At 44.8% G+C, this 61,957-nt stretch overlaps 4 protein-coding genes and 2 pseudogenes across 5 annotated transcripts in view; 2 read left to right on the forward strand and 4 right to left on the reverse strand.

Moving 5' to 3' along the window:
- The window catches only part of LOC120689287, a 7,308-nt pseudogene extending 5,269 nt beyond the window's left edge, over positions 1-2,039 (forward strand). The window contains exons 9-15 of the transcript XR_005681213.1: positions 1-4; positions 125-348; positions 877-981; positions 1,057-1,209; positions 1,326-1,414; positions 1,523-1,603; positions 1,705-2,039. The exon at positions 1-4 is cut by the window's left edge and continues 125 nt beyond it. The product of XR_005681213.1 is annotated as a DNA repair protein RAD16-like (transcript). The remainder of the gene's footprint in view (positions 5-124; positions 349-876; positions 982-1,056; positions 1,210-1,325; positions 1,415-1,522; positions 1,604-1,704) is intronic.
- Positions 2,040-11,318: 9,279 nt separating this feature from the next.
- Positions 11,319-18,801, forward strand: LOC120689297. The gene is made up of 9 exons (XM_039971599.1): positions 11,319-12,073; positions 12,161-12,224; positions 12,338-12,404; positions 12,514-12,559; positions 12,651-12,749; positions 14,290-14,358; positions 14,443-15,445; positions 16,124-16,248; positions 16,354-18,801. The coding sequence occupies exons 1-9, from the start codon at positions 11,531-11,533 to the stop codon at positions 18,103-18,105; spliced, it is 3,768 nt and encodes a 1,255-aa protein (XP_039827533.1). The 5' UTR covers positions 11,319-11,530; the 3' UTR covers positions 18,106-18,801.
- A 6,915-nt stretch (positions 18,802-25,716) lies between these two features.
- LOC120689315 lies at positions 25,717-38,860 on the reverse strand. Its single transcript, XM_039971613.1, has 3 exons — positions 38,702-38,860; positions 37,706-38,597; positions 25,717-25,932 (listed from the first exon to the last, which is right to left on the reverse strand). Exon 2 carries the CDS (start codon positions 38,547-38,549, stop codon positions 37,815-37,817), a length of 735 nt encoding a protein of 244 aa, XP_039827547.1. The 5' UTR covers positions 38,550-38,597; positions 38,702-38,860; the 3' UTR covers positions 25,717-25,932; positions 37,706-37,814.
- A 1,426-nt stretch (positions 38,861-40,286) lies between these two features.
- On the reverse strand, positions 40,287-45,755 carry LOC120689307 (annotated as a pseudogene).
- A 1,674-nt stretch (positions 45,756-47,429) lies between these two features.
- On the reverse strand, positions 47,430-51,953 carry LOC120689325. Its single transcript, XM_039971621.1, has 10 exons — positions 51,703-51,953; positions 51,380-51,586; positions 50,720-51,001; positions 50,579-50,613; positions 50,411-50,500; positions 49,750-49,873; positions 49,048-49,661; positions 48,687-48,989; positions 48,342-48,590; positions 47,430-48,245 (listed from the first exon to the last, which is right to left on the reverse strand). Exons 1-10 carry the CDS (start codon positions 51,812-51,814, stop codon positions 47,835-47,837), a joined length of 2,427 nt encoding a protein of 808 aa, XP_039827555.1. The 5' UTR covers positions 51,815-51,953; the 3' UTR covers positions 47,430-47,834.
- An 855-nt stretch (positions 51,954-52,808) lies between these two features.
- On the reverse strand, positions 52,809-60,136 carry LOC120695503 (arogenate dehydratase/prephenate dehydratase 2, chloroplastic-like; the record flags this gene model as incomplete). The annotated part of the gene is made up of 9 exons (XM_039978733.1): positions 52,809-53,235; positions 53,452-53,533; positions 56,582-56,634; positions 56,743-56,832; positions 56,914-56,991; positions 57,596-57,691; positions 57,769-57,849; positions 58,520-58,584; positions 60,016-60,136. Coding segments are annotated over 9 exons (720 nt in total), but the record flags the coding sequence as incomplete, so codon positions are not given.
- Between the last annotated feature and the right edge of the window lie 1,821 nt (positions 60,137-61,957).

The raw sequence follows: 61,957 nt of genomic DNA on the forward strand, positions 1-61,957 counted from the left end.
TGTGGTTAGTAGATTGCCCCTAAAAAATGAGAATAGTTAGCAAAGCGTATACGCTATTCATTCTTGTTTTGCGCTGATGAGAAGCTGACTTTCAGTCTTTCACGCGTTGACTATTTTGGTAAAGGTTACCTCTTGCGATCATGCATTCTGCAAGACTTGTTTGATGGACTACTCTGCAACTTTGGGGAACGTTTCATGTCCATCCTGTTCAGTACCTCTTACTGTTGACTTAACAACAAAAGGTTCAGTTGAAAAGGTAACTCGTAGTGTCAAGGCAAACGCTCTGGAATACTGAGCAGACTACCGAGCCTTGAGGATTTTAAGACGAGTACAAAAATTGATGCCTTGGTAAGTCAGACAATTGCTATTGTATTTTATGTTCTTTCTACTTTGTTGTATTATGATGCCATGTTTTTATATGCAACTCGCTGAAGAAACCAAAATATGGTTAGGCATTATTCTTTATATGTTCTGTAAGAACCTTGCAGACCTAAAATTTCACTAAATTTGGATCGAGTAGCCACATGGGGACTCGCAAGTACACATGATTCCACAGTTGTGACAGTAAATTAATGGAGTGATTAGTCCGAATACTGTGGCGATTGTATATTTATGTCTCTTTGGAGTTTAGAGGTCATGGGAGCATACAAAGTCACTAGGGACCTGGAAGTCTACACAGCACATTTTGGCCTAATGTGATGGAATTTAGAGGCTTAATCTCCCTTAGATCTACTACCAGTAAACCACTGCTGTGGCTGTTTCTTTCCTCATGGCTGACCAGCAGAGCGCTGTAGTGTATCAATCTATGAGTATTACACCAATCACGATCATTCCCATAAACTATCTTATCTCTGACCTTTTCGCCCAATTATGCAGAGAGAGGAGGTACGAAACATGATTGAGCGTGATGGCTCTGCCAAAGGGATTGTGTTCAGCCAGTTCACATCATTCTCGGATCTGATTCAATTCTCCTTGGAGAAGGTAAGTATTGATAATTTGCATACCCTTGCGGTCTTTTCCATCAACAGTTGAAAATAATTTAAGATGATTTGGCAGTCCGGCATCAAGTGTGTCCAGCTGAATGGGGCCATGAACATCACCGAGAAGGGAAGAGCCATAGACACCTTCACCAATGACCCAGACTGCAGGATCTTCCTGATGAGCCTGAAAGCTGGAGGAGTAGCTCTGAATCTCACTGTTGCATCTCATGTGAGCTTTGTCAATTCTTTTCCCCCCATTACTTTAAGTAAGCATAGTTCCAAATAGAATTCGGTGCGCCTGTTTTTTTTTTCTTCCTGATAGTGGATTTATAACATGCTGGATAGGTTTTCCTGATGGACCCTTGGTGGAATCCAGCAGTGGAAAGCCAAGCCCAGGATCGCATCCACCGAATTGGACAGTTCAAGCCAATCAAGTTCAGTAGCATTATCTTTCAATGCTGATTAATTGAATCATTGGTCATGTTTTCTCTGGGCCATATCCATCTGTGTTTTCAAACTATCTTGTGGTTGTGGTACGGCAGGAGCACGAGGTTTGTGATCAAGGACACCGTAGAAGAGCGCATACTGCAACTGCAACAGAAGAAGCAGCTGGTGTTCGAAGGGTAACAACTAAATCTCTCTTTCCCGTCCAGCATCGCGTACTAATGTTTTCGCCGCCTGCCTGCTGATGTCAGTGCTGTCCTTTCTCCTCTCTCTGCCGCAGCACCGTGGGCGACTCGCCGGATGCCATGTCGAAGCTTACGGAGGCAGACCTCAAGTTTCTGTTCCAGATCTAACTGCTGCTGGACATGAGTAGCGTAGCGTACCCTAGGAGCGCCGACGTGCTGGAACCCTGAGACCATCAAATGTTAGCATAGCTTGTCGACTCTCAAACTTCAGTGTAACTGACAATGATTAGGAAGCCATCCCTAGGCAGGCCAGAGTACCCTTGAGTTTTGGAACCTGGGCGATGGTAGTAGTATCCCTGCTCATTGCGCGTGCAAGTGGAACGCGCTTGGAGCAGCCGTTTGGGAAAGAAGAGGGTGTTATTTGGCGTGATTCTGGGTGCAGGGTCGGGATGCCGCTTGCCAGCCCAGTCAAGAGCTGGTGGCATATGTGTGCGGTGCCTCATGGGTCGTGCGTAATCGTGTGCGCTGAGGAGCACCTGAGACCCGCAGGAGAACCGGGTCGGCGGGTCCTGTCCGCCGATTGCGATGCCGTACCTGCCTCGCGCAGGCGGGCGCCAGCGTCGCATCAGCCGGCACCCGGCAGGTGATTTGTTGCAGGCCGGGCAGGACCGTGGGAGCGGCAGTGGGGCTGGCTGGAGCGGCCTTGGACCACCATTGCCTCAAGCGCGAGCCGCGAGACCTGGATGACTCTGCGATATACCCGAATCGTTTGCTTGCTCGTCTCCTGTTCTGTGACGGTGGAGGCCGCGAGAGCAGTGGATGCACAGGTGAGGTTAGCACTAGCAGTCTGACAGTCGCGCCTGCTCGGGCGATCTGATTGGCCAAGAGAGAAGCACGGCGGATAGATAGGCAGCAGGCAGGGCTTTTGTCTGCAGCAGACTGCCAGGGCAGCCTCTCTGCCGTGGATGGACCTCACAGCCACAGCCACAGATGTATTCTCATGCGCCGCGTAGGTACGGGTGAGGGCGACAGGCGCGACTGCCACCGAAGGCCAGCGGTTGCTCTGCTGCGGCGGCGTCCAGTCCAGTAGTACTAGTGTACCAGCGCCGTGAAACGGATTCCCGTCAAAGTCCAAAAATGCGGCGTCGCATGTTCGCTGTTTCCATCGTACTACACGAACCCCTGATCAGGCGGCGAGGCGACAGCGACAAGCCTGGCCGGCGTCCCTCGTACTACGTCGGGTATACGCGAGACGACAGCAAGACACAAACCCCTGATCAGATCTCTCTTTGCTTTGACTCGTGTGGGCACTGAGCAGGGCAGTGCGTCGTCCCGTTGTGACCAGTGGCGCCCTCGTTGTCTTTGACTCTGCATCGGCACCAGCACTGGCACATGACGTGGACGTGGACGAGCGACTTGTCGAGCCATTTCCTAGGACGCAGCGGCTAGGCTGCTAGAGCCGATGCCCCCGTACGGAGACGCGCGCAGGTGAGGGGAGTAGCGTACCCCTTTCATCTCGCGGCATAAACGCCGGCACCTAGCCAAACAAGAAGCAACATCATTATACTGTATGATATATATTGTGTTGTACCAAAGGTGAGTTGAGTTACATTGATAATTAATTTAATTCCACGGGCGGGCCCATCAAGGCGCTCAATTATCGGCGAGGGCGAGTTGCCTTCGCGTGGCGCCAAGCACACCCCCTGCAGTGAAGCGATCGCTCCAAAGTCCAAACACACCAAGTACGTAGTACACTCTATAGAAATAATAATGGCCGGCCTAATTAACCGCCGCTCGCGTGAGTCGGAAGGGACCGCGGCCTGGTGTTGGTTGCTGGGGACTCGGAGGAGGCGCGCGCGCGCAGGCGCAGCCCATGGCCTGTCGCCGTCCCGTGGCGATTTGTTTGCGAGACGCCGCGGTGGGCACGGCGCATCATCGTTGGCGGCTTGGTGCGCTACTGGAACTCCCAACTTTTGGGTTCGAGTCCTTCCCAGCCCAAACAAATCCTCGAAACATTTGGTGATCAGATTCCCAGTGATCGGCCTCGCCGGAATCGATCCGCTATGAAATCCGCCGTGCCACGTCGCCCTCCGATTCCTCACGCAAGAATCGCGCCCCCCCGGGACCCCACCACGCTAGATCTGGAGCAACCACATCATTTTCCTTCTCCGTGTGGGGCCCGGACTACGGCACCGGCACCCTATCCATCCATCCATCCATGCAGTGCAGGTGGTCGGGACAGGCGGAGCACCAAGAGTCTGGTATGGTAGGTACGCTGCCATCAGCCGACGAGCATGGTTGCATGCACGCTAGGTATGCCGTGGTTTTCGACCCAGAACACCCAAATCTTCTCCGCGTCACAGAAAAAAAAAACTCTCTGTGCCCAGCGACTCTCTCTCTCTCTCTTTCTCTCCCTGCCTGCTCCGCCGGCGATTAAAGTGGCGGTGGGCGCCAGCCAGCTCCGGGCTCCGGCGTCGTGGTTGTCCCGTCCGGGAGCGGCGGCGGCCCGTCCGGCCGTCGCCAACCGCGCCCACTCTTTCCCGAAAAGGGCCCTGATGGATCCCTTCGGCTTTTCTCCTTACTCCTACCTGCCTTCCGGATTCGGAAAGAAAGACGGAAAAGGCGGCGAAAACAGCCTAGCAGCCTAGTCAAACCCCAGATCGACCTCGAGTGCATTATTGTAGTGCTAGTTCCCGGCCGATGCAAAAGGATATGCTTGCTCATGGGAGAGGTGGAGCGTTTCAGGCTTGCAATTTTGTAAAGGAGTGCTCGGTAGTGCTGGCCGCAGCAACCAGCAAGTAAATTTTACTGTACATCGGACTTGATGCAGCCGCAATCTCAGCTGCAGCCTAAAAGAGCTGAAGCGAGCAGACTCGACATCAATCTCCAGCAATTTGATTCTATCGGTGAGTTCATTTATCCTCACGATTCTTCCCTGAAGAGGTGATGTATCCAATTAAACTTAGCATGCTCTCCAAATTACTAGTATATCTAAAAGAAACATTATTTTGTAATTGCATACGATCTTACTTTTTCACTAAAAAAAAGGTTCCTACTCCGTCCCAGCTAGTAAGTCCTGATAGCAAGTTCAACCTACAAAGAAAGCAGTGCGAGGTTTCTTCCCCTCTACTTTTCACTCATATTTTTGACCCAATTGCGATTTAGGCTTATAAACAACTATCACAAACTTAAAATGTGACCTAGCAAATTTAAGCAAATAAATACGAGTGCCCCGGGCATCTCTTTAATTGAAACATTGGAAAGTAGTTTTAATTTCCTTCCAAAGAAAACTTTCCTTCCATAAATATATGGATATGCCATCTTTGACTTTTCATCATCTAGAAGGTCCTCGAGTAACGCTACGACCACACACTAAAGTTCAAAACCACGCCTGCCAGAAAGTCTGTTACACAATTTTTCACTACCAGTCTCCTGTATTTCATACTGTGCAAGAGGCACGAGCCCAAAATTTTTCCAGGCAGCTACCTAAAATTTTCACATGCTATTCAAACAATGTTGTTTTCTTTATAAATTAGGTTTTTAAACAATTCTTTGATGAAAGGTTTGTGACACCAAAATAATTCTTTAAGATCCTAAATACTAGCACCAAATCGACGCTCTCCGCGCACAAACAAGCCCCAAGATCCGCACTCATGAGGGGTTATTTGGTTCCAGAAGCTAAACTTTAGACCATGTAGAATTTTAGTATTTAGAAGTATTAAATAAATGTTAATTATAAAACTAACTGCAGAACCATATGGCTAAACTACGAGACGAATCTAATGAGGTATATAAACCCATGACTAGCGGATAGTTATTGTAGCATCACTGTAGCAAAATTATGGATTAATTAGGCTCGTTAGATTCATCTCGCGAATTAGCACACAGCTGTCAAAAAATATTTATAAATATATTTTATTTAATACTATAAAATAATAAAATTTCTTTTGATGTGACATGGATTTTAAAAAATCTCTATAACCAAACAAACCCTGAGTCGGATCTGAAACCCCCCTCCGGCCAACAACCAGCCGCCGGGGACAGTGTGCGCCCGAGGCCGTGGCCCGTGGCCTCCTGCGACAGTACCAGCAAAACACCGGCACGCCACCACCCAATGGCCATCCCGACCGGTGGCTCCTGGGCCCCACCGCTGACACGGCCCTGACAGGGACCTCCCCGCCAATGTTTCCTGGCTCCTCCTTCTCTCCCTCTGCTGCTTCCCCTTACCCTGCACGGAAATGGATGCCGCGTGAAGATCTTATTTAGACGCGTAAATTTTTTGGTATAAAATATTGTAGTATTTTTATTTGTATTTGATAATTATTATTTCATCATTGGTTAATTAGACTTAAAAAATTTATTTCGCAAATTATAAACAAATTATATAATTAATTATTTTATTTAGTTATATTTAATATTTTATATATGCGTTGAAATATTTGATGTAATGGAAAATCTTGTAAAATTTTGAAATTTCGAAGGCAATGCCGAAACCAACCAGTGCTCCATGTCCCAAGATCTACGCAAGCAGAAGCAGTGGCCGGGAGCCAATGATTAGCCTCCGCGGGCCGCAGGAGAGCTTCATCTTTTGACATCATCAGGCGTGGTAAAAAAAAAAACTCTGCGACGCTGATGACCATGACTGATCGACCATTCACCGCGCGCGCAAAACTGCAAAAGGCATGCCCTGCCTTGCCTTGCTCTGCGGTTTCAGTGATGATAAGTGGCCGAGGAGGAGGAAGGGAAGAGGAATAGAGTAGACCAGGCGTTGCACGGTTGCAACCAAGCTGCAGCCAGCCACTGCATTTCCACGGTGATAATTGCTGGGGTCAAATACTCGTGTAGTAGTCGTGTGTCTGTTTCATTTGGCAAGATGTTGAGATGCGCGAGTTGCGGGAATATCTGGGGTTTTTTTTTAATCTGCGGTGATTCCTTTTAAAGGAACTGCGGCAACCCTTGGGTTGCCAGAGTTTTATTATTGCATAAACTACATGAATATTTACAGAATCTATGGTGATGATTCATAGAGAATACTGTGTTACAAAATCTATCGTATTTGGATAATACGCGGAGTTATCAGTGCGTTGCACCCTTCTTAATTTGGCCCACTGAAACTACTTGGAAATAGGTCACAAAACTACGCTATCAAGTCAATTCCGAGCTACCATTACCTGAATTCCCTCATAATTGGGTGAGAGGTGCCGCCCACTTGCCAGTTTTTGCACACCAACCAGGGCCTTTCATGTCACGAGATGGAGGAAGGAGTTATGTAGCTCACCTGCTAGAGCCAAAAATGACAAGGCCCTGTTTAGTTGCCTTCAAAATTCCAAAACTTTACAAGATTTCTCATCACATCAAATGTTTTAATGCATACATGAAGTATTAAATATAGCTAAACAAAATAACTAATTACACAGTTTGTCTATAATTTGCGAGACGAATTTTTTGAGCCTAATTAACCCATGGCGGGATAATAATTACTAAATACAAACGAAAGTGCTATAGTACTTTACACCCAAAAGTTTACGCATCTAAACAAGGCCCAAGAGTAGCTAAAGAGGAGTGTGCTAAAAAAAAGCTAAAGAGGAATGCATGACTCTTAAGTGTTAGAATTTTTTGGTGGTCAAAACGTCAAAAATCCAGAAAATAAAAAAATGGAAAAAAAAAGATAAGGACGCCGTGCTCCCATTCCGCGCCTTGATCGGAGGCGCAACCGTACACGTGGTTGCGGCCCCAGGTCGCCCAGTGCCATAATAAATAGTGGGGCTCAGCCTTTGGAAAGTTAGGCTAACTTAGTCCAAACCCTAGCCGCCCCACTACAGTCGAGCCGCCCGATCCGTGGCGGCGCTGGAGCCTCCTGACGTCGCCAACCCGTCGCCGCTGTCCCTGGACAGGCCAGTGGCGACCCGAAGGGAGACAGTACCCTCGACCATCTCCTTCGACTACGTCGGGTATATCTACAGGAACGACTACGGCTCCTACATCGCTCTCGTCCCCAACCAACCCAACCAAGATGGGCAGTGCATCTGCTACGTCCGCGATGCCGCTTCTCGCTGGTCTAGATCTAAACTCATTCTTGTACTTTAATGGGTTGTGCTCATATTTTTTAGGTGCTAGATCCTGGAAATGTTTAAGTATTAAGTCATGTTTTTCCTACATTAAGTGCTCCTTATCTTATCACAACTACCAATCCTACTCTTCTGCCAATAGTTAATTGTATTATTGCATCAATTTTTCTCTCTGAATTAGATACATGACACTTAGTTTGGAAACAAACGTTTTTACAGCTTGCGGAGGTGATTCTCATATCTAGTTATAACTTCTCCCACCAGCTTAAAGTTAACACGCATGCATATAATGCAAATGGAGGACTTTATATTGAAGTGCACACGTCCCCTAACAAAACAAAGCATGATGGGCCCACCCGAATGTCATGCTCGAGTGCTCGACATCTCTCATCTCCCTCGCTTTTCATCTTTTTCTCAAATCCTAACCATCATCTCATCTATCTTTCTTAACCATAGCTTCAGATTGTCATCACTGCTGCAAATGCTCGTGTATGACTCTTGCACTGTCTAACATGATTTCAAACACCGGCCTTGTTTCTGAATCGCACAACCTACTATTGTAAGGGCCATGACCACCCTAGAAGCATTGTACCCTTTGTTGGTATGGCATGCTCCTTGGAGCTAAACCTGATGTGTTCATGCATGAACAAACAAACTAGAAATGTGGTAATATCTTTACTTTTATAAAAAAACATATTTATTGTTTTTGGTTGGTTCTAGATAAGAATTCTTTTTGCAAATAATTTGTGTATGCCAGACAGCCAGACACTCTACTTTTACCTATATAGTTCCTTTCAATTTTGTACGCAACTCCTAATAACAATTAATATTTAGAAAAAAATGACTACCTTTGTTACTACCTATAATTTTTTGTTGGATTTTTTTTGCGATGAATGGGGCAACCAGTGTCTAGTCTTAATTTGATGACCAGAGCACCCATGAAAATGTTGTTTTCTCCAAATGTAGGGTTGGTGAAATCTTGACTTAATCTCAAACAATCTTGATTGATGAAATGTAGGTTACATTGATCTAACTTAGTACTAGACTACTTGTAATAGCTTTGATTATACAGATCTATGCCAAAAAAAAAATCAAGATCGTTAAAAAATTTTGGCATGAGGATATAAATTTCCGTGCCTTTGTGCTACACATTGAATACCGACATCATGTGCTCGCTAGTCAACAAAAGATTAAAGAAAACGCAATATAAAATCCATGAGGCCCATGCGAAATTTCCTGGTGTAAAGTGAAGCGTGTGCCCCTAGCAGGGTATGTGGGAAAGGAAAAACTGGACCCCGGCAAAGACGGGAATGTATTTTTTATATCGTCGAATAAAAAACAGCAAGAAATTGTCGTGCTGTCAGAAAAGATCGAGAGCAGGGAGAAAAATAAAAGGAGAGAGAAAATGTGAAAGCGACTCGGTCCAGCACCCATGTAGACCTTGTCCATGGACCAAAACCCAAGAAACAGATCCCGAGTCTACTGGCCTCTTCGGCGCCAAACGGGCTGCTCAAAAGTTTGGTTGTGTATGTATTTTTCAATATAATCATCCAGAGTCTCAAAGTCTTGGCTCGCTATAACTAATTATATGTTTTTATTTAGCTACAATACATGTTTGAAAATTCAAGTTGGGAAAACAAAAGGATGGTTTATGGAATTATCAAAGAAATCATTGTATTTGTGCTACCAAATACTAACATATTCTTAGTTCAAAAAGAAGTATTACATAGATATGAATCATTGTATGTAGAATTTACATAATAAATTTTACTTAACATTTTCCAATAATTTGAAACACCAAGCTAGTAAAAGCTCCTTCAAATCTGTTTGACTGAAAAATATCATCCTCTTTGCCAAGAGAATGTCTGAAAAGTGTAAAAGCAGTAAAAAGACCTCCATATTTGATTAAGAGAAAATATCCACTTTGCCATAACATAATGCTTGAGACATAATAGAAGATTTGCCCAAAACCCAAAACCAATACCTTCTAGATCTCAATCTAAAACCACATGAGATTTAAGTTTAGCTAATAATTTTCATGTCCAAAAGATGATGGTTAACATGGAAGTTCAAAATCCATTAATTTAGTCGGTTAACATGGAAGTTCAAAATCCATTAATTTAGTCTTACTCCTTCCATCCAACAATAATCCATGCATAACATAGGGGCACCGATGCTAAGGACTACTAGATCACTACGTAATGCATCTAAGTTGCCGCAAATATTATTTTGTCACCTTTCACATTGCATTTCACTGGTCCTGTGCGTCCAACCATCCCTGTATAATTGTGCCTTCCTTGCACAATCGAGCCATCAGTTATTTTATCATTAACATGCTCGTTGATAAATAATGGCAATGCATCAACGCAGCATGCACACTACGACCCTGAAAAATGTTATTATTAGACGAAGGGAATATCGATATTGGAACATTAGGCAAATCTACTGAACATTTATTTTCTGAGTTAACCATGGTATAAATAGCGTATTTATACTTTTCAAAAATCTTTTGATCTTCAAGATGATCGATACTCCATCACCAAACACTGGCAGAAGTTATATGCAATTCAGGCCCCGTTTGGTTTGCCCTGTGCTAGTGAATAATGACACTTTGACCGCTAATTACAGTGTCAAACAAAGTCAGTTTACAAAACTAACTTCGGAACTCCCGCGCTAGGAACTCTGAAGAATCTAATGAGGCCTTTGATCGCGCGATTAGGGAATAGTTACTGTAGCATCATTGTAGCCAATTATCTATTAATTACCGTCAGTAGATTCGTCGCGAAAAGTTATATTATCTCTAATTTTTTTTTACAAACTGACTTTATTTACTGTTTCATGCATAAAAGATTCTCTCGTAGAATGGAATAGATAGGGTGAATCAAACGGGCCTCAAGTCGAGTAGTCCGCAATAATTTCACCCTTCCATGGACCAAGCTCATCGTTCTCCCGCCGGAGGAGAGAGAAAGAGAGTGAGAGCAGCAAAAGTAGACTAGCCGCAGTGGTTGGTGCAAGCAAGGTTAACCAAACCGGTGGGAACCGGTCCGGTTTGACCGGTAACCGGTCAAACCGGTCCGGTCCGGTTCCGGTTCCGGCCGGTACCCCAACCGGCCAAAATTCAAATTTTAAATTTGAATTCAAAAAATGAAAAATTCCCAAAAAATTCCTAAAAATACTTCAAGGTGTGATGAATCTAATGGTGTCAAATTTTCTCAAAAATTCATTCATTTAGTATAGTTTGTGGGAATTTAAAGTTAAATCAAAAAAGAAAAAGAAAAAAATGGGCCGGCCCATGAAGGCCCACCGATCAAACCGGTCAAACCGGCCGGTAAACCGGTCAAACCGGCCGGTAAACCGGTAAAACCGGCCGGTAAACCGGTTGCACGGGAGCTTTTGAATTTCAAACCGGTCAAACCGGCCGGTAAACCGGTAAAACCGGCCGGTAAAACCGGTCAAACCGGCCGGTAAACCGGTCGGAACCGGTTGCACGGGAAAATTTGAATTTATTTGAATTTGAATTTGAATTCAACCGGTTTCCACCGGTTACCGGCCTAACCGGTCCGGTAAACCGGTACCGGAGGGCAGCGGTAACCGGTTTCGGTTGGGATTAAAAACCCTGGGTGCAAGTCGCTAGGAGAGAGAAGAGATAGGGATAGGGAGAGAGAGTGTGTGGAAGCTAGGGAAGAGAGAGAAAGAGAGGTGAGAGACGCAAGCGATAGAGAATTAAACAAGCAAAAGCAGCCGTAGGAAAGAGAGAGGGAGAGAGAAAAAAAGGAAAGGCGAGCAAGAAAGAGAAGCCAAGCAAACCAAACCCCAAGGAGGCCAAGACGCGGACGGCAGCAGGCAGGCAGCCATGCCGCGGTCGCCGTCGCCATCTCCGTCTCCGTCGCCGTCGCCGGAGAGGAACCTCCACCAACCCGCGCGCCGGAGGGTCGCCGCCGCCTCGTCCCAGATGCTCCACCACCACCACCGCGGCGGCCGCTCGCCGTCGCCGCCGCCCCGCCGCTCGCTCCGCCCGCGCCGAGCCGCCGCCGCCTCCTCCCGCCCGCTCGTCGACGACTTCTTCCCTTTCCCCTCCTCGCCGTCGTCTTCGCCCTCCCGCCCGCGGCAGCGGAGGCCGTCTCCGGAGCCGTCCAGCTCCGATTCCGGCGCCGACGGCGGCGGCGGCGGATCCTCGGCCTCCGACCGCCGCCGGCGTAAGCTCAAGCTCGTTGTCAAGCTCTCCCAGCTGCCCCCGGACCAGCACCACGGCCGGGCCCCACCGCCCCCCTCGTACTCGGACGACTCCGACGGGGCTGGGGAGGTGGGCGGGGACGGCAGCGGCGACGAAGAGCAGGTCAAGCCGCCCAAGAAGCGCCGGATCGAGCCGCGCGCCGACAGATCTCGCCATCACGAGGTGGGCCATGCCGACGGATAAGCTGTCCATCTTGACTTTGCTTCGCCGCGCAGATGCTTACTAACGCCAGATCTGCTCGTCTTGCAGATTGGCGGTGGTGTTAGAGGCGACCCAGCGAGCGCGCCGCGGACGAAGCGGCTTCCAGTGCCAGGTCCGATTTGCTTGCTCGTCGCTCTACCTCAGCTTGTTCGATGATGCGACTTTGATTTTTGAGTACCTTTTTGTGTGAAAGTTTTGATTTATTTCTCTGTTTGCTGGATTTAGGGACTGCGAGGACGACTCCGCTGCCGGACCGGAAGGCACTGGAGATGATTCTAGAGAAGCTGCAAAAGTTCGTGCTTCACATCTTTCCATTCGATCCAAAATGGGATTTGTTGCATTGAGTTTTAATGAGCTCAATTTTTTCCTCCTCTTTGCCACTGTTTGATTTGATTCCGCAGAAAGGATACATACGGAGTGTTTGCTGAGCCAGTGGACCCGGAGGAGGTGAGAGCCCTTGTTCATTAGCCATGCTTGCTGGAATTGCCAATTTATTGGAGTTACTGAGCGTTGATGATGCTGTTGTTGATTGACGCAGTTGCCTGATTATCATGATGTGATTGAGCACCCAATGGACTTCGGTACAGTCAGGAGGAAGCTTGCCAGGAACGCATACCGCTCATTCGAGCAATTTGAGGTCAGATGACTACTTTTTTTTGTCGTATATTGAGCTAGCGAGTTAGAAAGGGAATCATCAATCTCTTATGGCTATTTTGTTAGTTCGGTTGTTTGCTTTGACGTATCATGTAATCGCAGGAGAGTCTCACTTTTCAGTTAATTCTATTTTTGTCTCGATTCCAATGGTCTCCCAACGCAGCAACCAATCCGTGATACATTAGACTTGCCTTTTAGAGAATCATGTTTGTCGCGCAGCTTGACAAAATACAACGAGGTAGCTATACACCCCAATTTCATCACAGATCACACATTTGGAACCATGTCTCTAGGTCTGGCCTTTCAAAACAATTTTTAGGCAGGTGGATACCGTCCCCTTTGTCTGTTCGTGCAATAAATTTGAGTGTTGATAGACCAAATACTGCCTCATGCAAATGGCTACTGACCAGAACTATTCTACCATGCAAAAGGCTTTGTTTTTCAAAATAGGCTTTTCAAATTGCTTTCGTTTTTTATATGTTGGAGAAAATAAATGTGTTGCACCAGTATTATTCCAATACCAGTGATTTTGTAGGAGTACGGGTATTGTCATTATTGTTTGCTAATGTGATGAGTCCAGGCTATGCGATATACTGGCTCCATTGGACTCGAGGCGAGGCCCTAAGCATCTCTTTTTTGGTATTATTGCATAGAGCCCGGGTGCTACACTAGTGTCAGTCCTAGTAAAGGATGTATGAATGAAGCTGAAACACCTTGAGGATAGCTTATAACAGTGTGTTGACATTGAGCAATATTCAGATAGCACAGCCTTGTGCTGAATGTAGACTGAGTTGAACTGACCCATTAGCTTGAAATTTCTAACAAAAGGTTTGATTTAGTTGCGCGCAGTCAACATGTTCGAACTTTGACCATCAAGACCTTTTTTTAAATAATTTTATCGAACTTTGAAAAGTGTAATAGCTAGATTTGTCTTGAAATTAGTTTCAAATATTACAGCTCTGCTGTTTTCTGCACACATTGTATGCTAGTAATTAGTTATCTACCTATTGGTTGTCCAAACGACTTCATTTTGTGATTAGATGGAACAGTTAGCTAGCTTCATTGTGTTTTGAGAGCACTTGATTTCCTTACGTGAGAAGGTTTGTACCTGCATAACATAGTGCTTACCCTGTATATGCTGGGTAAAACCAGGTGCAACTGTAACCAAGAATTCAGTTCCATTCAACGGACCTGCCCTTGTCCACCCAGGCCTAGTCTGGATGTGGTATATAACCAGCATCTTGTGCAGGTTTGCTGATTACCAAACTATGACCATAGTTCAAATTTTCAAGCAAAATCTTTGAAGAGGATGTGGAATGAAGCACAGAAAACATAATTGAGTGAATGGGACCTGGCCTTCTGTTTACAAATTTATCAAAACACTTTTGGGTTCATTTCTTATTTTTTTTCTTTTGGGAATGGCAAGTGCTTTAACATGTCTCATCAAACGATGACTCGATGAGCACCAAGAAGTGCACAAATAATTGATCAGTTTGTGTGAAATGCCCTTTTTTTTATTGCAGGATGATGTCTTCTTAATTTGCAGCAACGCAATGCAGTACAATGCACCTGATACAATTTACTTCAGACAGGTATATGGTCACAAAAAGTTTATGGTCCTACACTGTAGTTTGACTATCGGCGTTGATCATTTCATGCTATGCTTGCTCATGTAGGCCCATTCCATACAAGAGCTGGCAAGAAAGAAGTTTCAGGAACTGAGGGATGAGGGCATATCCATAGAAAACAACCACATAAAGATTGAACAGAAAGCTAGACCAAACTCCTGCAATAGAGAACCAGTTAAAAAGCCCATATTGCGGTATCAGGATGATGATCTAGACTTCTTGTCCCGCAAAGAGCAAGTTAAGAGACCCAATCCAAAAAATTTGGAAGGAGATGTAATCTTTAAAGATCAAGTTAAGAAACCTGTGGCCGGGGCACAGGATGAGAGTTCTTTATCCCACAAAGAGCGAGTTAGGAAACCCATCTCTAGGAATTCAGATGATGGTTTAAGTTCCTCATTCCACAAAGACCGACCTAAGAAACTGTTCTCCAAAAATTCGGAGGATGACCTCAGCTCCTCATTTGGCAAAGAGCAAGTTAGGAAAGCCATTTCCAAGAATTCGGAAAATGACGAAAGCTCCGCTTTCCACAAACAGCAAGTCAAGAAGACCACCCCCCAGAGCTCAAAGAATGACTTACCATCCAAGAAAAAACATATTAAGAAGCCAGTTTGCTCAAATAGAGAAGATCCAGATTTCTCATCCCGCAAAGAGCGTGTTGAGGATCCCATTTGCACAAATGTTGAAGGTGCGGGCTTCTTATCCACAAAACGGCTGGCAGAGAAGCCCATTAGTCAGAGTAGCGAGGACCTGGGCCATTGCCACCAGGAGTTGTCTAAGAAACCTAGTCGCAGAGATGGGCAAGATAATCTAGGTAACTATTGCAACAAAGAGACTGCTAAGAAGCCATCTCGTATGAATAGCCAAGACACAATGGGTTCAGATATCTCTGCTGCAACTATTGCTTCTGTGGGAGACGGCTCTAATGGCTTGAGCATGTCGCAGGCTAATACTACTGAACCTGCTGATTGCACCATTGCCAATGGGTTTTTGGACAAAGACACTAGCTCTCCATTAGATGAAATAAGATCTGAGAAGACCGACGATATTTTTGGTACTGTTTTATTTTCTGGTTGTCTTCCTGAACCGTCTACCGAAGTGATCAATTAATTTTAGGACCTGCTTGCTGTACTTTGCATATGTGCCCATGTCTTGCTGTTTTAAGTTGGAATTTGGTATACCTATATTGATAAATGGATCAATTCAAGATGATGATATGGGTAAATGTTATGTGACCATCAAATTATAGGAAGCTAGTTACCTAGAAAGGTTATGTTTTTTAGGGTAGCATATAGACACGCACAATTGACACAACTATCTAGGCGTAGGTTGATTGTAATCAAGATAACTGGATTTTTAAAGCTTTAACTGAGTTGCATATGGTAGAGCACCATCTGATATACTCCCTCCATCCACTTCTATAAGCAGTATTTTGATTTGAATGTTAATTACATGCATGTTTAGTGTACAAAAGTTCTATCAGTAGGTTAACACTTCAAAGTGCTTTTAATATTGTATTGATTTTGTAGCAATCGACGGTATATTGTAACAATGTCAAAATCTATTTTTGAAGTTTTTTTCATTCTAAATGCACACTACAATAATGGATGGATGGAGTTGTTAAAAGGAATACAGTATTTCAATTTGTTATTGCTGTACAACTAAATGATTTAAAAGGAAATTCAGCTTCACTTTGTTGAATTCTAATGGCATTCTTGTTTTTTCTTCCCAGCTATGCCTAGCTACAAGTCAATTGTGGTAGATGAGACTAGACGGAAAACTTATGAAGAACAACCTTCAGTGGAGTTTGATCCAGTTTTTGACATATTCTCGACTGAACCAAAAGAGCTTGTTAATGTATGTTGAATGCAGCTGTGGTTAAACCAAAGCTTAAGTTATCTGCAGCTATTGGTCCTTTTTTTTTACTTAAGGTTAACTCATCTAGTTAAATGTGCCTTGCAGGTTGGGCTTGATGCTGAGCACTCGTATGCATATGCGAGAAGTCTGGCTCGTTTTGCTGGTTCGCTTGGTGCTCAAGGCTGGAGAATCGCTTCTGAGCGCATTCGGCAAGCATTACCTGCTGAAGTAAAGTATGGTCGTGGTTGGGTTGGAGAATATGAGCCTCCATTACCGTCTATTCTGGTTGTGAATGATCAATCTAGATATGTGAAGAGCTCTGAGGCAAATGTGCGAAGGAATACTTCGCTGCCTAGGGATAATGAAAGGCTCAGACCAGCAGAAAGTAATAATCCAAAGGATATGAGTTTGAGTCTACCTAACCGGATAACTACTAGTAGCACTAATGTAGTTGGAGTGCCTGGGCCACTTGAGAGTCCAGAATTTAAGCCAAGAATATTTGGTGTTACTGCTGAGCCCCAACACAGGAGCACTGATGCATTATCACCACATGCCAATCATAGAGGACCTGGTAACGTTGCAAAGACCAAAAGAAGAGCAAATGACCAAAAGAGAAAAGGCAGCTCATCTTCCAGTGCTCGCCCTAGTGAGATGAAACCACAGAAAGAAGCTTCTGGTGTGCCTGATATGCCAGCCCTGAACAGAACTGCTGGCCAGCCTAGACCCTTTTTCAAACCAGCAGAATCAAATAGAACTCAGCAAATGAGAAAAGTTGACTCATTAAAAAGCAATGTCCCTAGTGAAATGGCACCACAGCGGCTTGAGTGTGCAAAAGGTGCTTCTTCTGGTGTGCATGATACGCCTTCCTCAAATGGGCAGCCTAAGCACTTCTTCCAGTCACAAGCAGCAGCAGCTTCTGGTGTGCATGATATACCTTCTTCAAATGGGCAACCAAAACACTTATTCCAGTCACAAGTGGCAGCTTCTTCTGATGCGCATGTGCCATCAAATGGGCAGCCCAAGCACTTCTTCCAGTCACAGGGACCAGCTTCATCTGGTGGGCATGATATGCCTTCTTCAAACGGGCAGCCGAAACCCTTCTTCCAGCCACAAGAAGCGACTGTACCACAGCCCAGAAATGAAGCGACGTGGGTGTACCATGGACGACCTGGTGATGGGAAAGTTGGAACATCCAACAAAAGCAGACCGTCAACCAGTGTTGGGTTTGTCAATAAAAATCAAGCAGTAAATGCTGCAACTTTTGCCATGAATTTGAATGGACAAAAGAATGTCAGTGACCTTGCAAAACCAGTAGGCTCAACTGCAATGCCTGGCCTCGCAAATATACCAAATAGAAGTCTTGATGCTTCTCGGAACATGTTCTCAGCATTTCCTGCAGCTGCTAGGGAGAATCAGAGCATTCCGCCAGCTCCATCTGCTCAATCATGGATCTCATTTGGTACTTCTACAGAGAACAAACCAGCCATTGTTAGCCCGACTTTCCTTGACAATAATTCTGCTTGGAAGATGCCATTTGCAAATGTTCGCCCTTCTGATGATATGAAAATAAGTGCTGTTCCCCAGTTCTTTAGGCAACCTGTTCAGGTAGTTAGAGAAAGCCCAATTCAAAACAACGGTTTGGTAATATTTCCCCAGTTGGTCCAGCCGGATTTCATGAGATCGCAGGGCCAACCCCAATGGCAAGGGCTTGTTCCCCACATGCAACAGAAGCCGAGCAAGGACGTACTCAGACCAGACCTGAACATTGGGTTCCCGTCTCCAGGTTCGCCACCAGCTCGACAGTCATCTGGCATCAATTTGGAAGCACAACAGCCAGACCTTGCATTGCAGTTATGAGATGGGAACGTACTGAGTACATGCGACTGCCAGTTTGTGTGTCAGAAACACTAAACGTCTAAAGGCATGTGGAGCTCAGGCGAAAACAGCAATGGGACATCCATTACATTACTGGCAACAATTAACCGGGATGGGAAGTTCACATGTAAGCATCCTTGCAACTTCATCAGCGCATCCTGCCGCTGTACAATTACAAATATATCAAAAAAATGGATGGATGAACACTGCTTGGAATCAATCATGTCTACTGGGGACATTTTGACAGGAATTTAGACCCAGCATTTGTACAAATGCTTTGGTGGAACATATGTAGGTAGCATACTAGCATGCCCATGATTTCAGATACTTTGCGCTCCTCTCTGACCACAATACAGGTTTCTTCGGTGGAAATTTTGGCACCAGAATTTAGGAGGTAAATTGTTCTTTTGGTAGCGTAGATCTCGTGGTCGCCCCTATGTATTACCCATGTCAAAATGTATGTTGGTTGTAAATGGTTCAGCATTGAATAGTGTTAGGGTAGAGCAGTGGCTAGTGGCCTCACCTCTTCTGAATGAAATTGCTTCTTCTGTTCATGATGTGTAGCAGGAAGCCAGGAACTGGGTTGATCGGTTCAGTTCAAATTGGCATGCTGAATGCAAAAATGTTACAAATTCTGTCTATGGGTGATGGTCCACTAATTCAATGATGGTTCACTAATTCAATGTGCTCCTACAATTACGGTGGATTCTAGCATTATTAAGCAATGATGTCATACTAATGCGCAATGTTATTAGGAGATTGCCCAGCCCATTGGATTAGCTTTGATTATCTCTCTATGAAACCCTTAAGCATGTACACTATAAATAAACTACATGGCTGATAAAATTTATTCACTCTTATCTTATCCAATTTTGAGTTTAAAATATATAGGTGCTGATATCCAATTTTAAGTTCAAAATATATGAGTCAAATTGGAATATTGGATTGTGAAGAGCGCAGTAGGATCATGATCTGTTACCACCTCTAGCTGCAACCCCGGCCATAATGGTGGCGTCGTCAGGTTAACACTTGCGGGTTGCGAAGCCAATCCATCAATCCTTCAGGGCAGCGGAAAATAAACTAGATAAACATTATTACGTATAAACAATTGACACGTTTACGACAAGAATTAAAAATATAGATAAAATGACTTTGTTCTTCATTAATACTGCAGTATGAAACAAAATTCATCCATTTATGAGAACGATACTATTTATTTGATAGAGTAAGGAAGGAACAAAAAGTGTAAAAACGCATAGAAAGTTTTACGATGACTTGAGTTATCTTAGAACTTATCATGAATGCTAAAATAGCTTACGTCAATTGGAGGAAGCAGTATTTTAGTGGAGTCCAAATAAATATAGCTAAACATTTCAATTAAATATGGGGGGCAACTTCTTCTCAAAATTACCTACCTGCCATCGGTTACCAGCGAACCGCTTCAGTTTCTCTCCCTCCCCCGTCAACTCTCTCTCGCGCGGTTGCTCAAAAAAAAAAAAAAACTCTCTATCGCGCGGCGGCAGCGGCGCCCCACTCCAGCTGCCCCTCTCTCCCTCCTCCACTCTCCTCCCAGGCCGTCGGCCCCTCTTTTTATCCTAGGCCGGTGGGGTGCCGCTCCAACGGCGGCCAAAGCAGTGTGTGCTCGCCTGTCCGTCCCGAGGCACAAGTATACAGATGACAGATCAGGGTCCAGGTTTCAACATTTCAGGAGTGGACTGATGACTGTTTGAATATTCCACGTATAAATCCTAGAAAAAAGCGTAGTTTGGAATGAATTCTGTGAGATACAGAGTGTATGACTGAAGTTAAGACTTGTTCAGCATTCAGGAACAGAATAGTTCGTGCGCTGATACTTGACAGGCAGATCGGTTGAAATACGAATTGACCGGCTGCGCGCATTGCCAGATCTTTCACAGCAACAATCCGAGGCAGTTTAAAAAGTGCCTTGCTCTTGACCTGACACAGACTTTTTTTTTTAAAAAAGAGAGCTCTTCACCTGACGCAGCTTTTTTATTTTTAAAAAAGAGCTCTTGACCGAAATGACTAGTTCATGTATCAACAAGGTCGCTCAAGCAATAGGAGCACAGATTTAAAATTATAGGGATAATATACCACACATCATTGGCATGAGGTACTACAGAACTATCCCTCCCAATGATTATGAAAAGGCTCATCTTCAGAAATAAACAGTGTATAACGTCCCGCCCTCCCAAGCTTTTCCGGGAAACTGAGGCCAAAGAATAGGGGGGCAAATTACAGCACGCACAGTTTTACTCATTTTCCCTCGCTACCTAAATCGGCTGCCTCGGCCCGCTTCAACTCCGATTCAACAGCCGCTTCAATTCTAGAGGAGCTCATTGCTTCAAACTGGACAAGATGCCGCTCCATGCCTAGCACCTGGAGGAGCTCGAATTTTTTTAACCTTTTTTAATAATATTTTAAATTTAACCCGTATTGGTTTTTATTTGCAGGGCGTAGCCCGTTTGGTCGCGCCAGCCCGCATGGCGCGACAAATAGCCTCTGTCGCGCCAGTGCATGTGGCGCGACAGTGTGGCCACGCTGGCGGCCCGATCCAGCGCTGCGCCGCGACGGAGATGACGTGGCCCTCCCTGTCGCGCCACATGCACTGGCGCGACAAGCTTGTCGCGCCGTGCGGGCTGGCGCGACAAGGCCAATGTCCTGGGCCCGCGCCGGCCTCCTCTCCCCCACCCTCCCTTTCTTTCCCTCACTCCTCCCCGACCAGAGCTCGTCCAGGGGTCGCCGCCGGCCGCCGCACCCCCCGATCCCCCCAAATCCGGCCTTTTGGGGGGAGAAAAGTAGGGGGAAACGTTCCCCACCCTTCCCCGAAGGTATTGCTCCCATTTTTTCCTCCTTTAACCGTGCACATTTGTAGATATTAGAGATTCTTGGTGATTAGGGTTTGGTTGTTGATTTGAAAAATCATGTCGTAGTTGATAGTTTTCTCATGATTAGGGCTTTAGATGATGCGTAGATGATACTCTGCTCTCGATTTGGACGTGAGGTAGTACGTGCATGCATCGATTAATATGATTTCTAGGATTGAGTGGTGGGGATGTTAATATGGCTTTCACTCATGGATATTAGGCACCGTGAAGAATTGTTTTTCTAGTTCATCTAGATTGGTGTTACCACAGCCATATATTAGCATTGCTACCTGGTCCAAATCCTAGTACGAGGACAAGTAGAGTTTTGAGAGAGAAACAATTACTTGTACTCCTTTGGAGTTGAGCTTATTAAATTTGCAGTCAGGTTTGTAAAAAACTGATCATCTTGTCATGGTTGGTTCAAGATCCATGTAATTGTTCTTAGGATAAGGTGCAAGCTCATGTGATGTAATACTCGTAATATTGTTTCAAGATCCAAGGGTTGCTAGGCAAAAGTATGGTTATTAGATTGTAACATCTACCAAAGTCTTAGCTAATAATGGATGGTTGTTTACTTATCCTCCCTCTATTTTTTACACATCATATTAGGTTTGTCCTAAATCAAACTTATCTAACTTTGATCAAATTTATAGGAAAGATATAATAGCATCTACAATACCAAATTTGTTTCATTGAATCTATTACGGAATATATTTCGAGACATATATTTGGTAGTATAGATTTTGAGACATCTATATGTGAATATATTATGAATTCGGTCAAAGTTGGATTGAGTAGTGGGGATGTTAATATGGGTTTCACTCATGGATACTAGGCACCGTGAAGAATTGTTTTTTAGTTCATTTCTTTGTATAAGTGATGAAGGTACTCCGATTTTTTTTTAGATGGACGAATTAGTTCGGGTTTTTCATGGTGGTATGGTTAAGGAAACTTGAGAGTTTGAGAATATGGTAGAGGATATCGAACTGTTCGATAGTCCTCCATTGTTAAAGGATTTGGTAGACCGGGTGGTTTCAAAATATTCATGTGGAATTGATAAAATATCTCTGAGGGGTAGATTTGATTGTGGTAAAGCTAGAGCACATTATATTTTGATGACATTGGAATCTGAGATGCATTGGAGAAAGTACAAGGATATAGTAGCTCGTGCAAATGTGGTTTGTTTAGAGGTGGTTGTTGAAATAACCCGTAGAACAAGATTAGAAGAACCAATTGGGATAGTAGAAGAAGTTCCATTTTGTTTTGAGAATATAACTCAAGAGTCAACTGTTGTAGAAGATGTCCCAAATCTCACTTGTCTTAGTGAATTTGTTGCGGATTATGATATGGCCGTCGCTTGCAATCATTTCGACAGTGGTTCCTTCGAGGAGGAGGATGAGAGGGGTGCTGGAGAGGATGATGATGTTTCTTTAGTTTCAGAGGACAATGAATATGATAGTAGTGATGATGAGGACGATGATGAAGGCACTGGGGAAGAAGAACCGGAGGGTAATGCTAGGGCGCCCCAAGCAGAGCAGGAAAATGATGATGGCGACGGATCCAGCCCTAGTCATGAGGAAATAAGTGGTGATGAGGAGTGTAGGGATGGGGCAATGGGTCGAGCTGTTAATAATGCTGAGGCACGATTTAGTTATACCGCTGAAGAGTTGCGCATGATGAAGCTAGCCCACGTTGAAGTCCCGGCGGTTTGAAATGATAAGAATCTTAGTAGGATGCATAGAGCAATTTGTGACTCATATGTCTTTGAAAGCGAGTCTGTAATTGATAGTGACAGTCCAAAGATTCGCAAGGGCATGAAGTTCAATTCACTTCCAGAGTTGCAGTTTTTGTTAGCTGATTATGCAGTGCGTCATCATCGTCCATTTAATGTGGTTCATTCGGACAAGAGTGTACGGTACGATGTGCTATGCAAACAGGGGTGCCTATGGGGTGTATGGGCACGGATTGTTAGGGGCACGGGTCAGTGGAAAATCACCAAAGTCAGACAGCCTCACACATGTGCATCCTCCAGACCGAAGCAAGTTCACGCCAGGGTTAACCATTTCGTTTTCGTTGCAAATCCCGGTGTTTAGCGGAAACGAAATTTCGTTCCGAAATTTCGGTGAATTTCGGCCGAATTTTTTTGAATTTTGAATTTTCAAACGAAATTTTCCGAAAAATACCGAATTTTTTTCCTAGTAACTAGCAAAAACGAAATTTTTCGCCGAATTTCGGCGAAATTTCGCCGAAATTTCAAACCCTGGTTCACGCACAGTGCACGGCACGTTACCTAGCACATCGCATTCTTGGTATTGTTCGGAAGGACAGCGACACATCCGTTCGTTCGCTTATGGAGTCAATTTTCGGCATGTGTTCTTACAGGGTGAAGTACTCGAAAGCTTGGCGTGCAAAACAGCATGCTATAGCTCTTTACTGGAGAGATTGGCTTGTCATATGTAAGGGTGCCCAGAGTCTTGACGGGCATGTCCCTGTACAATCCAGGAATTACATGGTTCGTACACACGGGAAACATGATGCTTCCTCACAATGGAGTGTACAAACATATTTTACAAAGGGTGTTCTGGTGCTTTCCCCAGTGTGCTGAATCATTCCAGCATTGTCGACCTGTGATCCTCGTGGATGCCACATTCTTGACGGGTAAATACAAGGGGACACTAATGATGGCAGTTGCCGTGCATCCAGAGAGGCAACTAGTTCCGTTAGCATTTGCTTTGACCGAAGGAGAAAACAACGACAGCTGGTCCTGGTACATGAAGCTGGTGCGGCAGTATGTCTTGGGTCCCTCCAGACAAGTTTGTATGATCTCTGACCGGCACCATGGCCTCTTAAACTGTGTTAAAGAGCACATGGATGGATTTCCCCCTCTTGTGCATAGGTGGTGCATGCGACATTTTGCAGCAAACATGTGGAGGCGTCAGAAAAAGAAGGAACTAATTGGGAAACTAAAGTTATTGTGTTCACTGCGCACGGAGAAAGCTTTTGAAGAAAACTTGCTGATTTAGAAAAGGAAATGAATGACACGGCCAAGGAGTGGCTGAAAGGCGAGATGGTGGACAAGGATAAATGGGCTCTTGCTTATGATGAAGGGGGGAAGCGGTATGGTATCATGACCACGAACAATGCTGAGTCATTAAATAATATTTTAGGGGTATTCGGTCAAGACCTGTTGCAGGCATTGTAGAGTACTCCTTCGAGAAGTTGAACGAGTACTTCGTCGATAGATGGGGTAAAGGCAGGAGTTTGTTGGATAAGGGTGGACAATGGGGACTAATAGCGGAGGAACACCTGAAGGATGCTTTGCCGGATCTTATATCGATGTAATTATTGCTGCAAAGGTCTTGTGAGATGGATTTCTGTTGCCTGATCTGTATGCGTGTACATCTAGAGTATCGGTTTGCATGCTACATAGTATGTGATTTGTTATGGACTTATTTGGTCATAATTGTGAGCTTGGTGGTGGACTTGGTTTGATTTGTGGAGTTGTGATGATATATGTGTACTATATGTGTAATATGTGGACTTGTTTGGTGATATATGTGATATTTGAGATATTTGTGTGATATATGTGATATTTGAGCGATATGTGTGATATGTGAGGTGTTTGAATTGCAGGAGCTGAAACTAAAAACAAAAATAATATTGAATTTTAGACAGCTTTGCCGAGTGATTTGGCTAAAACACTCGGCAAACAGGCCCTTTGCCGAGTGTTTTGGCCAAAACACTCGGCAAATCTGAGTGCCGAGTGCCATCACTTCTACGGTACGGTTCTAACTCTAAACAAATAGAGTGAGGCCGGCCATCCACGTGGCGGCTTTGTTTATTCTTTGATGTACATCATAGAGTTTCAAAATAAATCATTCATACTACACATTTTGTATTAAAAATAAATACGCTGTCTCACAATTATTTTAATTTCAAACTTGAGTTGCATTTTTTAAATTCCAATGATTTCCTCCTTTTAAAATCCTAAAAGAACCTCTGAAGTAATAATCCTAAAGGCCAATCCTAAAATCCTAAAGAGTAGGCTTGTCGCGCCAACACCACTGGCGCGACAGATGCCCGCTGTCGCGCCATTGTGTGCCCAAGCCCAGTAAGCACTGCATTTTCTCACTTGGTGGCGTGGCAGGTCGCTTTGGTCACGCCACTCCCAATGGCGCGACAAGCACAGAATTCGGCCATCTAACAACCTTGTTACTTTGCCTTGCTGCTCCATCTCGTTGCATGCTATTTACAACAAGATTTCAAATTCAAAGTAGTTTCGTAATTTGTTCGCATAAATGCTTATCGAAATCTGCTGCACTAATGATTCGGACACCGAAACATATTCTAATTAAAAAACATTGAGCATGGACGTCGCTCAAAACTTCAAAACCAACAAATATTAAATTCTGAAATCTATAACTTTCATACACAGCTAACACAATTCAATGCTATTTTCTATTTCTCTTGCATAATTTTCCAAATTTGAACAGAATATATACTTAAAAAAACTCAATATTCAAAAGATCTAAACTATTTGCACTTTCAAATTCAACGTGCTTTGGCATTCATTTAAAAAAATATTTATAAGATTACAGTGCACAATTGTTAAGTTTACATGCGGGTCATACCACAACAATTTTTGCATCTGCAGTTGCGATTGTAATCTAAAACAGTTGTTCAATAATGGAGATGACCCATCATTAAATTGCACACGATACAAACTAAATAAATTCCTAATTTCATAACCATACAATGTTCGAAATTACAAATAAAGTCTCATACACATACGACAACCACATGAATATGTTTTGCACATAAATAGTCCAGCAATAAAAAAAGTCCATCACACATAGTCCAATCATATATAGAGTCATACAATTATAAATAAAACAAGCTAATCAGAGTCGTCTTCAATCAAAAGCTCTCCTGAAAGCATCTAGGCCCCTAATTCGAGTTTTGGTAATTAATGACAACGGTTTGTGGATTAACGATTTCATTTGAGAAGATGAGTATAGGTTGATTCACGAATGAAAGACATTTGGTTGTGAACGTATGGAGTTTTGGAGATGATGAGCAAAGCTCGGGCTCAAGGCAAAGGTATAAAATAGGGCTTTTACATTTTACCGGTCACAAGGCGTTTAGTGGATGAAAAGTGACCGGATTTGTTGGATAGTTAGCCGTACTATCAAGAGGGGTTGTGTACTCATGCTTGACGGGTCTTTAGTGCCATTTTGCTCAAAATATCTAGTTGCATGCATGAGGGCTAACGGCGTTTTGAAAAGTTTTGAAATAGACTAAGTTCGAGAGCTCTCTGAGTAACGGCGGACAGTCCGCACCTGAGGGGCGGACAGTCCGCGCCCGTTCCAGAGAGCTTGCAGAGGCTCTGGTGGGCTGGCGGACTGTCCGGCCCAGAGGGGCGGACAGTCCGCGATCGTTCCAGAGAGCTTGCAGAGGCTCTGGTGGGCTGGCGGACAGTCCGGCCCAGGTGGGCGGACGGTCCGCTACTGTTTTTCATTTTTTACCAGAAAGGGTGTCTCTCTGGTGTGGGCTTCAAAGTTAAACTGCGGACGGTCCGCTCCTGAGGCGCGGACGGTCCGCAGGCTAATCTCAAAATTGTTCCAGAGACGTTGTTAGTCTCTGGTGGGGTTGGAACTCTTAACTGCGGACGGTCCGCCACTGGGGCGCGGACGGTCCGCCAGGGCTTAACGGCTAGTTCTGACATGCATTAAATGCACTCTGACTCACTGGTTTATAACGGCGGACAGTCCGGTTTTTGAATCGCGGACGGTCCGCGACTTCGCAGAAAAGAGTGTAACGGCTAGTTTTTGGAGGGATGTCTATATATACCCAATGCCCGGCCATTGGGTGACTCTCTTGGCCATTTGGATAGCATTCTTGACACATTAGAGCTAAGGCATCCCTCTCTCACACACACTTGTTTAGAGATTGCATTTTTAAGAGTGTGAGAGCTTCCTAGTGCATTGCATCAAGAGTTTGAGCTTTGTGGCATTAGGGAAACTTCAAGCAAGCGTCATCAACTTGTTACTCTTGGGAGTTGCCGCTCCCTAGACGGCTTGGAGAAGTGGATTTCGTGGAGCACCTCCAAGGAGATTGTTGAGGAGCCCCGATTTCGGTTGTGAGAGGTCTTGTGCTCACCTCACCGGAGTGGTGAAGAGCAACTCTAGTGGAATCGAGGTGTGGAGCGGTTCCTTGATTCAAGCCGGCTCAAGATCAAGAGGTTCTTGATAGAGGAGCGGTTGATTCTTGGAATCCACCTCAACGTGGATTAGGGGTGACCGGCAAGTCATCGACACCACGGGATATATTCTTGTGTCAAGCTCGGTTACTACTCTTGCTCTCTTTTATTCTTGTCTTTACTTTGAGCAATTTACTTTACTAGAGCTTAATTCGTGTCTTGTCACCCTAGGTTGCAAACCCATCTAGAGATTGTAATAGCTTGACATAGGGCTTTCCTTTGTTACTAATTAAATTTCTCTAGTGTTGTTTGGTTTAGTTTTTAAACCGCCTATTCACCCCCCCCTCTAGTCGGTGTTCTTGATCCTACAAGTGGTACCAGAGCTAAGTACTCCATTAATTAAGGATTTAACCATCTTGGAGTAGAACAATGACTAGTGATCATGGGATTCATGTTGGGAAGCCACCGTTCTTTGATGGGAACAATTATGATTATTGGAAGACTAGGATGTCGGCTCATCTCAAAGCCATGAGTAGAAAGCTATGGAGAGTAGTAAATGATGGATATGTCATTTTGGACCCAAAGAGTTTGACACCCCTAGATGAGGAAAATGAGACACTAAATGATCAAGGGGTTAATGTGCTCTTTAGTGCTCTTGATGTAAATGAATTCAATAGAGTCAAGAGCCTCACCAATGCAAATGACATATGGAAGAAGCTCATGGAAATTCATGAGGGTACATCAACGGTGAAGGAGGCCAAGCTATACTTGCTTAAAGGAAATTTTAGTGAATTCACCATGAAGAAGGATGAGAGCATAGCCGAGATGTTCAACCGGCTAAATGACATTGTAAATGATCTCAAGGGACTTGGATTTGAGGTACCGGATGGGGATTTCAACCACAAGTTTCTTAGATGTCTTCCGGAAAGATATGACACAATTGTGACCTTACTTGTAAGGTCAAATGTGAAGACCGCAACTCCCACACAAATATTGGGAGAAATTCTCACCCATGACATGTTCAAGAAATCTCAAGATGAAGCTCATGGTGGAGAAATTGATATGAAAAAGAAAAGTGTGGCATTCAAAGCTCAAGATAGCAAAAATGAAGAAGAAAGTGGATGCCAAGAAGAAGAATCGGATGAGGAGATGGCTCTTTTTGTCAAGAGATTCAATAGAATGATGAGCAAGAAGAGCTTTGGCAAGAGAGGTCAATCATCAAGAAAAAAATCCTTTTGTGGACAAGACTTGCTTTAATTGTGGTGAAGTAGGTCATATCATTGTCAATTGTCCAAACAAGAAAAAGGACAAGAAAAATGATGAAAAGAAGAAGAAGAAGTTCATCAAGAAGAAAAAGAATGGCCAAGCTTATTTTGTTGAATGGGATTCCGATGCAAGCTCCGATGATGATGATGATGATGATGACAAGCCATCCAAGGGAGTTGCCGGGATCGCCATCAAGGAGGCTCCATCACTCTTCTCTACACCACATTGTCTTATGGCAAAGGGTGGTGCAAAGGTACAACAAGATGATGAAATTGATGAACTTTCATATGATGATCTTGTTGAAATGCTTAATGATGCCGATGAATTCATGACAAAGGAAAAGGCTAAGTTGAGGGACTTGAAGTTGAAGTTTACTTCTCTTCAAGATTCCTATGAGGAGCTAAAGACTTCTCATGAGAATCTCAAAGAAACTCACGAGAAGCTTGAGGAAGCTCACAATACCTTGCTTAGTCATGAAAGAAAAGCAACATTGAGCATTGGTGTTAGTTGTGATTTAATTGATGATAAATCTTGTGGCTCTAGCTCTACTAGTTCTTTGTGCACCAACCTAGACAACTCATATTGCAATAAATCTCTCATTATGGAAAATGATTTGTTAAAGAAAGAGGTTACTTGCTTGACTAATGATTTGAGAAAATGCTATGATAGTAGAGCAAAATTTAATCATTGTTGGGCGAGCCAAAAGTTCACCTTGAACAAGCAAGGGTTTGGATATATTCCTAAGAAAGGGAAGAAGGCTTTTGTGCAAACCAAAACTACCTTTGTGAAGAGTAGTGGCAAGCCATATTGTGAAAAATGCAAGAAGGTTGGCCATGTTGAGAAGAATTGCACCAACAAGAAAGTCATATCCTTTGATTCAAGTTACATGCTTATGAAAAATTCAAATGGCAATGTTAGTGCAAAATTTGTTGGGATACCTATAAATGGTGCTAAAAAGAATGCCATTTGGGTGCCAAAAGTCTTGGTCACTAATGTGGTCACTAACGCTCAAGGACCCAAGAAAGTTTGGGTACCTAAAAGAGTTACTTCCTCTTTGTAGGTGAATTACAAGTCCGGAGGAAGACATTGGGTGCTTGATAGTGGATGCACTCAACATATGACCGGAGATCAAATAATGTTTTCCTCTCTAGATGAGAATGTGGGTGGCTATAGTGACATCATTTTTGGTGACAATAGCCGGGGCAAAGTCAAAGGAGTTGGTACAATTCCTATCTCAAGCAATCATTCTCTCTCAAATGTATTGTTAGTTGATTCTCTCAAGTTTAATCTCTTAGCGGTCACTCAACTTTGTGATTTTGGATATAAGTGTAGTTTCACTAAAGATGATGTTGTAGTGACTAGCTTGGATGGAAAAGATCACATCTTTACGGGATTTAGACATGAGGATGTATATCTTGTGGATTTTGCAACTAAAGAGGCAAATTTGTCCACTTGCTCTTTCACTCAATCATCTTTGGGTTGGTTATGGCATAGAAGGCTTGGTCATGTTGGCATGAAACAACTCAACCGACTTTTGAAGCATGATTTAGTAGTTGGCTTGAAGAATGTGAAGTTTGATAAAGATAAGCTTTGTAGTGCATGTCAAGCCGGAAAGCAAGTTGCAAATACTCATCCCACTAAGAGTGTCATGTCAACCGAGAGACCTTTGGAATTATTGCACATGGATTTATTTGGTCCTACAACTTATAGAAGTATTGGTGGAAATTGCTATTGTCTTGTGGTAGTAGATGATTACTCAAGATATACATGGGTTTTCTTTCTTCATGACAAGGCCGATACATATGACACTTTCAAGAAATTCTTTACAAGGGCCGAAAATGAATTTGAGCTTAAGGTGAAGAAAGTAAGGAGTGACAATGGAAGTGAGTTTAGAAACACAAGAGTTGAGGAATGGTGTGATGAGAAAGGAATCAAGCATGAATTCTCAACCAAGTACACTCCGGAACAAAATGGTCTTGTTGAGAGGAAAAATAGAACCTTGATTGATATGGCAAGATCAATGCTCTCCGAGTATAATGTTTCGGACAGTTTTTGGGCCGAAGCAATCAACACGGCTTGTCATGCCTCAAATAGATTGTATTGCCATAGATTTCATAACAAGACCCCATATGAGTTGCTCATTGGAAGGAAGCCAAATATATCATATTTTAGAGTGTTCGGTTGCAAATGCTATATTCTCAAGAAGGGAACTCGGTTATCAAAGTTTCAAAGCAAATGTGATGAGGGTTTTCTTCTTGGATATTCATCTAGTAGCAAGGCTTATCGGGTCTACAACAAAACACATGGCATTGTTGAAGAAGCATATGATGTTGAGTTTGATGAAACCAATGGGTCTCACAATGAACAAGAAAATCTTGATGATGTGAGAAGTGATGGTTTGAGGAATGCAATGAAAAATATGTCAATTGGTGATGTTAGACCAAGAGAAGAAGATGAAGATGAAGTTGGTCCTTCTATCTCTATTAGAGTTAATCCTTCAACTTCTATCTCAAATGATCAAGCACAACAAAATATACAAGATTCAAGTAATGATGATTCTCAAGTACAAGATCAAGTTGGTTCATCTAGTGCACCTTCTTCATCAACTCAAGAACCCATTATTCCTCAAAGAATTCATCATGTTCTTGCAAAGGATCATCCGGTGGATCAAATCATGGGTGATATTAGTAAGGGTGTCCAAACTCGATCTCGCATTGCTTCATTTTGTGAACATTATTCTTTTGTATCTTTTCTTGAACCTAACCGTGTAGATGAAGCATTGAGAGATCCGGATTGGGTGAATGCTATGCATGAAGAATTAAATAATTTCACCCGGAATCAAGTTTGGGATTTAGTTGAGAGGCCCAAGAATTATAATGTTATTGGCACTAAATGGGTCTTTAGAAACAAGCAAAATGAAGATGGAATGGTTGTGAGGAACAAGGCAAGATTGGTCGCTCAAGGCTTCACTCAAGTCGAAGGGTTGGATTTCGGTGAAACTTTTGCTCCCGTTGCTAGATTAGAAGCTATTAGAATTTTATTAGCTTATGCTTGCTCTCACAACATTAAACTTTTTCAAATGGATGTGAAAAGTGCTTTCTTGAATGGCAAAATTAGTGAACTTGTTTTTGTTGAGCAACCTCCCGGTTTTGAAGATCCCAAGAAGCCAAATCATGTATACAAGCTCTCTAAAGCTCTTTATGGTCTTAAGCAAGCTCCACGAGCTTGGTATGAAAGATTGAGGGATTTTCTTATCTCTAAGGGCTTCAAAATTGGTAAGGTTGATACTACCTTGTTCACTAAAGATATTGGTAAAGACTTGTTTGTTTGTCAAATTTACGTCGATGATATTATCTTTGGTTCAACTAACCCAAGTTTTTGTGAGGAATTTGGTGAAATGATGTCTAGGGAATTTGAGATGTCCATGATTGGTGAATTGAGTTTCTTTCTTGGACTTCAAATCAAGCAACTCAAGGAAGGCACCTTTGTGTGTCAATCAAAATATGTGAAGGATATCTTGAAGAAATTTGGAATGGAAGATGCAAAACCAATCAAGACTCCTATGGCCACAAATGGGCATCTCGACCTAGATGAGGGAGGTAACCCGGTTGACCAAAAGCTTTACCGTTCTATGATTGGTAGTTTGCTTTATTTGACCGCATCTAGGCCCGACATCATGTTTAGTGTTTGCATGTGTGCACGATTTCAAGCCGCACCTAGAGAATGTCATTTGACCGCCGTCAAGAGGATCTTGAGATACTTGAAATATTCTCCTAATATTGGCTTATGGTATCCCAAGGGTGCTCATTTTGATTTGGTTGGATTCTCGGATTCGGATTATGCGGGGTGCAAGGTTGATAGGAAGAGCACTTCCGGTGGTTGTCAATTTCTTGGAAGATCACTTGTATCATGGTCATCAAAGAAGCAAAATTCCGTGGCTCTTTCAACCGCCGAAGCGGAATATATCTCGGCCGGAAGTTGTTGTGCTCAATTATTATGGATGAAGCAAACTCTTCTAGATTATGGTGTGAAATTTGATGAAATTCTCTTGTTGTGTGATAATGAAAGTGCCGTGAAGATTGCCTCTAATCCGGTTCAACATTCAAGAACCAAGCATATTGATATCCGCCATCATTTTCTTAGAGATCATGTGAACAAGGGTGATATCAAGATTGATGGTATTGGCACGGATGATCAATTAGCCGATATTTTTACCAAGCCTTTGGATGAATCTCGGTTTTGCAAGTTGAGAAATGAGTTAAATATCATTGACTTCTCAAATGTGGCTTGAAAACTAGCACATGTGGCATATGGTTCTTTCATGCACTTCTTGTTTCATTTTTATGAATTTTTGAGGTATTTTTGAGCCATTTATGAGTTTTCATGATTCTACTCGATTTATTTTTGAATTCTTGTTGAAACTTGCTCATATAAGTCGTTTGAAGGTTTTCATGCAATATTTGAGATTTTTGGATTTTTGTATGAGCAATGATCCCAAATTGGAGTTGGAATTGAGAAAATTGGCAGAATTCAGACTTGTCAGATTTTTGGTAGCGCGGACGGTCCGCGGGTAATAGGCGGACAGTCCGCCGTTAATTGAACTTGTTCACCAGAGGCTCTGCAGAGAAGTTGTCAATCGCAGAAATTCATTGCGGACAGTCCGCAAAAGGACCGCGGACGGTCCGCTCATGTTGGGCAGAGGAAGTTCAGTCAGCTGCAGTAAAAAATTTCAAAGGCGGACGGTCCGCCAAAGGACCGCGGACAGTCCGCGACTGGACAGAATTGTGGGGTCGGCCAGACTTGACTTATATTGGGTGTCCCCCTCACCTCCCCCACCAAACCGAACACATACTCCAAAAGTGTCTCTCTCTTTCTCTCTCAAGCACGTGGGGAAGACGACAAGGTCAAGCCCTTTTGGAGTGGTTCCCGGACGGTCCGAGCACATCCCCGGACTCTTCTCAAGATAGTGCATCATGTCCTCGCGGTATTTCAATGAATCCCTAACTCTTGTTCTTGGATTTCTTTATTGGAAAGAGTTAGGGTTAGATGCTCCGATCTATTTTTTGGCCATGGATTCTTGAAAATACTTGGGGGATCTTATTCCTAGTGATGAGGAGATACTATAGTTTAATTTTGGTTGGTGGATTTGAATCAAAACTCAAAATGTGGATGAATCAAAGATGAGGGCGATTTTGTGTTCCTGCGCAGAACAGATGGGTCGCGGACAGTCCGCCTGATGGACGCGGACAGTCCGCCGTGGTAGTTCATGAACCGCGGACGGTCCGCGTTCAGAAGTGCGGACGGTCCGCTAGTATCAGATTTTCAGATCAGTGCTGAATTGAGTTATATCATTAAGGATTCATTCTATTGCTTTAGTAATTGTTCTTATGGTTAAATCTTGATCTCAGGCCACCCCGGAAGATCATCAAGGTAGCTTCTAAAATCAAGAAGGCTATGTCTTCCAAAAGACAAAGAGACAGTGATGACTCGGATGATGTGGACTATGCTCCAAATGTCAGTGAGATGGCTGCAGCTTCTTCAGTAGGAGATGCAGGTGATGAGTCTTCAGAGGAAGAGACTGAAGGGGTTGATGATGATATTACAGATTTAATGGGGCTAGATCTACCTAGCCGTCAGTGGACTGCAGAGAGCTATGCCAATGCAAGAGCAGTGGATCAATTCAGCTTACCTCGTGACACCAACATTCTTTTCTTCAAAACCGAGGTACAAAAAGATGTTTACTTTGGTCATCTAGTTAAGAAAAATGTATTCAAACATCAGACCATTGACATAGGCTACATGAGACAACAACAAGTCATGACTGATCTAGTAGATAGATTTCAGCAAATGGGGTTAGCTAATTTTCTGCAGCATAGGTGTGATTGGAATGAAACTGTGATACGCCAGTTCTATGCCACCCTAGAGATCAATATGGTTGAGGAAACTTTTAGGTGGACAACTGGGAAAAGAACCTATGGTGCTACATTTGCACAGTTTGCTGAAGCAAATGAATTGGATTATAATCTCATCACTAGTGAGCAAAGTATGAATATTGTGTTAGAAAACCCTCTAGATGAGAATGACTATCCCATGTTCTATGAGCCTGCACATCTTGGAATTGCTAGAACTTTTGGGGGCACTCAGGGTCTGAGGCATCATCCTGCAGTGATCAATAAGATTGCTAGAGTCACATTCATGCCTAAGAGTGGCAACAAGGACAAGATTAGAGGACACTATTGGAATGTGATATCTCATGTCATGAATGGAAATAGAATCAATGTCATTGCTCTTATCATGGATCAGCTTGCAGACTTGAGGCTTAACATGGAGATGAACTTGTACTTTGCTCCATACATTATGTCCATCATCAAGGTTAAGACTAGCTTCAGAGGGTTATGTGAAAGCAAGCACACTCCTTTCAGGCCATTCAAGAATGACAATGCTTTTCTCTTGAGGCCTTTGACTCCCTTCCCTGGAGATGATATGGATGCCGAAGCACAGGGGCAAGATGATAGTGATGATGATGCTCATATGGGAGCAGCTGCAGCTCAGCATGCCATGCCACCACCGCATTCTCCAGCACAGCAGCAGTGGGCTCCTCCAGCTGGCTACTTTGATCCATACTTTGCATCCATGCAGGAAAGCATGTCCTCTCAGATTGCGGGGTTGGCTAGTCAGATGCAGAATCAAATGAACCTCAACTTTCAGAACATGCAGCAGCAGATGTTCCAGCCCATGATGACTCAGATGCAAGGATTTCATGAGAGCTTACACTCAGATATAGCAGCCCTTGACTCACGTTTTGAGGATTTGCCCTCCTCTGAGCAGTTTGAGCAGCTTGAGCAGAGACAGGAGCAGTTAGAGCAGCGCTTTGATGCTTTCAGCACAGCCTTCACAGGGTTTTCTGATCATTTCTACTCAGTGTTTCCAGCTCCAGTGCCGCCTCCAGAGTTCTATCCGCACCAGCCGTTCTACCCACCGCCACCTCCTCCACCAGCCGTTTGACTTTCTTGGCAATTGATGCCAAAGGGGGAGAAGGAGCTTTGGAGTGCTTGGATCTAGGGGGAGCTCATGGACTTCTTATGGAGATCATTCGTTTTCAGCTTCCGCTTGCCTCACATGTTTTATATATTTGTGTCTTTCATGAACTCTATTTGAGACTTGTGTTTGGATTTGAACCTTGGTTTGTAATGTGTGTTGAACTATGTTAGTTTGCGCTACTCTTATCTATTTATGTTCATCTTGTGGTTGTGAGGTCGTGCTAACCATGCTAAACTTTCATATCATATATCTATTGTATCTTGTATGCCTCGATTTCCACTTGTAGGGAAAACTCTGTCAAAATTCTCAAATATATATATGTGCTCTTGGTATTCATGAAAATTTATATGCACATATCAAGGGGGAGTTCTCTCTACTCATCGAACTTGGTGAATTTATTCATACCATATTCTGAAATTTTCAAGAAAATGAGTAAGTTCTTCCAAAGTTCAATTCCAAGTCCACCTTATGCCTAGTGTATAAAGTTGACTTGAAAACTTTTATCACTCCAAAATTTAATGTTGTCATCAATTACCAAAAAGGGGGAGATTGAAAGCATCTAGGCCCCTAATTCGAGTTTTGGTAATTAATGACAACGGTTTGTGGATTAACGATTTCATTTGAGAAGATGAGTATAGGTTGATTCACGAATGAAAGACATTTGGTTGTGAACGTATGGAGTTTTGGAGATGATGAGCAAAGCTCGGGCTCAAGGCAAAGGTATAAAATAGGGCTTTTACATTTTACCGGTCACAAGGCGTTTAGTGGATGAAAAGTGACCGGATTTGTTGGATAGTTAGCCGTACTATCAAGAGGGGTTGTGTACTCATGCTTGACGGGTCTTTAGTGCCATTTTGCTCAAAATATCTAGTTGCATGCATGAGGGCTAACGGCGTTTTGAAAAGTTTTGAAATAGACTAAGTTCGAGAGCTCTCTGAGTAACGGCGGACAGTCCGCACCTGAGGGGCGGACAGTCCGCGCCCGTTCCAGAGAGCTTGCAGAGGCTCTGGTGGGCTGGCGGACTGTCCGGCCCAGAGGGGCGGACAGTCCGCGATCGTTCCAGAGAGCTTGCAGAGGCTCTGGTGGGCTGGCGGACAGTCCGGCCCAGGTGGGCGGACGGTCCGCTACTGTTTTTCATTTTTTACCAGAAAGGGTGTCTCTCTGGTGTGGGCTTCAAAGTTAAACTGCGGACGGTCCGCTCCTGAGGCGCGGACGGTCCGCAGGCTAATCTCAAAATTGTTCCAGAGACGTTGTTAGTCTCTGGTGGGGTTGGAACTCTTAACTGCGGACGGTCCGCCACTGGGGCGCGGACGGTCCGCCAGGGCTTAACGGCTAGTTCTGACATGCATTAAATGCACTCTGACTCACTGGTTTATAACGGCGGACAGTCCGGTTTTTGAATCGCGGACGGTCCGCGACTTCGCAGAAAAGAGTGTAACGGCTAGTTTTTGGAGGGATGTCTATATATACCCAATGCCCGGCCATTGGGTGACTCTCTTGGCCATTTGGATAGCATTCTTGACACATTAGAGCTAAGGCATCCCTCTCTCACACACACTTGTTTAGAGATTGCATTTTTAAGAGTGTGAGAGCTTCCTAGTGCATTGCATCAAGAGTTTGAGCTTTGTGGCATTAGGGAAACTTCAAGCAAGCGTCATCAACTTGTTACTCTTGGGAGTTGCCGCTCCCTAGACGGCTTGGAGAAGTGGATTTCGTGGAGCACCTCCAAGGAGATTGTTGAGGAGCCCCGATTTCGGTTGTGAGAGGTCTTGTGCTCACCTCACCGGAGTGGTGAAGAGCAACTCTAGTGGAATCGAGGTGTGGAGCGGTTCCTTGATTCAAGCCGGCTCAAGATCAAGAGGTTCTTGATAGAGGAGCGGTTGATTCTTGGAATCCACCTCAACGTGGATTAGGGGTGACCGGCAAGTCATCGACACCACGGGATATATTCTTGTGTCAAGCTCGGTTACTACTCTTGCTCTCTTTTATTCTTGTCTTTACTTTGAGCAATTTACTTTACTAGAGCTTAATTCGTGTCTTGTCACCCTAGGTTGCAAACCCATCTAGAGATTGTAATAGCTTGACATAGGGCTTTCCTTTGTTACTAATTAAATTTCTCTAGTGTTGTTTGGTTTAGTTTTTAAACCGCCTATTCACCCCCCCCCCCTCTAGTCGGTGTTCTTGATCCTACATCTCCCCAACCATCATCATCATCATCTCCATCATCTTGGACTACAGCTTTCCCCTTTCTTACCTCAATTTGGGACACTGACTTCTATTTCATCTACATTCATTGACCATCACTCGTCATCATCTCCATCATCAGGAACGTGGTCATGCTCAGAAGCACTCTTCCCTTTGTCCTGCACTGCACTATTCCCTTGGTTATCGACTACAGGTGTGTCCACTGCTTTTCCTTTCCTGTCAGACGGGTGATCCTGGGCAGGTAGGTCACCTACAAATGCCTTCATTGACTTCATTTGAGTAGCTCTAACAACCAAAACCTCCGTGCTTGCGGATGACACATCATTCTCAACGTTGGGCACCTTGTGTGGCAGATCGGCAACTAGGGCCTGCATTGCCTCCATCTGAGCCTCCTGAGCTAAATCCTCCATCTTTTCCATTTCTTCCATCCTCTTGTTAGCCTCCAATTTCTGAAAATATTCTTCCCATGAACCCTTTCGGTATTTAGCTTCCGGATCAACAGTAAAACATTTCTTTGCTCCTTCCTCCCTTAACCTCTGCCTTTCCATCTCCTCCTCCTTCTCCTTCTTCTCATAATTTGCCAAAAGCTCCCTATCTGTGAGGGGCCGTGGGTACTTGCTTCGGTTCTTCCTCCAATAAACAATGCAATCCTCAAGAGTCGCCTTTTCTGCTGCCTTCTTTCCATACTCACGCCGTAGGTCTTGGAGTATAGGCCCTGACAGAAATGACTCAAGGGGCAAAGTAACTTGGTAATCCTTCCTTATCTTCAGTTTTCTATTTAAAGTGTCTCGAGATTTCCAAGGATCTTTTGTTCTGCCCAATTGCATCATTAGCTCATACCGGCCTTGGAACCACTCGTAATCACATGTCCTTCCCTCCTGAAAAATTATTGATAGCCAAACATTCAGAAATGTTAATATACCAAGTACTAGCACAATGACAAAATCATACGGAGTTTCGACTTTGTGGTTAATATACGAACCCAATACTCTCCGTAGCTATTGCCACAGTAATATCCGTAGCCAAGCTCAGAAGGAACTACCCCTTTTGTGGCCAGAATACCACACTTGCATCGAAGACTAGGAGTGGTTGTACATGGCCATGGCTTCTTCCCACTCTCAAATTCTCGCACTTCCTCTTCTGTCAGTCAATGAGTTCTAGGACCATAAATATACTCATTGAAGTCACATGCCGGCCATCCATTCTGCATGACACATAACATTAGCCACATAATTACAGCAAAATTAAAGAATCAATGCTACGATACATGACACTTACTCTTGCCTTTAGCGAGCATCTAAAAAAGGGAGTGAACTTTGGAGGGACACCAATATTAAGCCTTTGAAGTTTGGCACTAACACCGCAATGACATTTGGGAGGATTGTTCACACGATATATAACAGCTTCTTGCTTCTCTTCCTCTGTCATAGGTGGTGGATTTGGTGGGGGAGGGACCCATCGTCTAAACTCATTGTACGCCCACGACTCTGACCGATAATAAGGGAACAGCCGAATTCTAGGATCGAACTTATCCGGACCATCGATCCACTGAAAGAAAAGGCAGTGGCAAGGATTCAATGAATCATTCCACTTGCATATGTAGAATGTTCTACCAGCCGTCTTGGGATGCCTCGATTGCTTCACCTCTGCCAGCTGATTGCCCGGTTCACAACGACATAATGGAACTGGAAGGGCAGGAGGGACTGGGGCATCCTCATCACACTCGGATGGGTACTGTCCACCACCAAGCAGCTTGTACCGGGCATCGCTCATTGCCATTTGCACTGCAGATACATAAATTCAATTGCCATGTGAAATAAAAAAAAACTTATGAAAAAAAAACAAAATAATTATGGAAATAAAATATATACTAATTAAGCACAATATACCAGCGCTCAAAATATAATATGTACAATCCTAAAACTATGGAATAAAATTACATGTAACTCATATTAACATCCCCACCATTCAATCCTAGAAATCATATTAATCGATGCATGCACGTACTACCTCACGTCCAAATCGAGAGCAGAGTACCATCTAAGTATCATCTAAAATCCTAATCATGAGAAAACTATCAACACCACCACCATTGCTCATATCAAGAACCTAACCCTAATCAAAATAACCACCAATAACTACTAATGCACACGGTTAAACGATGAGATATTAGGGACAAAACCTTCGGGGAAGGGTGGGAAACGATTCCACGTACTTTTTCCCCTCAAAAAATCCGATTGGGGGGGGGGGGGGGTGGCGAAGGCCGGCGGCGACCCTGGACGAGCTCTGGCCGGGGAGGAGTGAGGGAAAGAAAGGGAGGGTGGGGGAGAGGAGGCCGGCGCGGGCCCAGAACATTGTCCTTGTCGCGCCAGCCCGCATGGCGCGACAAGCTTGTCGCGCCAGCCCGCATGGCGCGACAAGCTTGTCGCGCCAGTGCATGTGGCGCGACAGGGAGGGCCACGTCATCGCCGTCGCGGCGCAGCGCTGGCTCGGGCCGCCAGCGTGGCCACACTGTCGCGCCACATGCACTGGCGCGACAGAGGCTATCTGTCGCGCCATGCGGGATGGCGCGACCAAACGGGCTACGCCCTGCAAATAAAAATCAATACGGGTTAAACTTAAAATATTATTAAAAAAAAATTAAAAATAAAAAAAATCGAGAAGCTCATCCTCACACAAAATCTTTGGAGCCTTGTGTCTCCATCAAAAGAACACCCTCTGCCTCCCCCTCGTCACTGACATTCACTTCTGATGTACCAGTACTATGAATCAGGTTCCGCTTCCGCAGGCTCTGTTTACCTTGCTCAGCAGCACAGCTTGTAATGAACCTTTCAGTGGTGCTCATTTTGAGATTGTGGGTTGTCGGAATGGAAACAGACTCATTGTTAGCTGGGTAAAAGCACGGCATCCCCAATTCGGATTCAATCCTCTCCTTCAAGAAAGCCATCTGAGGCTTTTCACCATGGACAAGAATTACATGTTTGGGTGAAAGAACATCTGTCAGATCCATGATCCCTTTGGAGCCTATGTGAGGACTGAATGCTAGCTGATGGATCTGGTGCACAGTGTGAGGGCATAGCATATCAGAAGTGAAAAGAACCCCAGGGGTTAATTATCAAGTTTGAGTAAATTTACAATCCCAGGAGATAAACACTAGTGATTAAAAGATTATGCTTAACCATTTTCTTGACACCTCACATTGTTTTTTAAAAATTGTACAATTTTCTGTAACATATAAAAATGAGTTGAAAACCAACCTGACATCTGACATCAATATGGGTGTCCCTGTCTAAATCAATCCTCGTAGGTTTCCCAGACATCAACTTATGACCAACAGTTCCGGCAACACAATATCTGCATGGGAAATAGAAAGGTGACATCTAGGGTAAAGGTCGCAGGTATGACTAAGAATCATCTAGGACAAAATGTTGCAAAGAAGAATGGTATGGGCCATACCCTGGAAGTGTAATCAGATTCTTCTCTGACGGCGCCCATTTCTTAAATGCCTCAAGGGAGAATCCACCACTAATCATACCAGGTGTTGCAAAAAGTACACAGGGACCAGGGTTGTTGATGAATGAACGCTCAAAGTGGCAAACTGAAATGTGAAACAAAAAAGCTTCTATATTATTCGGGTACAAGAGAACTACAAATAATAAAAAAGGGCAAAATCTCCTATTTTAACAAAATCGAAATAGCAATAGTTATCTTAGTATCATGATTGGCTAAAAACATCTTTCATCAGAAAAAAAACAATAAAATGAGTAGAAGCACATGGTATTCAATTGTTGTGTAGTTACAAACTATAACAAAAATGTAAATAAATTGTAAATTTATTTAATATTCTACTGAATATTTAGATGTTTTACCACAATCATATTTATTCCATATAGGTGAGGATGGATTAGCTTTTGATGAACCCAAACATACCATGCTTGAAGTCAAATGGGTTACGCACTGCATGGCTATCCTTGATCTTTTGGCTAGTCCATCCAATAAGCATCTTGTAGTACATGTTAGCTTGAATGGTTAAACCTATAGAACATATCAACAAACATAACTTCACATATAGCAGAAAAATACAAAAAATGAAGAATAGGACTTCAACTTTCAAGAAACAACATATACCAGCTGAGAAGTAAATAGGTACCGTCAAGTTCATCCTCTCCCAATAGTCATCCAGTAACATACACAGCTCCTGAAATACACAACTGTACAATGCATTCCTAGTCCTAAATGGGCACTCAATTTACGAAAAATGTGAACACAGGGCTACTTCTCAGGCCTTCTCCAATAGTTGCATATGAGCTAGCTCATACAATATTTTCTTATATTTTAATAGGAGAGAGAGAAGAGCTATCTGTTGATCAAGAGATGGTCTCATACACACACTTCAAGGTTACGTGAGAATGGCGTGTGGGGTCATTCCTATTATGAGCTATGTTCTAAGAGTCAGATCATTGGAAGGGTTGTCTCCTAGAGTGCTTAGAGTACAGAGCTAGGTACTGCTCATAACATTGGAGGAGGCCTCAGAGGAACTGCTTATTTAATTAAACTAGTGATAATAGTTAATCATCACTTTGTCTCATAAAGTTGAATTAAGATAGAACAACAGCCCCTGAGCTCTTCCCAGAGCAAATGTCGGAATCAGAACTTTACCCCCTCCAGAAACACACTTATGTACCTAGAGAAAACATATAGTCAGTTCAGCCTTGAAATTCAACATATGTACAGTGCATAGGATTCGGATTAATAGTCAGAATGAATATTTTTTTGGCCAAAGATAGTATTCATGGTTTTTCAGGCGTTGCCTAGGCATCCAGGCTTGCCTGTCCACAGCGATAGGAGGAAATGGAGGAGTAAATCTACTGTTTGGCACTGTAGATGCACTGTTTGGCACTGTAGACAGAGAGGGCGTGGGAAACGAGGCAAGAGCAAATTTGCTCTTGCTCTTACCATTGTGGACAGCCTTAGGCCCTCCATAATGTCTAGTGGTGCCTCAAAAAATGGGGCCCAAGGTAAGTAAACAGACATCGAGCTTTCAGAGGTGCAGCATGTGAAAAATGGGCATCGAAGCTATCTGCAAAAGCTGGGACCCACATGAAATAAAATAGCACTTCCTTCTCCCCGACCGCTTCGTCCAGAGTCCAAAATCAGCTCTTCCTCACTTCTTTCACCAAGAGCACATGAGCATACCCTCCACCAAATCTCTACCTTCCAAACAAAATCGAGCTCCCTGCTCCCAGATCCTGTTTCCCTAGCAGTTTATTGCTCAGATCCAGCGCCATCGAAAGGAAGAAGCGCTGTAACGGGTGCGCTGCGCGCATGAAGAACAGGCCACTTGCTCAAATGGACGCTCATGGCGCTGATGAGGGCAAGCAGCAGCATGCAGCGGTAGAGGTACTACATGGTGAGCGCCGCCTGGACCTGCTCCTCATGCTTGGTTTCTCACCTCACTCCACTAGTACGTTCAATTCCGCGCCAGCAAGGTGAGAGGCAGTTGGGGTCAGTATGCAAAGACCCCCCCCCCCCCCCCCCCCCTCTCTCCCTCCCTCCCTCCCTCCCTCCCTCTCCCTCTCCCTCTCTCTCCATCCCTCCCTTCTCTGGGCGTCACAATGGACAGACATGTGGAGGGCCTAACACACACCAAAAGGTCCTAGCGCCTGGTCACCTAGTTGCCATCTCAGTGTCCAGGTGTGCCCCCAATAAAACAGAACACCACAACACCTCAAAAACCATGGTTGTAGGATTGAAAAGTTAAGACACTTCCTGAGTATTATTGTGCCAGAAGAATGTAAGCATGCACAATAAAAAAAAAACTTAACAACAGTCGACCATTGGAAAAGCAATTATGGCTACACATGCAAATAAAAATGACAAAATCTCTATATTGGCAGCATAGAAGCTCACATGTTCATACCGCTTTTAAGAATTCCCTCTCTCTGGCATGCTTCGAGTCACGTATGGTTTTAGCATATGTGGACCTGCATAAAGAACAATGCTATTTATGCTTCATGATGTATAGAGGAAAAAACTCAACACACCAATTGTGCTCTTAATTTGATTATAACGGTAAAACATTAAGATGCCACCACAATTATAAAACAAATGCAGGTTCAATGTACTCTACTTTAGTATCAGAAACTACATTGAACAACATAATAACTGACTATATAGATAATTAACTGCTAGTCAGCTATATCCTAAATGTTCAGGTGAACAAACTGGCTAACAACAGGAGCAAAGCAATAGGTTCACAGTGGTTACCAGTCTGGAACATGTTCCCAAGACCAGATATCAACAAATGCAATCACACAACGAAAGTCAAACAAGAACATAACCCCTTGCCCTTGTGGTGTGAAGACAAAAGTAAAAGCCCATGGATGTAATGCAGCATAATTCACAACAACATTTGGTTAAAAATCTAGGTAAAGGCAACAACTAAATAGAAAAAAACACGTGTATAGTTAGAGGTTGGGCCATAATCTGTTATCAAGAGGTCCAATTTCAGACGATCAATTTGGGCAGCCCCAAGATGTCTATCTGGTGTCATATTGTAATCCCCGGTGTAAACCATAGCAGCATCTCCAGCTTTTGCATAAATCATGGCAGCCCCTAGAACCTTGAGTTTGGAACGATGATTTTACTAGATTAGAAAGCAGAGGACTAAATCAATACTTCAATTCGAAGGATTTATATAACAGGTAACATACTATGGAATGATTAAAAAGTATAAGGAGCATACATGTCCAGCATAGTAGGCACGAATCACAAGGTCTTTATCTACTTGAACAGTCTGCTTCAAGTCCAATGCTATGACTGAAAGGTCAAGTACATCGGGCAAAAGACAATTATGAAGTATTCCAATTACTTCTGCGCCAGCATCAGTTTGTAAGTTAACTAAGGTTACCTTTCTTCATGCACCTAAGAATATCTTCATAGCTGTATTGCTCCTCCTGCCCTCTCTGATCTATTGTTACTTTCCGATAATCCTCCAGCATAAATGGGGCTAATGCCTTTGTAGGATACTGCTTGAGGACCATGACAGAAGTTATGGAGTGAATATCAATCGTCAACAGATATAGATGCTTCTTACAGGAACAGAAGAGACCAAGGATGACAAAGAGCCAGGCATATCATGACTGAAAATCTTATGCAAGATTATTAACCGTACCTACATAACTGAAGGAAGGCAAAATCATCAAACTTAACGAATTCGAAATTGACACAGACGGAACACAAATAGCAATGATATGAGATTCATAAGCAAGCAATACATTTACCAAGCAATTAGCATACTGCCTAGCCCAGACGCAGCAAGTCCAAACTTCAAACTCAATTTACTTGAAGTATAAACAATTGCCGCAATATATAGCCCATACAACAACCGAATGTTGGTCAGAGCTCACCGTCATGTAGATGGGGCCGTGGTACCCGCAGATCTCGGTGAAGTATGGCAGCGCCCCGATATGGTCCAAGTGGCTGCACAGCGCAAGCTTCTTCAGTCCATAACCGATTAATCGAGCATGACAGCTGAAGAAAATCGCCAGGACAAAAAAGCAAAAGAATAAGACAGGGTGGAGCATTTATCTGCACACGCACAAGTGCGTAATGACGACGCAGGAGAGGGCGCTGGTGAAGTCAGGCGCGCCCCAGGCGGCGAGCGCGCGCGAAGTCCGGGTAGTGGCGGCGGTCGTGGTAGCCCATGTGCATGCCGCAGTCGAACATGACGCGCTTCCCGCCGATGGTCGCCACCACGCAGCTCTTCCCCACCTCCTGCCCCGCCCCTGCACTCGCAGCGTCAGTGCGGGTCTAATCGAGCCGTGCCTTTGGAGGAGGAATTGGAGACGCGGCGCTGCCGTGTACCTAGGACGAGGCATTCGATTGCCATCGCTCGCCGCTCGCAGAGGGCGGCGCGGTGGCGGGGGTCAGGGCGGTGCGTCCACGCCACCGGCGGAGGAAGGGGACGTGGAGGTGCGGCGACTGCGGGGCCGGTGGCCCGTGGGGCGGAGGCGGGGGATGGCGGTGGGACTGGGCCGCCGCCGCCCGCGCCCAAGAAGAAGCCGGGGAAGGGGTATGGGCCGGAGGCTAAGGAATTATAGGCCCATCCGGTAGGAGGCCCATCCGCAAGCTTAGAATTGTGGGCCCGAGTTGTGCTATCGCGGTGGATCTCGCCCGCGCCGTGAATGCGGCTCGATTCGGTCCGCAAGCTTAGAATTGTAGGCCCGAGTTGTGCTGGTCCTTACCTTTCTGTGTAAATTCCGTTTCTTGGAGAACAACATCATTTTTTTCTGTACCCATACTGCTTGTTGGATTAATTTCTCGTCAAAAACTCGAAATAAAGTTTGACTCTCAAATCCTTGTTCTAGAAGAATTGAAAAAAGCAGATGCCAAAAGCATAACTTTTTTTTAAAAAAAAGAATCAAATTATCGCGAAACCTTCATATAGAAATTATGAGGATTAAAAGACATGAACCTATCATGGGTTAGACAAGGGTTGGACGAAAATCCATAACCAGTTCCCTCTAGTGCATGTTTGATATTGATTTATACGTAGGAGTATTGAGCAATTATTGTCCCAAAGCTCTCCTGGAAGCCAACACCGTCTATTCAGAAAAGGAAGTTATGGGTGTGATTGGTTGCTTGTGCTAGTCTAGCCAGGCTTATAATCTAAGCCAGGTCAGTCTAAGCCTGTCTTCAACAGTGCAATCTGCTGTTGTTTGGTTCGCTACTATGAATAAGTTTGTAGTAGCCAGTTCATGTTTGGTTGGTTGTCAATAGGAGATATGATAACCTTGCACACAGTGAAGGTGGAGTTACCCCGCCTCATCCATCGCCTCACCCACGAAGTGGTCCCCATCCTGCTCAGGCCCGCCTACCGCCGCCGTCGTCGCACCCAGCCGCTACAGCCGCATGCCGGCCGCCACAATGAGCTCCCCGTCCGTTGTCAGCTCAAACATGGTGGCGGAGAGGGGACTGCCTCGAAGTAGCAGCAGAACTGCATGAGGCAAAAGTGATGGAGTTGCTGTTTGTGGATGGCCGCGACAGTGAAGACATGGTCCTCTGACCTCAATCAATAAAGGCAAGATCACAAGCACAAATCGACATGCGCTGCACTCAAATGCAGCTCAAATGGAAGCCCCGCACGGCATATTGAGTTCTGCTGCAACAAATTGGGCGAACCATGTGCAGGTGAGCATCGTCGGTAGCAGGGGCCACAACGCGCAAGCGAGCGCTGCTGGCCGCGTCAAGCTGCCACACGAGCGAGCTCCGCCGGTGTGCGGGCCGCGCAAGGCCGCAGCGCACAAGCCAGCGCCGCTGGTCGCGTCAAGCTGCCGTGCGCATGAACTTCGCCAGTGTGCGGGGGAGCACGGCCGGCCGCGTGGGCCGCAGCGTGCAAGCCAGTGCGAGCGAGCTCCTAGTCAGAGATGAAAAGGAGGGGAGGTGAAGAAGATAGAAAAGTGACGGGAGGTGAAGAGAAATGAAAGTGATGGCTAAGCCAAGCCTGCATTAGCTTAGCCTGGCTAAAGCTCTAGTACAGGAATCCAAACACACATAAGCTGCATTATGGAAGCCTGGATAGGGCTAAAGCAGCCAACCAATCACACCCTATGCTACTGCTTACTAAACCTTCATCTACATAACAAGATATACATTTAAACCTTCATCTTCTCAATATAAATAAGCCATCCATAACAAAGTAGCAACCATTATTCACCTGACAAAAAGACAGGTCACACATATTAACATTACTAATCTTGGTGAACAGAGCATTCCAGATTGCAGTCACGGCATTGATATCTGATTTCAGCTATCTGAGTCCTACACCAACATTTTTGCATAGAACCGACACAAAGAAACCCAAAATCATATTGCCTTGTACGCTTTAACCAGAAATCGGCAAACAGGTGCTTATGCATACTATAGTGAAGTGTAGTTCTATAGCTACCAAGCCCAGTGCAAAAGGATTTTACACTTGTAACACTCCTCCCTCAATTACTGAAACACCACGCTGCAAGTGAAATTGGGACCAGCAGCTGCAGTTGCCTATAGATAACAAGGATGTAATCAGAAACAACCAGCAGCGTACCATGCGAAACCCGTTGCCTTCCGGATCAAGAGGTCACGTCAGGGGTGGCCTCCCCAAGGGAAATGGAGGACAGCTTCTGTGTCAACATATCAACTAATGAATTCGCATCGACATTAGCCTTGGTATTCTGGTGCACAACCGGAATGTTCTCCTTTGGAGTGTCTGCAGCCACCACCGAATCAGTCTTGTGAAGGCACGCCTCAGGTTCAGCAACCTTAAGAGGATCTACTTCCACTTGTACAGTTTTGAGGATTACTGCCTTTGTCGCCTTACTCTTGCAAGCACTGATCTCCTCATGAGGTGCTGCTACAGGTTTTGATTCTTGTTGACAAAAGGTAGAAGATGCCTGAGAGGCGGGTGTGGCAGGGTGCGAACGCTGGATCTCCTTAAGGGGGAGTTGCACCGGTGCACCAATGTTTTGGTCAATGGACTTCTCCTGAAAATATACACGGCAAGATAGTTAGAAGATTATAGATATAGGACATTTGCACTTCTGCAAGAGGAAAGAAGATACAAAATAAAATGTGCATACAGGTTCTTGTTTGGCCACAACTGGACTGCTCTGGTGCATGCAAACTTCAGGCTTGGCCATCTTAGAAGGTTCTGCTTCCATTTCTGCAGCTTGGAGAGGCATGACCTTACTTTTGGAAACACTGACCTCACGATGAGGTCCTGCTTCTTGTTCAACACAGGTAGAGTCTGGTGTGGCAGGAAGCAAGCACTGGATCTTAAGGGATTGCAATTGCAGCTGTGGACCAACATTTTGGTCAACAGATTTGTCCTGAAGACATGCACAGCAAGATAATTAGAAGCACATTGATATAAGCCATTTGCACTACTGAAAGGGAAATAACATAAAAAAATAAAATGCACATACAGCTTCAGGTTCGGCCATGATTGTATCAGTCTGAACTGTGCAGGACTCAGGTTCAGCCACCTTAGGCACCACTTCCATTTGTGCAACTTTAAGAGGAAGTGCCTTCACCTCCTTACTTTTGGAAGGATCATTTCCCACATGATATACTGCATCCAGATTTGATTCCTGTTGAGCAAAGGTAGATGATGCAGCCTTCAAGTTCTGAGTAGGTGGCTGTGATTTCGGTGTGGCAGGTAGCAGACACTGCATCTTCACAGGTTGCAGTTGCGCCTGTGCACCTATGTTTTGGTCAATGGATTTTTCCTAAAGACATAACAGAGAGATTGTTGCAAGGGAAAGAATAAAAAATAAATGCACGTACAGCATCAAAGTATCCTATCTTGGGTGTCGGCCTTCGCAGCCCGCTTGGCTTAAAGCCTTTTCCCAGCTTTGTGTCTGAAGTAGCTTTTAAATAATCACCACATGCTTCTGTTCCTAAAGAATGTTCCTCTGTGACAATAGAAGACCTAAGCTTTGGGGTCGGAGGGCAGTCATTGCTCTTCCTGAGGGAGGGGGACAGTGTATTCAAACTCTCGGATGTATGGCTCATCTTCCCTACGGTGGAAGCTGTTGACGCCCCAGATATCACAGAGCTCATGCTGTCCACAGAACTGCAAGGTGAAATGCTTGGGGATGCACGGCCAGCCTGACCTCTAGCTGGGAACTTGTTCCCTGATGATCTTGATGGGATAGTTTTGCTGATATCAGATTTTGACAATGAACGAACAGGGACCCTCTGGGCAGCAATATTCTTGTTGCTTAGGGTTGATTTGGTTTTTGCTTCTAGCCCAGCATCCATCGGAACACCACGGGAAGAAGTTGCTGATGTGAAGGCACCTGATTTCGAGAATGAACTGGACTTCATACCCCCAACAGGTCGCACGCTAGCTGAAGTATTGGCAGTTTTACCAGCTGCTTGCCTGTTAACAGCACCCCCTGATAAAGGAAGTGCATATTAGGCTATATATATATTAATATATATTAATAATACACAAGAATAAACAATGTATGCCAATTCACGCACCAGTGCTGCTTCTTTTATCTGAAGTTGCAGAAGTGATGTTAGTTGACGACCTCATCATAGCAACTCTTGGCAGAGCCCTAGGAGGTTTCGAGGATATCTTTTCCTCTGCAGCTCCTGGCAAATTCTTCTCAAGAAAAATAGATAAACATGAAACTAAGATCAGAACATTACAGGAGATGAACTATAAATAAAGCAAGCAAGTAGAAAATAGGTATTTCAAAAGAAGCATCACAAAACTTTGCTGATTCTTGTTATTAGTAATACAATTATGTGGAGCTCTATATACTGAACAGGATAGTTAGCCCTATTGAAGAGAGGAGAACAAGAGTCTATCATGGTCATTGAAATTTTAATTCCATGTGAAGTACATAGTGAGATTTGGTGAGCAATATCATGTGGAAAAATACTAGTTAATGGATTTTTTATTGCATGTTCAGGTACATAACTCAGACATCAATAGTAATGGCTCTAAAACGAGGCAGCCTGATGCCTAGCTGGTTCTACTCATAAAAATTTCAGTCAATTTCAGAAATCAGGATATAGCATACATTTCCTATGAGCTTTGTATAAATTTGGCGAAACACACGTCCAGTTATACGCTAGTGGTTGAAAACTGCTGCAAAGGTCATGATTACTGAGTAATTAGAGGCATGGGGAATACCACTCTTGCAGTTGCAGAGTCTTTCACGTTAACTTGGGGCCTTTGTTTGGCACCAACTCCTCCTTGGCTTGTTGAAACAGGGATTCTTATCTGAAGGTGAGCAAATATTAGCGAGTGAATTAGCCACAGAAATTTCAGATTAGATAATTGTCAAGTGGGTTACCATACCTTAGACTGAGGCATCCGATTAACCCCTTTTCTAGCTGGAAAGATTAGTAGAATAGTTTCATCAGTTACCCAGATAAATCTCACTAAAGTTGCAATCTTAGATGCAAAGATGCACGTTGTGCAACATTTGAGGTCTGTTACCTGCAATACGAGGCACATTTGCTGTGGCCTTTGGGGGTTTTGAGCTAGCAGCAGGCCCACCTGGAACTTTATTAGGTTTGCCAAGAGACCTTTGGATCGAAGCACGTACATTGTCAAACAGCTCGGTCTCAAGGCTTTCCATCGCCCAAGTTTCACTTTCCAGATTTGAGGATGTTGATTCCCCTGATTTCCTCATTTCCTCTACTATTCCAGGCAGCCTGGAACCCTGCGTCTTGCGGAAGGTGCTGTTTACAATGGCCAATTCTTCGGTGTCCAAAACACCTGCAAAGACGAGAAAAATTAAGAGATATCTGCATCGTCCGAGTTTACTACAAGAGGCAGCGGCGAATTCAAAACAAAATGGGGGGAAGTCAGTATTCAAGACACAAGAGTATATAACAAAAGGTCATAATTACAGAAGAAACATTTGATTCGAGGGTGCTGTGATTGGGATAACTCCATCTTTTGGCCAGTGAATACGTGCAAGTTTACTACAGCAAGCAGCAACCAGATTTAGGACAAAATAAAAGGTAACCTTAAGATTCATGATCTTCTAGTGGCAGGACACACAAGTCTGTAACCAAATGCGACAATTCTATTCTTGAAAAGAAACATTCGGTTCATGGATGCTGACAGGGATAAAACAGAACCACAGCAAACCTTCACTGGTAAAAAACGCGCTGTTCCAAGCCAAGCTCTTGCGGAGGTTCGCCCCCATCTTGGCCTTCCGCTGCTTCGGGGACTCCGCCCGCTCAGGGGCCGCTTGGTCCTCCATCACATCATCGGGATCCGCAGCCCGGCCCGCTGCATCCGTAGAACCGTTGGCGGGGTCCAAATAAGAGGTAGCCTCGGCGCCCACCAGGGACCCTAAAATGCAAAATCGCCGCCCGTCAGATCCACAAATCGCAACAGCAAACGGCACCATACCCTCGATTCCTCCAAAGGAAATTCTCCCGGAATGGGTGGTCAATAGAAACCCTCACCCGCGTGGGGTGGATCGGGACGACGCGGCGGGGCCTGGGCCGGGGGCGGAGTGGCGAGGTCGAGGAGGAGGTCGTCCTCGGCGGAGAAGTCGAGGAGGGAGAGCGCCTCCATGGGCGCGGCGCGGAGGCCGGCGGGAGGTCGGGGTCGCCGGAGACCGGTGGGAAACCCTAGATCGCCGCCGGTGCGGAGGGGTCGGAGAGGAGAGGAGAGGAGACGATGCGATGGCGAGGCGAGCTGGAGAGACGTTGGAGATGGGGATCGAGGGTTAGGCCGGGTATAAAAAATGTTCGGGGAGGGGGTTGCTGGCTTGCTGCCCACCGCGAGGGACGCGTCATGCCGTCGGGGTGACACTGACTGGTGGGGTCAGGTGATTGTTCTACGAGCGGGATGGTTTGAATTTTCGGGCGTTTGGGCCGTGTTTCTCTTGGGCCTCTATTTGAGTTAGATTTGTGGCCCAGTACACATAGTTTACTGTATTAACGGTCTGTTTTCCTTTTCCTCTCTCCAAATAGTCTAAATTTCAACAGGAAACCATACATATACGTTTCATAAAAAAAAACATACATATTCGTTGTAAACTACGATACATGCTGTTTAGAATGCATTTTTTCTCATCTATACAAGAGCTATATATCTTTATATGCAGCGCGGTGGTTCGAACCCCGGTCGCCGGCCTAGGGTCTATATTGATTGATCCCCAGTGATTGCAATTGTAATTGTATTATATTGATTGATTGATCTTTGTGTGGTTTATATATAGAGTATAGATGACTTTGGATTATCCGCAATCCTGGATGGAAACATATTGCAGAGATTGCAATCGATCAAATCTAACAAATTCTATCATATTCTACCATAACAGCTAGCTTCTTAATCCAATCCTCCCATAATAGTTGGATCCTTCCCTGCATGCACTCGAAAACAGATGCTGTTAAAGTGGTTTGAAATGTTCGTGGCAGACATCCACGCACGGATGAAGGCGCCAATGATTTCGCCTTGCGGAAAGCGGGCCGCCCACGCGAACACCGGGGGTGCATGTCCCGTGAAACGACGTCTTCACTCTTCAGCATAGCATTGCCATCATGCACGGATAGGCCTGCGCAAGAAAAAAAAGGATCCATCGATCACACATGCCCGTTTCCATTTATCTTGCTTTCCAGGATGCGTTTCCTGCTTTCAGGCAGTTCAGAGTTCGTCGAGCTTGTTTTTTCCATTGGAAATAAATTAAATCGGATCATATTTTCCTCAAAAACATCTAAACTTCACCAAAACTTTTGCATCAAGCACACATCCGACGACAGGAATCAGGTTCGGCTGCCTGTAACAGGATAAAATTTGCTTGCACTGAACACAGTTCTCATGTTTTTCGTTGAGCTAGAGACGATGCCATCAAAATTAAGTTAACCTTCGCCTTCGGTCAACCTTGCCATTCTCTCTGTGGTCTCCAAGGTGGAAGAAACTGATGAGCTCGAGGCCGTTCAGATACTTGTGCTTGGGTAGCAGCCAAGGACACGCAGGAAACTTGCGATTTCCTGCACGTAGCCAACATCTTCAGGTTAAATCGTTAGCGATTCAGACATTAGTAGTGTGATTGTCTCCTTTTCACGTCTGTGTCTTTATCTTCTTTTGGGGGAGGAACAGCTTATACTTCAAGAGAAATATTTTTGGTACAGCTTATGTTTCAGAAGATATAAATCATAACATGACTCAATTGTGGCTCGCAGAGTCGCAGATGATAAGACACTAACCTCTAGTTCCTTCAAGGCATTTTGTGCGGGGATTTCAGCCACCGATGCTTCAAAATCAACATAGAAAATGTAATTGAACTGCCTGCGATCATGACACTCGAGTTTAGTTTGATGAAGCTGGGAGATGGCACTGATATATCAAATGCAGAGAATTGTACTTGTTAAAAGAGGAAAGCTACTTAATAAGGACACGGCGTTGGCATAAATAGCAGCAGGACAGGATGTTGTTTCAGGTTGGTCTAAATATTGTTTTATCGGAATTAAGCATTGTCGTGCTGTGGAAAACCACAGCCGGGCGGCGGAATGCACCCGCCTAATCCTAAGTGTTGGACGTGCTTGGGGGCTGTCAAGGAATGCTCGATCTAGAGACGTAAGAACACGGAAGCACACAAGGATTTAGAGTTGTTCGGACCGCCGGAGCGTAATACCCTACGTCCACTATGTGATGTATTGCCTAAGCTTGTGTGCAAGCTGGGGAGGAGCTATGCCTGACCCTGCATGTGTGAAAACTTGTGGAACCCCGTGTCTGTGTGAAACTGTTTTCTAGCAGGCGTGCTCTCCTTTTTATATGTCTAAGGGGAGCACGTACACTGAGCGGGGCCCCGACAGGTGGGCCCGGCGATATATTTGATATTGTACACAACGGAGCATTAAATGCTACAGATCCGGAGATCTTCGTCGTCGGCTTCCGTGTGTAGCTTCTGACCAAGGATGGTCTTGAGCTGTCCTGTCGGAGTAGAGTCTAGCCTCTGAAGCCGCACGCCGATGTCATGATGAAGCGCCGAACTACTGACTCAGTCACTGTAGAAGCGTGCACTGTTGCTCCAGTCAGTAGCTGGTCATCATGACTCGTCGCCCATGCGCGCGGCGCTGAGTCTTTAGTGCTTGCCTTGGTAACTGACGAGCCACCTCGATAACTGGCGATCCACAGTGTGGACTGACAAAAGCTGCCCCGTGCCCAGCGGCAGCAGAGTACGCCTCAACCACTCGCACTTAATGCGGGTGGGTGAGGGAGCTTCCAGCGGAAGGCTTGCGCCCGCGCCCGCGTCTGCGTGACACGTGGCGGCTTCGGACCCCTCCCGAGCAGCTAGCTGAGCCGAGAGCTCACGGGGATCCGGATAGGCACGTGGAGGTCCCGGACCCATCTGCGGGAGTCCGGATGGCACGCGGAGGTCCCGGACCCACCTGCGGGGGTCCGGGTCCGCGGCCACAGGTGCTGAGCATTTCCACCTCTGGGACACGTGGTGACACCGGACCCGTCCCCGAGCGGGAAGCGGGTCCGGGACCGTTGGTCCGGTGAGATGGAGTCGGACCCCAGGGGTCCGGCTGCTCAGCTCCTTAGGGCGTAGTTATGGATAACTACGCGAGTCTTGGCACAGTAGGATTGGGTACCCCAGTTGCAGGGTACCGACAAGCATACACAGTAACACAGAAACCTAAGTTCTTGGAAAAAAAGTTTGTGACAGCGGTAGAAAGGATCATTACTGAAACGAACATGGCACCATTTATGCCATTTCGAGTGATTTTGGTGATCGAATGACAACACAACACTTGGACTAATATGATTGTTAAGATGATCATTCTCAGTCTTTTAGGTTCAAGTGATGACAAAGAGAAAGAGAAGATAGGCGTAGCAAGGCCCGAAGGGCCGCCCCTACGCTATGAAGAACCGACGCTATGATGTTTGGTGCAGGAGGGAATCGAAGCCAATTCAGCCTATAGGCACCGGTTGAACCGACGGTCCAAGAAAGGGCATCGGTGCATTGGGCGTACTGTGTACCAGAGACGATGTCAAGTGCCCAGGAGAAGTTTCTTCAGCACCGGTTCAACCGACGGTGCATCGGAGTATTGCGTCGGTGCATTGACGTCAGCAGAAGAGAAGAGCCCAACAAGTTGCTGTGAGAGACCGGTTGAACCGACGCCATAAGCATCGGTTTAACCGATGGTCCCTGGAGTCGCTGCAACTATGTCAGAGAAGCCAACGGCTACTTCAGTTGCTTAGAGTGACCGGATGAACCGACGCTACCCATGCCAGAGGCATCGGTTCATCCGATGATACGCAGATTTTCTGCTGACCGTTGGTGCAACGGCTACAAGACTTGGTGGCCTATATATGCCTCACCCCGGTCATTTGAAGCTTGCTGGAGTTGCTGGACATCCCACACATACCCAAGAACATCTCCAAGCCATACAAAAGCATCAAGATCATATCTTTAGCCCTTAGCACACTTTGAGAGTGTTGTGTAAAGGATTAGCTCTTAGTGAGTGAGATTACAAGGCTTTGAGCCTTTGTGCTGTTGTTCATTAGCGAACCAAATCAAGAGTTTGGTGCGCCGGCACCTTGGAGCGTGAAGCTCGCCGGCAACGTCATCGACCCTCCGACTTGGTGTGGAGCGGCGACGACACTTTGTGCGGGGGACGTGGAGACCCCCATCCTTTGTGGAGAAGCTCCTTAGTGGAACCCGGGGCCAAGGTGACCGTGATTGTGTTCACGGAAAAGACTTGGTAGCCGAGTAGCATTACTCTTAGTGAGTGCTACAACAACGTGGATGTATGTATGCCTTTGTGGCTAACCGAACCAAGAGATAAACACCCGCGTCAAGAGTTTGCTATCTCCTATTCCGCTCTTTAAGCTTCCGCATTTAATACTTGCACATTTGTGACTTTACTTTCATAGAATAGTTTCTTGATAGGAAAGGCTATAGGTTGCTAAACTCTTTTGGGATAGGGGTTTCACACTAGAACAACCTAGTTGCACATCTAGATAGCACGTTTTAGTTTAAGTTTTGTGCAAACTAGTTGGAACCATAGGTCAAAGTTTTTATTAGTGCCTAATTCACCCCCTCCCCCTCTTAGGCGGGAGCACCCGATCCTTTCAATTAATTCTCATCAGATTTTTGAGCTGTGGAAGTAATTCTCAATAAGTTCCACACAAAATTTGCATCTGGAAGCAGATAAACATGTTTGTCGTTAGTATCAGACAGATTATGATTTAGTTGGTGGAATCCCGGAAAAAGAACCAGGGGAAAGAGGATGCAGGGGTAACATCTACAGATAGACCTGAAACAGCATGTCCAAGTAATTATTTCACAGGAAAAACAAATTTTGTGCTGAAAGTATATTAGCGTACTTTTCAGTTCCCAGAGTCCTCATTGGTTTGCCCCTGTTTGGTCTGCTCTCAATCTTCAGGTCAGCAATGGAAAGTCAAGGATTCAGAATTAATTTCAACTCACAAACCAGAATCCTCAAAGAAATTTGAAAATTCAAGAGAAAGTTGATCCCAAGCATTACCTTTGTCAAATTTAAATCTCTCTTCCAAAATGCTACTAAGGCTTTGTGAAGTGTCCCAGGACCTTCTTCAAGACCAAAAACGATGCTTGTCTGGTAAATTAACATGGCTAAGTTGCATCATCGAATACTCGATTGGAAAATGTATTTGACGAAAATGTATTTCCCAAGTACCTTATATTGTTCATATTCTTTGGGAATGTTAGCAGTTCTGGCCAATACCAGGTATCTTGTGACATTAGGTGAAGCATCCTGCAAAATGTTTGTTTCCTAGTATGTTAAATTTCTGAATGAGGTGAAGCTGAACATAAACCGAAAAAGCAGGCTCGTGATTAATAAGACTCCCTGACAGTATGTTATAGACAAAACCTGTTTGTGAACATTGTTGATGTTTACAATTTACACTGTAACGTAAGTTATGCTACATCAGTTCCTCAAGATAGCTTCCAAGACATACCAAATATGCGAACTCTAACAGTTTGCAGGTTGTGCTTGGATATCAACATGCCGATCAGAGTGGCAGCATATCTTTATATACTACAACCAGATAACCTGCCAAACTAATATCTGTCGAGCTGTCTCTCTGATCATATGAACCAATTTTATGAATGAAACTCAAGTGAACTCTTCTGGCGAAATAATGAAACGCAAAGATAGTTTTTTTAAAAAAAAAACAGTCATAAAGATTTAACAAGAAAAGGACACATTTTGAGGAATGTATACCAATTACACATGTTAAGTTATTCATAAGGGAGAAAGGATCCTAATAAATAAGATGTAATTTTGAGTACCCATCATTATGTACCTCATCTGGCAAAGCAGTAAACTTAATTTTATTAAAAAAGGTTTTTACTACCTGAAAGTTGCACTCTAATATGTTAAGCCCATACAATTCCGCTGATCGAGCACTGCCTATAACTCCAGCATCCTTCAGATTTTGCTGGGATATAATCTGCAAAAGGGTATAAAAATGACATATAGGAAAATCCAATATATGAAAAAAAGAGTATGTAATGTTTTAACAGGTACCTCAGCACCAGCAGCTCCATGATCTACATTTTTCTTTGAAACACCTAAATTAGAAAGTGAATGCTCGCATTGAGCAAGATCCTGCATACAACACTCACAGCTGATGAGGGATTGAGATAATATACACATGAATAATGTGTTGCCTAATTTTCCTCTGCTACCCAAAAGTTGTCCAAATACTTCATCTAGTTCAAGGTGATGGAGCGACACAGGCGCCCACACATAAGCCTAACATGGGCAACAGAAACTGCTAGTTGCCAACAAACATCTGAGTGTTCAGTTTTCAGCAGAACCTGTGGATGGCTGAAAATTGTCTGCAAATCATCCTTCTGCACTCCAGGTAAAGCCAGGAGACACAGCTCTACATCCATTTGTACTTCTTGCACAATTTGCAAATTGTGACTTGCAAATTGTGACTAAGAAGCAAGTCATAGCTCTGATGAAAGCTTCCAATGGATGAGTTTTCAATAATAAGAACAGCTTTATCAGCGAGTGAAGACTCCACAGCCTATCATTTAGAGCGTGAATTAGAATGGATAGATTATTGAGCTTTTACGTTACATATATGTAAAATGTCTGAAATGGTGACAACCTCGAGTGCACCTTCAGACCTTTTGTGCGGAACTACTATACAATTTGGGAAGGCTTTGAGCACCATTGCCTCAATGACTGTACCAGGTGAACCCTATATTCAGGAGAAGATGCATGAAAAAAAAATATAAACTGTTAAGGGGAATGATTACATTTATACCTGATATGTCACACGGACACTAGACCTTTCAGTTTTCAATGACGGATCAGTTGAAACCAATGGCCCTGCATAAAAGATGGGGAAATCTCAGATCATGTGTACAGTGTACTTGTATAGATTTGCCATGGAGCACGGATACAGTATATGCTGAATGAAAAAGTTGTTAAATAGGAACCGTCCTTTGTTTTTGTCTCATTAAGAATTAAGAATTGAATGCATGCTACAACCCAAGACATAAGTTGTGGAAAACTGAACAGTAGATTGATGAGCACTTGAGCACCAAAACTCGAAGTGTGGAACAAACTAAAGGATGTAAAAAAGCCATATCAAATCTGGAAATGTATATATAATAGAAAAATAAATCATTGTTTTATTTGTATGTTTAAATAATCATATTGACAAATTTTTGTAGAGAATGTTTAAATAATCAGTCCTCATAATGCTCACATAACCTGGATGAATCTTCCAATGCAAAACCAGAAAAGATGGCGTGGCATTGCCGCACCTGAGGGCCCTTTCTCGAACTTTTTATATGAAATATTGATAATGAAAGATTACCACGCGTGCTTTTGTTCTCAAGTTTTTAATGTTAATATGAACTGTGAACCCACGTGTTCCTTTTCTTTTTTTTTAACTAATGTTTAGTGCATTTCTTGCTGCCGCTCATAGGGGCCTTCCTATTTTATGGCAGCGTGGTTATGTTCAGGGGTAGTAGTCAAGAATTGGTTGGTGCACTAATTATATATTTTTTATTCATGAGAAAAATCTTCATACTACACATAACATTAATTTGAGAAGCTAATTTCTGGTGGTAGTGATGGCTGTGCTAATACTTGCAACGTTTATTGACAGCACAGACATTAGCTGTCTCTTCTTTCCTTCATCGTTCCTTTCTCTTTGCACTGACGGACAAATCAGTACATCACTCTTTTCTGCTCTTTCATCTCCCTCGTAGCAGTCCTCTGTTCTACACAGAACAGCAACTACCAGTGCCCAAATCGGCCTCCAGGAACTGCAAATCATGAAGTATGCCATCTCTATACTACTCCCTCTGATGGTCTACTGCCATCTCTCCCACTTTCCCCTTCGATTTTGGGCTCTAATGTGTTGTATTTCAACATGCTAGCTAGAGTCCCTAGCCTAGGCGTGGCGATTAAGGCTGGCTGGGCATCTTCTCCGTGTCCCTAGCCTAGGAAAAGCGTGGAAGGGGATGTGTGCGTGGCTCGTGTGGAAATGGAGAGCGAGGGGCAGCGCCGGTCTGCTTGGAGGTGGAGGTTGACGGCCGCATTGCCCGTTCATGCCTGTAGCGGACACCGTCGTCGCTGGTCGCCTCATCCGCGCGCCCTCGCAACTGACGCCGCGCTTGAAAGTGAATCAAAGGCTTAATCGGAGGGAAAAGGACTCGATTTAGGCTGGGGTGAGTTCAATCCGGAGAGTGCAAATCCGATTTGGATTGGGAAGGGTAAGCACATCAAGAAGTATAGATTTTTACATACCGTAGGCATAGATACCTCTCAGCAGAGGTTGCCCACTCCCATCGGCGGATCCGGCGATGGAGGGCACCCGAGGAAGGAAGTTGGAGGGAGGGGCGGCCGGCCCGGCAGCGGCGGCAGGAGTTCAACCGCTGCTGTGATGCGGGAGCAGTCGCGGAGGTAGGGGTTGGCCTGCGCGCCGCCGACGTTGGTCCTTGACTTGACCCTCATGACCGTGTGCCGCAACCGCGGATGAGGAAGAGCAGGCACACGGCGGAGGGGGAGCAGGGTTCACAATTTCGTTTTCACTGTAGCGAATTTCGTTTTTTTACCAAAGTTTGACTTTCATACTTTTGAATTTGAAACCGAAATCACAAACTTTCCGGACCGAAATTCGTATCCCGGTGTTCACCGAAAACAAAAAAAATCACCGAAATTTCGGTCTTTCCGACCGAAACGGTGAACCTTGAGGGGGAGCAGGCCCACGGGCCCACATCAGAGCGGGAGGGGGCAATCCGAAGGCAGCGCGTGGGGAAGGGTTGCCCGGCGCGGGGAAGGAAGAGAATACGGCTGCCCTCCGCTTCGTATCGCCTCCCCTGTTGTCTGCTCCGCCGCGCCTCCGCTTCCCTCCATAAGGGGTGAAGGAGGAGAGCCTCGCCGGCGACGAGACAGCGCCGGGGCCGCGCCGCCGGGGTAGACCTCGCATGTGCCAGAGCCGCGCCGCCCGTGCAGGGCAGGAGGCGGGGGATCCTGCTGGATCTGGCGGGCCTGTTGAGCAGTGGGTCTGTGGGGGTGGGTGGTGCCGTGGTGGCGCCTATGGCCGGTCCGGAGCAGGCCGCCGACGAGTCTGGGGCTGCGACTCCCGCGTTCAAGCCAGGATAGTGGCTGCGGCGCGGGAGGAGGATGAGGACGACGCCGGCGCGGTGCAGGATCAGGCACGCAGCCCGCTCCGTACGCTGAGCTGCAGGACGGACGAGTCGATGAGGGACGCGCTCCGCGTCGTTCGTGCCCAATCTGACGGCTGATATTTTTCCGTTGACGTGGCCCAATGAGATGCCCGGGAATAGCAGCCATTTCGTAAGTAAAAGATGACTAAGATCGATTCCTTGCAGCGCAGTAGGGACAAGAAAATGGAAACGGTGAGATGGAACTTACCAACTAATAGATCATTCGATGCCCAACTCTCCATGGTGGACTTAAGAGACGGGCTAGTCGCAGCTTAGGAGGTGGGGCCAGGACTATGGCCGGAAGGTAGCAGATCAAGCGTGGGTGGAAGGCAGCCAAAGCGCCGCGGCGGGGCCAGGACAGGGAGGGGGAGGGGGAGGCCGGAGGCGGCGTCCGGCGGTGCAAGAGCCAAGAGCCATGAGAAAGGGAAGCCGAAGGAACTGTACGCACCTAGTCCCACGTGTTAGTGACTACGTTAGTGTTGTGTTGGTGTATTTTTCTCAAAATGCACGCAGACGGCCTCTGTACACGCATGCACACTTATCACTATAAATATATGTACGCAGTCTACCTCTATAAGTCACCACAAACGTCTCGTTGCATATTAAACCCAGAAAAACACGAGCATTTATGTGAGTTGAGGATTCAAATCTAGATGGACATATTTCACTACAGCGAATCTTTTCAGTTGAACTACAATTAGTGTTATATTGTGATCCAAATTCATTGCACAAGGAAAGACCGACTTCCAGGTTGCTCCCAAATAGATCGAGTTTTTTTAATGGATCGAATTCCATAAAATTAGGGTACGGTCACGTTGTTTTACCAAACAAATCCTTTGGTTATATTTTTTTTTCTTACGGACTCCAAACACATTATTCCTACTAGGTACGTATGACTAAGACAACAGTTGGCCCTAGCCCCACAAGCTCGGTACCTCTCTTTTTCATCGAACAAGCACAGTACACACTTGTAATATATGATGCTGTAAGGATCACCGGGGTATCCGACCCTAGACGAG

The sequence above is a fragment of the Panicum virgatum genome, chromosome 2K, assembly GCF_016808335.1.
Source record: "Panicum virgatum strain AP13 chromosome 2K, P.virgatum_v5, whole genome shotgun sequence".
Lineage (NCBI taxonomy): Eukaryota > Viridiplantae > Streptophyta > Magnoliopsida > Poales > Poaceae > Panicum > Panicum virgatum.

What these genes read in the sequence shown, in the direction of transcription:
- LOC120689315 (XM_039971613.1), bottom strand. Translation starts at nt 38,549, where the DNA reads ATGATGCAATTGGGCAGAACAAAAGATCCTTGGAAATCTCGAGACACT.
- LOC120689325 (XM_039971621.1), bottom strand. Translation starts at nt 51,814, where the DNA reads ATGGAGGCGCTCTCCCTCCTCGACTTCTCCGCCGAGGACGACCTCCTC. An exon ending in ACTCTGCAACTGCAAGAGTG is followed by an intron (nt 49,874 to 50,410) that starts GTATTCCCCATG and finishes TTTCTTGAGAAG; the next exon opens with AATTTGCCAGGAGCTGCAGA. An exon ending in TTGTGGCCAAACAAGAACCT is followed by an intron (nt 48,246 to 48,341) that starts GTATGCACATTT and finishes GTATATTTTCAG; the next exon opens with GAGAAGTCCATTGACCAAAA.
- LOC120689297 (XM_039971599.1), top strand. Translation starts at nt 11,531, where the DNA reads ATGCCGCGGTCGCCGTCGCCATCTCCGTCTCCGTCGCCGTCGCCGGAG. An exon ending in ACAGATCTCGCCATCACGAG is followed by an intron (nt 12,074 to 12,160) that starts GTGGGCCATGCC and finishes CTCGTCTTGCAG; the next exon opens with ATTGGCGGTGGTGTTAGAGG. An exon ending in GCTCATTCGAGCAATTTGAG is followed by an intron (nt 12,750 to 14,289) that starts GTCAGATGACTA and finishes TTTTTATTGCAG; the next exon opens with GATGATGTCTTCTTAATTTG.